At 32.5% G+C, this 72,089-nt stretch overlaps 1 protein-coding gene, 1 long non-coding RNA gene and 2 pseudogenes across 2 annotated transcripts; 2 read left to right on the top strand and 2 right to left on the bottom strand.

The window, feature by feature from the left end:
* The first annotated feature begins 25,555 nt into the window (after positions 1 to 25,555).
* LOC136980858 (programmed cell death protein 10 pseudogene) lies at positions 25,556 to 26,379 on the top strand (annotated as a pseudogene).
* Positions 26,380 to 29,245: 2,866 nt separating this feature from the next.
* LOC136980857 (uncharacterized) lies at positions 29,246 to 30,549 on the bottom strand. Its single transcript, XR_010881613.1, has 3 exons — positions 30,475 to 30,549; positions 29,560 to 29,640; positions 29,246 to 29,493 (listed from the first exon to the last, which is right to left on the bottom strand). It is a non-coding gene; the product is annotated as an uncharacterized lncRNA (long non-coding RNA).
* Positions 30,550 to 30,663: 114 nt separating this feature from the next.
* On the bottom strand, positions 30,664 to 39,779 carry LOC136980856 (S-adenosylmethionine decarboxylase proenzyme-like). The gene is made up of 6 exons (XM_067277058.1): positions 39,306 to 39,779; positions 39,134 to 39,208; positions 39,034 to 39,061; positions 37,498 to 37,540; positions 30,852 to 30,918; positions 30,664 to 30,782 (listed from the first exon to the last, which is right to left on the bottom strand). The coding sequence occupies exons 1-6, from the start codon at positions 39,420 to 39,422 to the stop codon at positions 30,720 to 30,722; spliced, it is 393 nt and encodes a 130-aa protein (XP_067133159.1). The 5' UTR covers positions 39,423 to 39,779; the 3' UTR covers positions 30,664 to 30,719.
* Positions 39,780 to 58,566: 18,787 nt separating this feature from the next.
* On the top strand, positions 58,567 to 59,482 carry LOC136980862 (uncharacterized; annotated as a pseudogene).
* Positions 59,483 to 72,089: the final 12,607 nt, after the last annotated feature.

Raw genomic sequence — 72,089 nt, 5'->3', positions numbered from 1 at the left:
CAGGTGACTGGCAACAGATTCTGGGAGTTTTTGCAACTCGAGGAAATATATCAGGTAAGTAAAGTATAGTACTTTTCTATTGTACATTTTGCAAATACTTCTAAAAAAAATGTCATGTTAATATTAAATAAACTCATAATAATTAACACATTCATTCCTTATTTTATAGGTGAGCTGCTATCAAAACTACTTCTGGAAGCTATAGCACTGGTTGAAAGATCTGGGCTAATGGTGGACTTTATTACATGTGATGGTGCATCATGGAACAGGAACATGTGGGCTCAATTTGGAATTGGATATAAGCTAGTTGGCAAAAAAATTTCATGTAAGGTAACTCATCCAGTAGATTCAAAGAGAAATCTTCATTTCATATCAGATTTCCCTCATCTCATTAAGTGCTTGAGAAACAATCTTTTGAAATGTCCATTTAAAACTCCTGAGGGGGAGGTGTGTATTGAACATATGAAAGAGGCATGGAAACTGGATGATACTCCCGAAACCCTGAAATTTATGCCACATGTTTTCAGCTATGTAATTAATCCAAATAATTATGAAAAAATGAGTGTTAATTATGCATTCAGACTGTTCAGTGATGAAATGCTAAAAGGTCTATATGCCTATCAAGACAAAATCGAGCAAGGTTTTGGGAGTATATCAGCTACACAAAATTTTGTTAAGCAAATTAGTGATTTAATTAATATTATGACCTCACGTGTTCCATCTAATGGGTTGAGATTAGATTCGGATAAATGTCAGTTCTTGGTGACATTTTTAAATTATATAGATGAATGGGAGAAATCTGCTGGTAGTAGTGATGGCAAAGGATTTTTAAGCAAAAGCACAGCTACAGGGCTCAGAGTGAGCATTAACAGTACTCTTTTGTTACTCAAATACCTAACTCAACAATTCAAATATATTGAGCATCAAACACAAGACCGTGTTAATTTATTAAACACTTGGCACTTTTCCACTTCTATTAGTTGAAATCAACTAATAGAAGTGGAAAAGTGCCAAGTGTTTAATAAATAACACGGTCTTGTGTTTGATGCTCAACATATAAGAAAACACGGTTTCAAGAACTACCTAAAATTCAAATATAGTTATATCCTAACATCCCGTTTAAGCCAGGACAAAATAGAAAATTTGTTTGGTATTGTCCGGCAGTCTGCTGGTTGCAATGACCATCCTAATGCAAGTCAGTTCCTCACAATTATTAATTGCCTGAGCTTCTATAATTTGGCTAGGTCACCAAAAACAGGTAATGTGCAAGAAACTATATTAAGTTCTCTTATCTCTGCACCAAACTTATCGCAGCTTGATAAAACAAATATTCAGAAAAAGATTGATGAGCTACTTGATGCTGGAGAAATACATGCTGCAGATAAATATATTTCTGGTAGCGATTGGGTAATAAAAGATCATTACCCATATATCAGAAATAACAGTGACTCGCGTTTAATTTATTATATAGCTGGTTATGTTGCTCGAAAATGTATTTCAACAGTTTGTTCAAGTTGTGAAAATTGTCTTAACATATTGCTTGAGTCTGATGTTCCTAACTCTGAAAATGCACTAGCAGAATTTACAAGGAAATTTGATAAAGGTGGTCTATCATATTCCACCAAAGAACTGCAGGTCTTAATGATGAAACTAGAAAATAATTATACTTTTTCATTTAGTGTAAGAGAACTGCACAAGAATTTTATACAAGATGTTTTGAATGATTTAATTTCAATGAAACATATCAATTTAGTTGGCTGCAGTGAACACAGAGAAATTGTCACTAAATATATTGTAAAATTTTACTTACTTACTAGATTACATTTTCTCATAAAGGGTCTAAATAAATCTAAAGAATACAATAGAAAACAAAAATTCTACCTAAAACAGAGACGAATCACATGACCTAATTTTAATTTCACTGACTTGTGTATTTTTAATTTATAGATTTTACTCCACTGTAATTTTTAATTCCTTTCTTTTTTTTGAAAAGGGTGAGAAATCTACATTCCTATTAATCTGTAAATTTTTTAAGAGAAATTTTTCAAGTTTTTATTCAATGTATGAGTAGTAACATGAATTTTGTACCATTTTGAGAAACAGCTGCACATTAATAAGTTTAGTTTATGTGTGTGGATACTTGGCAGTAGGCTAATAATTGTTTATTTGTTACATACTTAATTTTGTAATTTTATATTGGAACAATTAAGTAACATTCTGCCTTTATATTTTATATACTGTGTAGAATTTAATTGTAATTTTAATATTGCTTTATACTGTCACATAATACTGTATGAACAGTATACAGTATTATGTAACTGATAGAATAGAACTTATTAGGCAAATGCTAAGCCCTCACAGTGGAACACATTCACAAAGCCATATAAAAGTTACATTTTATTATTAAAAGTAGGATAAATTCTGTATTTTTTAGTAAATATAAATAAACCTTGTTGGTAATAACAAGAGTAGAATACTCTTGTACTCTAAATAATACGTGTTTGTACAGTACTCAACAGTTGTAATGTAAAAATAGACAATTCAGTATAGGCTATTTGATTTAAAAAGAATCTTAATTAGCATTAATAAAATCTAATTCCTTTATGTATAAATGTTAATAAAATGATACTATATAATAATTGATTGCTTGTGATATGATTTATTATCGATCTAAATTCTTTTATTACTAAAAATCCAACTTAAAACCAATATAAACATAGGATGATACAGCCAACGTTGCACAACGATTGACAGCAGCGCCTCTAGCGGCAACCTCCAATAGAGGGACAGAAAATAAGCTCGATTTCGACACTATATTTTCTAGCCACTTTACCGCCACGTCGGAAAGCGACCGAAGCGCCGGAAACGGATTAAGTATTTGCTCATTGGTTTATTTTCGTAATTAATTCTTTTATATTTTATAAACACGGTCAAAGAATAAGGATTATTTATAGAAATTCAATTAAAAATTATTTAATGCTAACTTTAAATACGAATTCCATCGTAATTTTAACTGAAATATACTCTGGTAACATTGATGGACGGAAACCGTATTCCGAAGCATGGGATGTTCCTTGGACAGGTCAAAACTTTCGCCCTTTGACCTCCGACTTCTCCATGCAATTTATGTACTACTTACAACGCTTTTCAATGGCTTATTTTGTCAGAATTAAATTGTCTGCAAACACATCTAATACTAATACACTTAACAGTTATCTATACAGGCTGGACACAAAGAATTCTTTTCCTTAGGCTCTTTGTCTCTTTCCACGAGGTGGTCTTTTCCGAGTGCAGTCGATCTGCCTATGCTTTGTGCCAGTTAAACGTTCGTGTCCCGAATGGCGAGTTGGGATGCGGGCGGGTTTCGCTTCTTCGTACGTTTGTCTTGTGTTTTGGTCGACTCGTTGGCAATTTCTTTGCAATTTTAAATGCCGTCGTTGCGTTTATTTGACGTACACGTTAGGTAAATTGCTCTAGAACGAAACACTTGTTACGACTCGGGCTCGAGTGCCTTTTCCTCATGGCTACGTGCGGCGTGTCTTTAATTTACTGTCGTACAAATACAAATTACACGTAAGAGAGTTTCTTCGTTCCGGGTCGGTCTTCTCTACTGCAAATACAGTAGGAACGTTCTAGCAATTTCCGGTAGGATCTAACGCGAGCTATCCGAATTCCGATTCGTCGTGAGTATAATCTTGAACTTTTTCTGCGTTAATCGGTCCCAGAAGACATCTCGTCACGTCGTTCGATGGTCGGATTCGAATTTTTTAGATTTAAAAAGGCAGCTGCGGTGAGCATTCTGCTTATTCTCGGAAGAATTTAGACATTAATTTAAGCTTTTGTTTTAATCGACTAATTGCAATTTTTTTTTTTTTTTCAGAATGAAGATGTTGGAGTGGTTTCGCCGGAGGTTCCGACGGAAGAATGCGGTGGCGCCGGCGCCGGAGGGAGGGGGTTCCTCGGACGGCTCCGATGAGACGTTCGAGGAGCCGGAGGTGGACTTGGTCTCTGCCGAATGTTCGGTGTCGTTGGAGACCGTCGAGCGAGAGGCAGCGGGTGGTGACGACCTTCCCCCAGTGCGTGTGGCGTGGGACTCTCCCGGAGGCGGGAGAGTTCTGAGTCCATTCCACTTGGTCAAGGTCGTCAGGGATCAGCCGGCCACAGGCCTTGTTGTGGAAGACGTAGAGAGTGACAGCACCTCCGAGTTCTCTTCGTCCGCGCTCGCGACGGCGGGTCAGGCCATCGTCTTTCCGAAGTTGGAACGGGGAAGAATCGGAGGAGAGCGCCGCCGAAGTCGAGGAACCGCGGTTTTGTTGTTGCGGGTGGCTGCGGTTCCCTTGGCCTAGGCGGTGATCTTCTTCGGTTTTACCCAACTCGTCTTTTGCACCCGGATGCGACATTCTGACCGGATTCGACACTTTTCACCCGGACATGACACCTTTACTCGGACGTGACCTTCTCTTACCCGGATGTGACCACGGACTTGTCTCCCGAACGTGACACTCGGTCGACGACAACGGATTTGACTCCCGATTGTGACACCCGGACGTGACACGTTTCTTCACCGGACGCGACATTCGGCCGACCTTTCTTCCCAAACAGCTGTTACGAGGATTGAGCTTCCGGTTAGGTTAGGTTAGGCTAAGATAGGCTTGGTCAGGTCCTTCGCTCTCCTCATGACACTGTTCGGGAAGAAAGTCTATCTGATAAAGGTAATAATTTTGATTTTAGATAATAAATGAATCAACTTCTCGTTTTCTCACTGTTTTTGTGTTTTGTAGGAACATTTGGGAGGGAGAAGAATCTCCCTCCTCAACTTTACCAGGAAGAGGACCAATTTGCCATTTATCGTACAAGTGAATATTTGCCGAAATCTCCGATGGTAAGAACTCTTTCATTTCATTTTCAACACATCTTATTCTCGTATCGAAATTTACTGATTTTCTGTTTTCAGACATGCCGAAGATGTTCTTCGAACACAAAGACACACACACACGCACGGACATAGCATCACTGTACACGAAGATATACACCGTTTAACCTTTACTCGAATCCTCGCACTCACGCACTTACACGTCAAGCGCCTCGTTTTGCGTAATTCCACACAATGAAACAACCGGAACACTCGCTTCCCACAAATTCAACCCCTGGGTCTTCGTCCCGGGAAGTAGAAACGCCAATTTTAAAGATTAAAACACTTTAAATTGGCGGCCGAAGGGGCTCTGGTAATCACAACTTGCATGGATTAAATGGAATTTCACACATTCGCATCAATAATCGCTTTGTGATGAATTTTTCTGTTAAAATCTCTGTAAATTTATTATAGTAAGAAATTAATCTCGCTCGTATTTCAATATTGCTAACTCTTACCTAACATCATTAATTAAAGATCTTCGTGCTTATCGTATATTTCATCACACTTGCAATATGGCAGCTGAGATATTATCGAGAACTGTCTTAATCTTATTCATTTCTGGTTTATTAAGATCCACAATGTGGGCTGCCGGACTGTATGGAACGGTACTTGACACATCAGGTACAGACCGCCCGCCCCGGGTTCTTCAACAGCCCGAAATCGATCTCAGAGCTGTAGACTGAAGTCTTAACAGCTCAAACATCCGGCTGTCACCTTGTTAAACCAGGTGTTGAAAGTATAACAAGTAGCAACACTTCCATATAAACAGTTTCTTATTGTATGCAGGACCCTTGCACGTAACTATCGATGAACTGTCTGTGAACACATGAAACTATCGATAGTACGCTCTCGTGGGTTTTGAATTTACTCGCGATTAGCATTGATAGGGGCAGTCAATTATGTGTAGCACGCAGGTGGCTAACAGTCCAAAACATGTCCTGGTGGCGTCGACAAGTAAAGATCAACATCCGCCTCACACATACTGTAGTATTTTCCATTATCAGAAATTGCTTCAACAACAGCTACCGTGAGAAACTAAATTCATTCCACATTAAATAAATGTTCTAAAAACTGAAAGATAAGAAATAATTTCCTCAGGCTACAAAGTATTAATTAATCATACCATTTATCTTGGTTCCAAGGGTGATCACCTTAAGCAGGTTTTACTGTCATATAAAATTTCAAAATATATCTGCAAAGACTTCAACTAAGTATGAGTTTATTAAACATTAATCGCTCAAACATTTGGTCGTAAAAAAGTCACTGACTGACTGACTAAATTACTATAAATGTATAAATTACTTTTCTTTTGTTGTCACTGGATATTGTTTCTACATTTATCTGGCAATACAAATATTTGTTTTAATTGTTAGTTTAGTTTGTAGTGTAGTGTCATTACTATATAGTTATTCATAATAATAATGTAGACTTATCCAATATTGTGAAAATGAAGTTGAAATTTTACAATTTCAGATTTAATTAATGTGATGCAAAAGTTCTATTATTTTCTAATAAAATGAAAAGATAATGTCTGATATCATATTGTAATAATGTGGTATAGTGCATGAATTTATAGAAAAGGCTTTAATTACTTACAATCAAAAATTATAGATTTTTTTCAGCAATAAATAATGGCTTTTCTGGAGAGATACACGTTATTATCAATTCTGCTATCATTTCATGCATCAGCTAGTTTGTTCAAGACAGCACTGACAACTTTTAGTTATATATTAAACTTTTTGTTGCATAGTTAGCTGGCCAGATAATTGAGATAATAAAGGCCAATTTTGGAAGAACAAGGTACAAGTCTGGGTTGGCTCAGAATTTTTCAGAATTGATTTGGATATGTTCAGCTTTTTTAACCATCTCATTGTTGGCCTGTTTGTATTGATGATCAAAAAGTTTTTAGTTTCATCTGAGAGGAGATAGTCAAAACATGAAAAAGTTCCAGCAAATTGTTGATTCATTATGGTTTCTTATAGAATTTTAAAAGTATGAAATTTACTCAAACTAGCAGTACTAGAGAAACTAATTTTAAGGATTACTTGCTTTCAAGTAGGGTCAAATTTATAAGTAAGCTATGTGAGCTATAGCTTAGGGCCTTGAGTTTTAAGGAGACTCAAAAATTTCTGAAAAAAAAAGAAAAATGGAGTGAAATTTTGTAATAAAATTTTTTTTTTTAAACCAACAAAATATACTTTACTTTTTATTTTGTGTAGTATGTAATTTTATTAATTAATAACAAATATTGTTTATATTACATTTTTAGTGATTTATTCCTTTTAATATAAAATTTATTGGATTTTTATAGATAGTTTTATTTAGCTTGTAGTAGCTTTTTTTTTGTTATCAAAAAATCACAGAAATGAAATTTTTAGTGTTTCCCTTTTTAAATTGTACCTTATTTTATAGTATGTTGCTCTTTAACAATAAAACATTTATTATTAAAATTAATATGTTTAAGTTAATTCTTTTCTTTTCATGATTGACTTCTAAAATTGTAAATGATTGGTAAAAGACCTCACATAGAGTGATATAGGCCTCACATATCAAAATATAGAGTTTTGCTTAGGGCCCTGAAATGCATAAATCTGGCCCTGCTCTCAAGGTTAAAATTTTTATTTTGTAATAACTTTTTTAATATTCTGCCATTTTGACTATATTTCAGTCTAACAAAATGTAACTATACTGACATTTTACTGTAGTTATTGGAGTATGTAGAAAGTATTATTTGTAGGGGAGTATATCAATCTTAAAATGAAAATAAAATAAGAATTCTTGTTTTAATAAAATCAAATTAGAATTATTTCTAACATATATGAACAAATTTGTTATTTGGCAAAGTTTTAATGTACGAGGGCTGTTCGGAAAGTTCGCGGCCTCGTATAGAACAACAAACAAAATAATGTTAAAACTTTTTTTATTTTTCAATATAGTTTCCTTTATTAGCAATGCACTTATTCCAGCGATGTTCTAGCTTTTTTATGCCAACATAATAGGTCGATTTGTCAAGGTGTGCAAAATACTCATTCACTTCTGAGATGACTTCGTCATTTGAGTGGAATCTCTTTCCAGCCAAAAATTTTTTTAGGTTTGGAAAGAGGTGGAAGTCACTGGGGGCCAAATTAGGTGAGTACGGTGGATGTAGAACTAATTGGAAGCGAAGTTCGTTTACCTTTTGTTCAGTGATTCTGGCGGAATGTGCAGGTGCATTATCGTGGTGAAACAGAATCTTTTTCTTCTTCAAGTGTGGCCTCTTTTCTTCGATTTATTTCTTCAGTTTTTCCAAAAGTTCACAGAAATAGACAGCATTGATGGTCTTTCCTCTTTCTAGGTAGTCAATAATGATGATTCCCTTAGCATCCCAAAAAATCGAGGCCATCACTTTCCCCCGCTGATGGAACTGTCTTTGCCTTCTTTGGTGATGGCGAACTGTGGTGTTTTCATTGCTTCGACTGTTCTTTTGTTTCAGGAGTGTAGTAGTGGATTAACGTTTCGTCAGTAGTCACAAATCGACGCAAGAAATCCTGTGGGTTTTTCTGGTAGAAGTCCAAACACTCCTTTGACATCAAAGTGCGAACACGTTTTTGCTCGGCAGTCAGCAGATGCGGCACCCATCTTGCCGAGACCTTCGTCGTACCCAAATTTTCGGTTAGGATGTGGTGCACTCGGTCGACAGAGATGCCTGTTGTCTCAGCTATCTCACGCATTTTCAAACGGCGATCTGCTAACACCAAATCGTGGACTTTGTCGATATTTTCTTCAGTGACGGCAGTTGACAGCCTCCGCTGCGAGGGTCATCTTCCACACTCTCTCTGCCAGATTTAAAAAGGGCTGTCCATTTTTTCACAGTGGTGTACGAAGGAGCAGACTCTCCCAAAACTTCATCCATGTCAGCTTTGATTTGAGATGGGGTCAACCTTTTTTTCGTCAGATATTATATGACTGCACGAGTCTCCATTTTTTCCATTTTTGACAAAGCATGTGCACACTGACTATCTGATAAGCTGCTGTGAAAAAACTTTACGACAAATCAAGCGGAAATTCGTATCGTATCTTTAGCAAAGATGACTGAATTATTCCCGCCAAAAATTAAATTGATCGCAGCGCCGCATATAGGCAAGGCCGCGAACTTTCCGAACAGCCCTCGTATTTATCAAAATATTAAAAACTTTATTTTCAGTGTCTCATGGTGGCTTGGTATTAGATCAGAAGAAAATAGCAAGTTTGCAAGAGTCGATGGGTGAAAGAAGCTCAGTGTGTAGTGGCTGTAGATAGGCTAGTATCATTAATACCATATAGTCTTTTTACTAATTAATATCATTTATATTAATGTATCAACTTTTTTCAATAAGAAGTATTGAAAAGGAGTGAAAAAAAGTAAAAAAGCTTGGACTATGTACAAAATGTTAGGTAAATGTTACTATTAAATATCAAATATTGTTCATTTGAAACAATAGAATTTATAATTATAAGCAAATAAAGTAGATGTTTGGTTTAAGATTACACAATTTAGCTGTCCAATATTACAAAAATTTGAATCAAAATATTAAATATCAGGTCAGTCCATAAGTCCATGCCCATTTTTATGACCTTGAGAAAAATCTTGTTTTGCTGTTAACAATGTCAGTCTAATGTGATAATTTTTACACTGAAGTGTTAAAATTGGATCTCATTCATATAATACTGTTCAGAATTGTGAACATTTCAGTTGTTTATTTTCGTTAAAATGGAAGTAACTGATGAATATAAAAGACATGTTTTATACTTTTTATTTTTAAGTGGTGAGAATGCTACAAATGCAGCCAAAAAAATAAATACTGTACATAATCAAATTGTAATTAGTGCAAGGACTGCACAGAAGTGGTTTGAAAGATTTAGAAACAATGATTTTAGTGTGGAGGATAAGGCTCGTACTGGAAGACCCGTTGACTTTGATGATAATGATGCTCTCTCTGCACTAGTTGAAGCAGAACCATCTTTAACAGTTGATGAAATTGCGGAACATTTAAATTCATCCCATGGAACTGTTCATAGACACCTACAACAAATCGGAAAGTTTCAAAGCTAGGAAAATGGATACCACATGAACTGTCAATAACTAACTGACAACAACGTGTAAACATTTGCATGTCTCTTTTATCCCGTATTGCTTTAGAACCTTTTCTTGATAGGCTGGTTACTGGAGACGAAAAATGGATCCTCTATAATAATGTGACGAGAAAAAGACAATGGATGGATCGCGACAAGCAGCCAAAACCGACTGCAAAAGGTGGATTGCATCCAAAAAAAATTCTTTTGTCTGTTCGGTGGGATATGTCAGGTGTAATTCACTTTGAGCTGTTAGAACCTAATCAAACAATTACAGCTCAAATGTATTGTGAGCAATTAGAGCGTTTAAATGAAAAATTGAAAAAAAATCGACCATCATTAGTGAACAGAAAGCAGGTTGTCTTGCAGCATGACAATGCCAGACCACACGCTGCAAAAATAACTGTACAGAAACTTGAAAGTTACAACTGGGAAATTTTACCTCATCCACCATATTCGCCAGATATTGCTCCCAGTGATTATCATCTTTTTTGCAGTTTGCAGAATTTTTTAAAAGGGAAAACTTTTGAGGATGGGAACAATGCAAAAAAGGCTATTTCTGAATATTTTGATTCAAAACCGAAATCATTTTACGAAGACGGGATTAAAAAGCTACCATCAAGATGGCAAGAAATTGTACAAAATAATGGTGAATACATTACAGATTGAAATAAAATTTAATTAAAACTTTTTGCTGCTTTTTTTGTAGATAAAAATACACATGAACTTATGGACTGACCTGATATATAAATAAAAATGTAATGTTCGTTTGTTCCTACCGATTCCTTTGAAATTTTGACACAACGTTGCATTCGAATACGCACGTGATTTTATATAATATACGTGTCGAAATTCCCCACCCACCGGGGGAGATAGACGGGATTAAGGCTTACCGTAAAGAACTCGGCTTCTATTATGCTATTTTAGATGCGGTTTTTTGCGTTTTAATAGGGTACGTCAACAGAATATACACTAAAAAGGTATTTTCCGATATTACCCCGCGGGGAGAGGGACAGGAATAAGACTTACTATAAAGAACTCTGCTTCTATTTATACTATTTTAGATGCGGTTTTTTTGCGGTTTTGATTGCGTTTTAATAGGGTTCATCAAGAGAATGTACACTAACAAGTAAGAAGGGATTTTTTAAGATTCCCCTCACGGGGAAAGTTTTATACATTTATAATAAATACATTTTGAGCCACAACAACGCGTGGCCGGGTCTGCTAGTACAGTAGAGCGTCGATAAGTGGAACGTCGGTAAGTGGAATGGCCGGAAAGTGGAACGATTTTCAGTCGGACTGTGTCGTGCTGAATCGAATGTTTTTGATACTAAATTTACTTCTAAAGTATAATTTTCATATTTTTTATATTCTTTAATATATTTATTTTGTTTGTACAAAATGCAGAAATAATTTTTAACGATACGATAGCCTCGATGATTATTATAAAAATTTTCGTTAGGCTTAAAATCGACGAAAATTCAACACGAAGCGACACGCAACGGAGAAAAATTCAACAGGAAGCGATACGCAACGGAGAAAAATTTGAACATCGGACAGGTTAATGTATTTTTTCGTACAAAGTCGGAAACTGGAACAAATCATTAACTGGAAGGACCCCAGTCCCCAATTGGTTCCACTTATCGACGCTCTACTGTATTTAATACATAAGCTTGTCATCAGTTATTTTATTAGAATTGAGCAGTTATAATTCAAAATCTCTACTCATATTATTAACGCCAATTCTAAGACAGGAAAAAATATACCTAATAACTTTAATGGGAAACTTGTGCCTGATGTTTTTTTACATAATTCATTCAGTTTTTTTCATTGCCTTTACCTTATTCGAAACAGTAGTACACTCCATAAGTACGAGTCGTACATATATACGAGGATTTAAGTTTATGAACATTTTATGATTTAAATTTTTTTATATTCGGCGTCTCGAATACGATTGTACACTTTCCGATTTGCGACTAAATCTGCGGAACACTTGGAAGATGCTTACGGAACACCAGTGTTCCGCGGAACACCGGTTGGGAACCACTGGCCTAGACCATTACTGATGCGCAATTAACTGATTGCCCCTGGAAGTCGGCTTCTTACAGAAACACAGCTTCCCTATCATCAAATGTCACGGCACGCCACTGCTGAACGATGATTCAATTGCAATTGTTTAGATTAGAAATTCTCGCGTACGGAATTTCCAAAGAATTTATAACATGTTTTGTCTCTTACAAGAAATGAGATTTCCCCTGACTGAGTGATGATGTCGACGTTCACCTGCGTTAGGCACGGGATACATGTGTAGACCAGCCATTTTTAAATGCGCGTATTTTTTAATCTATTAAATGCTGAAAAATAATGTCCTCAGTACCTTCCTTCAAAGTACTGAAGATCGCACTGAAAAAACTTCAAATTTGTACGAAAAAAAATTTTCACATGATGCCACAGGGATAACATACACCGCGCGCCTAACGGAGGAAATTTTATTAGCGCGGCTAATGAAACTTCCTCCGGTTAGGGTTTCAAAAGAACGCTCATTGCTTGATATCGGGTCAGTCATAATACAAATGACCAATTAGAGAATAGAAGGCGTATAAACAAGATTTTTAAGGCCAATTAACGGCAGGAAGGTGTCCCATAGACTTAGCATTGAAAGGTTGAGAAGTGGAGTTTCATGGGAATATTTATTGCTAAATGGTTTTGAAAACATGTTTATTCGTCTAAATACTGTCAAACAACTTTTCGTTAGCAAATTAGAAGTGAAAAAACGATTAAAACATGTGATTTTATAGCGACTGTTTACATAATTCGAAGTGGTAGTCTGCGGGTGCGTGGCATTTCGCGGGAATTTTTCAGGCAATTGTTTTTACTGGTGGATCTAACAACAGACAAAGAAATTAACCAATTAGAGTGTAAAAGAAGTTTACTATTGATGTTATCTGCCAATAACCTGCCTTTTTACCTCTAGTTGCTGTAGAATTTTAGGGGGTGTATTTCTGGAAATACTGAAATATTTTTGGCCCGGGGTTTGTGACAAAGCATTTATTGGTTGCGATAGTTAAAAAACACATACAGGAGAGCCAATCGGAGCTTAGATAGCAACAGACTTGTTTACAGTTTGTAAAATCCGCTTCTAGAGTTGACAATTTTTTCCTGAAAAATTCCTGAAACGTTATACTTATTTGTTTTCGTTATAAATAAACAAATATGATATATTTTGAGTAGTTTTTTGATCAGTACATCAAAAACACAATCCCACAAACATCTAACATCATAAAACCACGAAAAAAACTATGATTTTTACAAAATTGATTTTTGAAACTGGCCTACAACCACCTCCCCCACGCGCCACACATCGCGAGAGCGCCCCCGCGCGCCTGTCTCGGGGTTAGAATTACGAGTCGTTTTTCCATTTTGATACCAGAGTATTGGAATTTATTTTTTCATTTATTTTTCATTCATGTTCTAGAACACCGTAGACGACCAGACCTTCCTTTGTAGGCTACTTAGCCGCCCAGTTAAAACGTTTCTTAAAAACATAAAAATAACCCAATTAAAATTCAAAAAACTTTAAAAATTGGAAATGGTAGATCTTACGACGGCTTTAAATTCTCATCCTTATTTGTTCCGGAGTCTCGGGAGTCTGTTTTTGTTTTTTTTGGAACGACTGTGTCTTTTTTATTACGCAGATGTGTGACCAATATTTTTAATAAATATCGTATTAAATAATACAAATGTTTTAATCCCAATCATCACTTTATTTATTTCCCCCAAACATATTTATGTAGCTAAAATTAGTTTTAACTAATGTTAAAAGTTAAAACTAGTTTTATCTAAAATCAAAACATGTACAGCAGTAAATTCTAGTTTCAACTAGTTAAAACGCGTTTTAACTAAAAACGGGTTTTTAATGTAACATATATATGTGATAAAAGGTGTCCAAAAAATCCACACAAAATATCTCAGGCTCTAGCTAATAGCCAGTAATTTTAAATTATGCTGCATATGATATAATTTGAAAGCACTTGAAATACTGTAGAACATTGGCAATGAAAAAAGATGTTTTAACCCTAAGAATGTATAGCTTTTACACATTAAGTAAGACACTGGAAAAAATTTACAGTAAACCATTTTGAAAATGAAAAAATTTCAAAAATAGATTATATATTATGTTCTCCAATGTTTTGAGAGTGGATTACCATCACAGAGAATAAAGGGGTCAAGTAACAAAATACAAAATTCTAACAAATGTCAAGTTGGAAGGATTGAACCTTTGAAGACAGTGACAAGGTTTCAATTCAATCTGTAACCATAAAACTGAAAATTTCTCATACTTGGTCAGCTCTATGAGGCTTTGAAAATAAGAAAAACACATTAAATATCAAAAGCAGCAGGTAATTCCAGATGGAATGGTTATTGCAAAAGTTCTCTGAAAAGTTAATTTTGGATGACATACCATACTTTGCCCTCTTACATGAATGAGCATTGCTAGAAATGAATTACGAATATGTAAAACTACCTACAGAAATAATGGTGTAGCTCCTAGCTTCCCAAACAACTCCACAAATGGCAGCACAAGTTTATGCAGTCAGCAGTGCTATCTATGTGTTGATAGCCAAAGTGGTGTAACTGGGAGTTACACCAATATTCCAGTTATTGTTTTTGTTCTAGTGTCATGAATGCTACATGCTACTGATTGTATATCCCTTCTACAGTCACATGATTTTTCGATTTAATTTCAGTCACAATGCCTCCAACAGATGCCATTTTTTATCTTAAAATTGTAAAATTTCTGGCTTCGCTTCAAAAATTATTATTATATCTTTGTTTTCTTTATTTTCTTTACTTTTAAACAGTGTAAAATATTTTTATATTGACACAAATGCGGCACGCAATAAAAACGTTATTTATTGCGTTTTTCTCAGTTTGAAGAAATTGGAGAACTTTATCTACGGAAGGTTGATAAAGTAAGAGATGCTATGAAAAAAGGCTCCGAAAAATCGGCTACTGATAGCTCCTATTACTGTTTTTCATTTGATTTGGAAAAGTCATTACCATTCCCAAAACTTACATGCCAAATTGCTTATTATAAATGTAATTTATATGTTTATAACTTAGGTTGCCATGAGTTATCAACAGGACTAGGCTACATGTATTGTTGGGATGAAACTGTAGGATCTAGAGGCTCACAGGAAATCAGTGCACGTGTGGTCAAACAACAACACCAATAGCAAAACACATTGTATTATACAGCGATACATACACAGGACAAAACCGGAACTGGAAGATGGCATTAAATTTATTGAGGCTAGTTTTGAGTGCAGACAACAACATTGAAACCATTGATCAAAAGTTTATTACCAGTGGTCATTTCTATCTTCCAAACGACTCAGACTTTGGTTCAATTGAACTGTACATTAAGAGTCAACAGATTTTTTGCCCTTCTGACTGGTATCAAGTTATCATGAAAGCAAGGAAAAAGAATCCTTTCCATCTTACTGTGATGTCTGGCAAAGAGTTTTTAGCTACACAAAATATGGAAAAAACCATTATCAAGAGAGAGCTTGATGAAGAAAACCATCCAGTTTCATGGCTAAGGATGTAATGGATTACATATCAGAAATCCGATCCATATACAATCGTTTACAAGGAGAACATGTCTGATGAGCTGACATTTTTCAAGCTGAACATCAGACGACCAGGAATACGAGGACGGCCGTTATCACTGACAAGTGTACAGTACCTTTGTCTCAACTCTACAATGGACCAAGGCCTGTGACAGAAAAGAAAAAAAAAAGATATGCAAGACCTTTTGTCCTACATTCCCTCTATCCATCATGCATACTATTTAAACCAGGCCTGGCCAACCCAAATTGTTTCACAGGCCACTTTGATCACACGTAACATTACGGTGGGCCACAATTTAGGCAAACATGCTTTCAAAAAAGTAAAACAAATACAAAATGAATAAGATTTTATTCTTATACCAAGAGTTCGTACTCGCACTTGCACATTATAACAATGACAACATGCAAATTTTCATTTATTTAATTGTTTTGGTATACACATAACTGGTAACAAAAGTTTTAATAGATATATAATACCGCTTAGCGGGCCACACAATTTAACGTGACGGACCGCGGATTGGCCAGGCCTATCTCAGACTTCTAACTCTGTTGAAGACAATGTACCACTGCCTGCTAATGATACTAGGGATGTTGAATAACAGAAACGGTTGTTGCTGATATTTAAGTAGATGACATTGATTTATATAATTTTTTTCACATAATATACTTTTTTAAATAAAATAAAAAATATTCTTTTTTTTGATTATGCAAGTTCGTTCTTGAACCATACCCTCAGTCTGTGTAAAGCCAAAGTGGTGTAAATTAGTTTAAGTGCTTATAACTTACTTACAAAGTGGGGATAAGGGCAATAAACACATACATGGGTTAATCTATAACCTTCGTAGGGTGAGGCAATATACATGAATATCTTTAGCTTTGAATCAAGCTGTATACAAAGGAAAGTTAGAAATTAACTAATGAGTATGGAATCAAATTTTGTCGAAAATGAGTTTTATTCCCCAAATTTAACATAATTGATGTGTTAAAAACCCGATTGAAACTATTATTACACTTAAAAGCCTTAAAATATCACGGAGATATTTTGTATAGATAAGATCATTACATAGAATATATTATGAATTTTAAAAAATATGTTATTAAAGTATCCGAAGAGTTTTTGTTCCTAGATATTGATCTGTATTTATGACGTGAAAGTAAATTTGTAAAATTGTTTATTCGATTTCGAAAGTAATTTGTTTCTTTCACAGACACCCATGAATCGAGACTATTTTTATTCATTTTAAAATGCATTCTTTTCTTCGATATTCTTTCTTGTATTCATAAGCCCCTTGCGGCTAAATCCACTTATCTCACTTGTCAGCAGGTGGGATACGACCTGCCATTAAGATATGAAATTTCTGGAATGGCACGTATTTTCCTGGAATGTGTTTTCCGGAAAACTTTTTCGATTCCGTGCACGAAGTTACAATCGGCGAAAATATAGAAAATAGTAGTCTTTCTCACAATAAAACAATTCTTTGGCAATCCGTTAGTTCAGCCGGAGCGTTACAGAAGTCTCTTTTATAAAGATTACACGGTTGATTCGGCCTGCGAATTTGATCGGTCGATTTTCTTAAACTTTCCCATTTTACACAACTCCCGTGTTGTATAAAATAACAAAGTTTAAACTTTTCTCCTTTCATGAAAAAAATAAACAAATTAAATGAAATTCTCCTTGAGATCTTCCTTGAGTTCGTTTTCGAGATAGATGAGGGTTCAAACTTACAATGAATCGAGTTGTCTAGAACGAGCGCGCAATATTTTATTGTTTTATTTATTTTTTTATGCCTGAGACTACGTCACTGCAGCCGTAGCGACAAATGATGGTCGTTGATGATCCTGGAAGGAATGATATTAATTTGTTAACTGTTCGACTTAATTCTTTGTTCGTGGTCGGATAGAAAACGAACTTTACCTTGTTATAGATTCACATAAAATAATTCTAATATTATTTAACATATTTGTTTTTACAACAACAAAAGAGTCGTAAACAATACGTCAGGACTTATCATACACTAGCAAGCAAATATCTAAAGCACTTATTAAGCTTTGGTTATCGCAAAAACGCTATAATTTAAATACTACAATTATTACGATTAACTGAAATGCATTTCTAAACTTTAGTTCTTTTTTTAGTTTGAATATTGTAACACACAAAACCAATGAACTTTTCAAAACGAGTTGCTTAACTTTCCCGTTAACTATATTTAAAACTGCGTGTGACGCCACCTGTTACGATACTTTTACCATTTTACAATAAGCCATTAATCTCTTTTTTATAGATAATCAACCGAGCAACTAAGTACTGTACATGTGGATCGGTGTAGTTCGTGGGGTTACAGTATAAAAGCGAATTTGACATGGTAATAATAAGAATACGATAACTGAAAAACTTGCGCGTGGAGCGACTAAAATGGTGATACTGAGGCATATTGGACGTTCGTGCAAGCATTAAAGATCAATACAATACTCGAAATGGGGAAAGGTCAGGATGCGGTAGGGAAACTGAATGTGATCCTTTGGAAGAGGTAATTAGGGTTCGGTGAAGTATGAGAAGTAAAATATCCATAAAGCTCTTTGACAACAACACCCTTTTTATATAACCCACTGTGTGGCGTAAAATATTGTCAAGATGTTCACAGCGCAATTGTATAGTTGCTGACAGCCAAGTGCACGGTTTTTAAAAATTTTTGAGGGTCAATAGTTTTATCATTTTATCGTTTTGTAATATATTTCTTTGGTTGTTAAGTTACGGCAACGCAACACTTGGCGATTTGCCTAGAGGGATGCCTTCCGGGAGGTCTTTTTAAGGGTAACTGGCCCCTATTCAGGCGTTACAGAGGTGGAAAAAATCCGGAAAACTCCACGTGACCAGCCCGTCTTGGCGAACCCACGACCGAACTCCAGTGTTCAGGGAACGGAACCGCTTGGCCACTGGTAGGCCAGACTCGTAATAAATTCTTCAGGACAATTTTTTGCCTTACATTTTACAGGTGCTCACTTAAAGATGGTGAACTATATTAAAGAATGGTAAAAAAATAATTGATTGGTTAATTTTTGTTTAATGCATTGCTAGAGTTTGATATTAATGTTACGAGAACGTATGATTAAAAGAAGTTTCAAATTATATGTGTGTTATTGTCGATTCCTATGGAAATTCCATAACTATGAACATTTTTTATTGTTGCATTAACAATAAGTGTTAACAATATTCAAAAAGGATTAAAGTATTTTCGAAGCGATTTCTTTATTGAAAAATGAATTTTTTAAGTAAGTCAATCAAGTAGTTTTATATATATACATAATTAAAGAATTATTTATCGGTATGCGAATGATGTATATTAAAAAGTTGTATTAATCGTAATTTTTTAACGAAAGGTTTAAAATAATCAATGAAAATATTATATAGCACATTATGATATGAATTGCAACTACATTTCCTCTTGATTTCTTTCAATTAGAAAGGGAGAACAACTTCTTGCGGGTATTTACAATTAATTCTCAAAAATTAGCGTAGAAATTTAGTTTCGATTGTCTTCGAGATAAACTTTTTAATTGCAACGAATAAGAAACTATACGTATAGGCCACAGTATATATAAAAAGAAGAATAAATCAATATTAATGATATTTAAATCTGCTTTAATTTTCTGTATACAACATTTTCAGCATAGAATAGATTTGTGCAAATATAATTTTATTTCTCAATGTAACCTTACACATATGAATATTGCATTCCATCACACGCTTCTACAAGTTTTATTCTATAGATTTTGTAAAACGAATTGAAATTTTCTTATTTTATATTATGTTAATACATTAGAATAAATTAGTATTTGTAATTCTGTTTACAATAATAATTATGAAATGATTATTTCTAGGTGAACAACGATCGTTCGATGGAAGTTACTTTCCTTATAGAAATAACATTGAAGTAAGTTTATCAGAAAATTTTATGATGTATGTTTTAGTTAAAATAGAGCAAATAATATTCAGATAGCAATAGAAGTCAAATACACAGAGAAATATGTAACGATATTTTGAGATTTCTGTTTATTTAAATATGATTTGAAAGCTGGTAATTTTCTTTAAAAGCATTCAGACATTTTGTAAACATAACATCGTATAAATTTAACTGCCTTTCAGTTTTCCTACAAATATTTTAAACAATAGACGTATCGAGCAGACTGTATTTCTCCAATCCCCTTAACATTCAATTCTCAGTTTCTGGCTTTTTGATCTCGAAGATTGCAATAATATATTCGATATTAAATGGAATTTGTTTCTCATTTAGGCTAAGATATTTAGGTTTTTATTTATTTTTTTTCCAGGAAAATTTAATACTCGATCAAGTAAATTGTTGAAATTACATAAAAAATGAAACTGAATTTAATAAAAAATTAATTCATATTATTTGACGCCTTTTTAAAATCAAAATTAACGTGTTTAATCACTGTTCGGGGTCTTGGTCTCCTGGTATAACTTGAACAAATACAGTTAAGGTATTTTAAACGCCTATATACTCGTAAATTAGAACGATCGATCCCTGGATCGATTTTAAGGCTTGAATTGGGAAATTAATATTACACCAAATATTTTAATATTTTGATCTAAAACAATAGCTTTACCTTCTGAAGATCTTCGTTGTAGTGTTTACAATTTATTATTAAAGATTGAAAATTTTTCTTAGAAAAACAGGGTTATCTCTTTTCATAAAACATTGAATGAATTGAGATATTCCTTTATATTTCGGTATCAATCACCTTACAACTAAGAACTTATTTAAATGAGATAATGCAAGTTAAATCGTACCAGTTATTGAACCATGACCCGTTTGTAAACGATGTTAAAGTATCAAAGAACTGTTTATAATAAAACATTTGGGAGGGAAAATCAGACAATACCTAAATTACGATTTGAGTTACTCTGTTAAAAGCTTGAATACGCAGCTATGTTTGAATAAATTTCGAATGGTAATAAGGGCCATCGCTCGTATAATTCTAATAATGGAAGATATCCTTACTGCAAAAGTACTGTTGAGTGTGTATCGAGCCATATTTTTGTTTCAGGTGTCGTGTTATCCCAGATAAAAAGTAGTATTCTAGGTGAAAGAAACGAATATATGTTTTAATTTAATTGTTTAGTTGTCCATAATTTAATTGTTTAATATTTGTTATATGTTGAACTTGTCATTTGTTATTTACCTTCCCCTATTTTAGGGATGAAAACTAAAATCAATAAACGATCATTTACAAATTCTAACGTTTGATATATTAGGAATTTGATCATTTGAGTATAAACTTAAATGTCTTCAAACTATGTATTGCACATTATTTTAATACATATAGAAAGAATTTCTAGTATTGATATTTTAACAAATTATATAAAACACAAAATATTTTAATATTGATTATTAAAATTGTTTCTCAGTAATGTAACTTACCTGCTAGTTTTTAATGTGTTCTACGTTTTACGAAATATACTACAAATAAGTTAAACGGATGTATTTAGTTTTACAATGATTATACAAATAAAAACAAACTGTTATTACAAATTATTGTAATTTTATTGTAAATTGTGTGTAATATCTTATTAATGTATTGTATGGTTAATATTTCAGTATGCAGGCCAATTGATCCAATACGGACCAGAAACAGAATTTCCCGAGTATTGGCCGGTTATAGAAATGAGGGAAAATGTGCTGCTAGCAGAGTCGCCCGGATATGATCAAAGATTAAATGTTACAGAATATGGATCTACTACACACTGGTATGAATATGGTCCAAGAACGGATGTAATAGAACATGGACCGCCAGATCAATTTCATGCATATGATCCTCCAAGAATGCATGTAACAGAATATGGGCCGCTAGCAGAATGGTATAGATATGGTCCAAGCACAAATGTCTCAGAATATGGGCCTTCAGGACAATGGTATGGATATGGTCCAAGAACGGATGTAATAGAACATGGACCGCCAGACCAATTTTATGCATATGGTCCTCCAAGAATGCATGTAACAGAATATGGGCCGCTAGCAGAATGGTATAGATATGGTCCAAGCATAAGTGAACCAGAATATGGGCCTTCAGGACAATGGTATGGATACGACCCAAGTATGAATGACTTAGAATATGGGCCTCCACCACAGTTATATGCACCAGTTATAGAAGTCTGTCAAAATGAACTGTCCGTAGAAATCACTGGATACGATCTAGCACCAGATAACCATGAATATGAACTACCGGTGGAGCAATGTAGATATAGGCAATTTCCAGAAATGCCAGGCTATGGACCAATTCCGGAATTACATACACATGAGCCCGAACTACAAATAGTTGAATGTGGAGTGTCTACAGAAATTCCCGGACAAGGGCCAGTACAAGAAATAATTGAATCTGAGACATTGACAGAAATCTCTGCATACGAGCTATCGTCAGAATCGCCAAAATCTGAAGCACGAGAGGAAGAATTGGAATATATTCCAGAATCAGGAATGATCGAACACGAACCTTCAGATAAAAAAATGTTACAAGCAGACGTCCCTCCGTCATCAGAAACTCCTGCATTTTTACCAATGCCAGGTAATTAGTATATTAATGGTAAATCTTGTTAATTTTATCACGGTGTTAATTTGGTAAAAATATACAAATAAATGAACATATCTACATGAACGAGTGTATGATTGTAATAATTTAAAATTTATACACATTAATTGATAAGAATTAATAACACCATTCTTATGCTTCTGTATTAAGATTAAATTTCTATATAAACATAAAATAATTTTTGTTAGATGCTTGTTCAATATTTTCGAAATAGAATTCATTTTTAAATGTGTTTGTACACACACACACACAAAAAAAATTACTTTAATTTTCTGTGTAATGAGTAGTTATAACTTACCAAATTTTGTAAAATTAATAGCATACAAATTGACTTTCAAACACATCTCGTGGATTATATGCTGAAAATTAGAGTAGTTTTTTATATTTGTGTTTAAATTATTATATTTTTTCATTACTCTGATTCTTTCAGTATCGGAAAGATCTTAAGTTTGTATCTATTTTTACATTGTTTAGTCAAATATACTCAGTATTATTATGTAGTGCATTTCATCATTTTCTACGACTCCATGTTTTTACATTATATTTACTTGTTAATATTTGAAATTCAATAAATCCTGTATGACTCTGCACAGTTCTAGTCTTTATTGGATTATTATTTTTCAAAATATTTCTGAAATTGAATGTTATTTGAAATTAAAGAAAAATATTAATATCCTGCTGTATTATATGTTTTTAATCATTTCGTTTCTATTTAATAACAGCATTGTAAATTTAAATTAAGAAAAAATAAGATTTAAAACATAAAATTTATTTTTAGATGTGAAATCTAAACAGTACATCAATGGAAAAGTAATGAAGATGACGAAAAGCGTTAATTTCAAAGAAATTGAAAGTGATAACAACGAAAATTTACTCGATGATGAACACGATAAGGTTAGTAAATATTTTTGATTTATTCCTTAATTTATATTCATATAAACTGATTTTAAATGTTGTTGTTGTGTTTGTTGGTAATTGAAAAATTAAAGTAATTTCATTTACATTTGGAAATGTTTAATAATTAAAGTAATTGTTTTCATTTAGTTGTTATTGATAAATATTGGAATAAACAGCAGCTTTTCAAGTCATTAATATAATTAAAACATTTCACTCTTGATTATTCTATATTTGAATTATTTCATTATTGTTTAATTATTTCTATTTTGTAAATTTGAATAATTCTGAATTCGAATAATTTGAAATTCTACATAGACTCTAAACAGCATAATTTGATGATATATTTACATGATATTTAAAATTGCTTTTATTATTTTTGAATTACGAAAACATTTACTGTTTCTAGAAAACAACAAACTGCATGGATGTTTTCATCCAGTTCTTTAGGGAACTTCCATCGTTAATTTTATCGTGTTTCAAGTCGTCATCTAAATAAAATTATTGATAATTATAAAGGTATGTCAAGGATTTTTATGTTTTATACTACATTCACGTGAGAAAAGTTAATTAAGGCTACATTTATCTTGTCGAATAGAATAAATTATAACGAAAAATTAAAAATAATTCTTAAATCGCTTTTAAAAAGCAATAAACTTTTAAACATTTCAAATTAAAATAATAAGTTTCTGCAAATAAATACTTATAAAATTTTATCATTACTTTTTCAGATAAAACTGAAGAAGTTAATTAAGATCAGTTAATTTATCATATTTCGAAACCGTTCAGTTAATTTTTGTCGATTCATAAACTCCATAAGGTTTAGGTACACGGACACTTGGCAATGTCAATCAAAAAATTTATTTCAGTCAGTACATACACCTGTATTTGTGTAGATTTCGTGCTACATAGGCCCCTCTTCAGCAGACTAAAAAATATCAGAAACGACTTCAGATCTTTAAGGATTTTCCCTGGAAATCTATGCAGTTTACGTTATCACATAACTGCGGTCTCCGCCGGTTCTTGCAAAAGGTATGGTAAGGCTAAAACCGACACAAATCGGTTAAAGTTAATTCTATATTATTCGGCATATGTCCGTACTGTTAAACAGTAGATACATACCTCTATGGACACTATATGTAAACATTCTTCTTTGACCTCTATCTTTCAAGAGGTAAAAAATATTTTGAACAAACCACTAGGGTTTCGCGAACTTTATATTCGAATGTTTTAGAGACGTTCCTCTTGACATTTAAAACATTCGAAGAGGAACATCTCTAAAACATTCGAATGCCCTCCCCCCTTTCTCCCTATTACCTTCTTTCCCTCTAATGCCCCTTTTTTCTCATTTCCTCTAATGCCCTGCCCCATTCTCTGTAATGCCCTCCCCTCCCCTCCCCCATTTCCTCAAATGCCCTTTTTCCCTCCCTTTAATGCCCCTCCCCCATTTCCTCTAATGCCCTCCCTCATTTCTTCTAATGCCCTCCCCCATTCCCTCTAATGCCCTCCCTCCCTTCCTCTAATGCCTTCCCTCCTTCCCTCCCTCTAATGCCTCCCTCCTTCCCTCCCTCTAATGCCCTCCGTCCCTCCCTGTAATGCCCTCTCCCGTCCTTCCCTCCCCAATTCCTTCTAATGCCCTCCCTCTCTCCAATGCCCGCCTCCCTCCCTTCCCCATTCCTTCTAATGCCCTCTCTCCCTCATTCCCTCTAATGCCCTCCCCCATTCCCTCCATTGCCCTGCCTCCCTCCCTCTCTCTTTCTAAAACATTGGAATGCCCAGTAGGGTTCACGAAACCCTTCTGGTATATTCAAAATATTTTTTACCTCTTGTAAGATAGAGGTCAAAGAAGAATGTTTACATATAGTGTCCGTAGAGGTATGTATCAACTGTTTAACAGTACAGGCTTACGCCGAATAATATAGAATTAACTTTAACTGATTTGTGTCGGTTTTAGCCTTACCAGACCTTTTGCAAGAACCGGCAGAGACCGCGGTTATCTGATAACGTAAACTGCATAGATTTCCAAGGAAAATCCTTAAAGATCTGAAGTCTTTTCTGATATTTTTTAGTCTGCTGAAGAGGGGCCTATGTAGCCCAAAACCTACACAAACACAGGTGTGCAGTACGTACAACTGAAATCAATTTTTTGATAAACATTGCCAAGTGTCTGTGTACTTAACCTTATGGAGTTTATGAATCAACAGTTAATTAACTCAAAATTTTAAATGATAAATTATGAAAATCAACATCATAATTATTCTGCAAGTTTATTTATTAAATTAAGAAAGCTTCCCTCTTCATTCTTTGAATCTTTTCAAAATTTAATTGGATTTATTCTGAAAAAAATACATCAATTTGCTTAAATTCAAAAAACATACATACAAACATTTATAATTTTTTCTGGTTAAAAATGCCAAAGAGACTTTTCACAGTAGTAAAATCTTAATTTAACTTGATTTTTCGAAAGATAATCGTAAACCGAGTTAAGTCTGAATAATATTTAAGCATGAAAATGGGCGAAGAATCATCTATTACGGCACTCGTGCTACCGATATTAGTTCGTCCGATACTGAAGAAGTTAGAAAGAAAAGATGTCACTGCTGCACAACAGCTAAAATTGGCTATTTCTAAAGTTGAAGCAGCACATACAGGATTTGTATATGATCTTGTCATGGGATTAGTAAGAAGAGCAGAGTTATCAGTAAATATGGCAGAAAGTTAATTAAAGTTACAAGGATCAATTCCAGACACAAACGAATACAAATGTAGTCGTCCCGAGATAGTTTTCAAAAATTGAACAGGAAGTCTTCGTCCTTAAAGAAAATTTTGAGTCGTATTCCAGATGAAATTAATGATCGTAAAACATTTTTGGAAACAATCAAAGAAATGGCAAGTGCAATTAAAAAACTTTTGGATGCTGTAAATGAAGTTTCTGGATATATTCCCTCTCCTACTGGAAAACAGGCATTAGAGCAACGAAAAAGAGAATTTGTGAAGTATTCTAAGCGTTTAAGTAACACATTAAAAGATTTTTTTAGAGAGGGACAAGCTCAAAGTGTATTTGTAAGTGCCATTTATTTGATTCATCAAACTAATCTTATAATGCTAACAGTGAAGAGTAAATGTGATTAAGGATTAAAGATTTCCTTCCAAAGTTCATTAACAGCATGCATCAGAATCCACTGAACAAAAATTCATACAAAGATGAAAGTTACTGTGATATAGCATTAAGAAAAAAAAGAGAGAAAAAGAACCCTTTGATTCATGCAGTATGTAAATGATGTATATAGAATTACAGATAAAATAAAAAGGGATTATGGTAAACTAAGAGGGACAATTCAATTTTGATCATTTCTTTTTAACATTCCAAATATTTTGTTTTATAAAATCTTATTAAGGAATATATAAAATTCTGTGTGTAGATAGATGAAATATAAGGAATTTTATTCTTTGTAGATTAATTATTAACATTTGGTTATGTACAGAGAATACTGAATGTTTTGAAAGGTGAATGAATGAAAACATATGTGATAAATATAAATCCTAATACTTATGTATGAATATTGAAAAAACCTTGAATATAATTCAATGGTCTATATAAACAAAAATAAATATTTAAAATTTTTTTCTGGTTAAAGATACTTGTGTATGTATATGTGACCGGAGGGTCGGAGTCTCTTTGACCCCTCGTCAGGATGTGACACCACCGAGTCTGTCAAGACTCGGAAATCGCGACGCAGAGTTCTTACGTCACGCGAGCGGTCGCGGGTGAGTGGGTATGTTCGCTGTGGAGGTGGAGGTAGGAAAACCGAGGAAGTGATTCACTCGGGACACTGGCTAAGTAACAAGAATAACTTTAATAAAAATGTATAAAAATTTACAGCACGACGCATAGCTAACAAGGACGTATTCCGAGATTCCCGGAGAGAGAGAGTTTACAAACGATTCGCGAGTTGATAAATACCTTGGTTAAGGAGATGTGAGAGTCCCTTGAGCCGCCGGGTATCCACGATCCTAGACGGTATATTTCACAGAGGTTCACAATCCATAGAATAAACAGTCCACAATATAAAACAATCTGCACGGTACTATGTCCACGGTATAAATTCCCGGTCTTCTAGGTGGGGTCGCTTCGGAAGTAGATCGGAAGATTGCGGGAAGGTTTCAGGGTTGGACTCGCGGTGGCTAACCAAACGACGACTGACTGGATTTGTCATCGTTCCCTCGTATTATTTTTCCACTTGGGTTTTTTCCCTGAGGTCAGAATCTCGTTGTTAAGGGTCGGGTGTCCAATACGTGAATTACTTCTGAAAGTTCCGGGTGACATACGCCTAACTAGATGGATCATCCTCAACGAGGAAGCAAGTTCGTGGGAAATAATTTTTATGGTTTTCAACAGATCTTTTGATAAAATGGTGGAGAGAAAAATCGAAAAATTTTGGATTGAACACCTTCGTCCCTCACATATAATTGATAATAAAAAGAAATAAATATCTTTTAAAAAAAAGTGTACAGAATTTAATTTGTACTTCTTAATTTCCGATTAGCTGTATACAAACTTACGGCTTCGACCAGAAGTCACGTTGTATCAATTCAAATATTTTTCTCTGAACGGAGTTAGATAATTGACCGGCATGACTGGATTGTTAACAGGAAAAGTATGATGTACAGGGGGCGAGATACTACTAAAATCAAGAGCATATATTTTAAATTAAATAAATTTTAAATATAATTAAAAATTGCAGCCCGGCATTACAATTATATAAAATTACATTTAGGCTAAAATTTATTCTAAGTAAAATGTCGGAATTTCAAATGAAAATACAAAATCTCGTAAACGTCTAAAGAATTGTAAGATTTATTTGTATAAATATAAAATATTCGAAGATTATTTGTGACAATGCGCGAAGAGCCCCCTATGCTTCCGCACCACTTGACCGAAGGGTTGACATCGCTTTGGCGATGACTACGTCAGGATAGATGACAACTCACAGCAACTAAGACTGTTTTTGGTTTAAGTATGCAAAATAGAATAGTCTAGTGCTTCTCAATTTTTGTGTAAAGGACGTTTTTTCATTTAAACCCTTCACTGATTAGTATTTTTTGTGATCCATCCATAATACCACGCTCAACTATATACGATTGTATTACCACCAAAGGTGGTCATTTTGAATATGTTCTTTAAGAAATCGAATGACATAAGACGTGTGGGTTTTTTCACATTTCGTCATTCTTTTCCGTTTTGACCTTCCGACATTTAATTTAAACAATTTAATTAACCTATTGTCTGCCTCTCACAATCTTATTATATACGAATCAATGAAATTCTGCGAAAATTTAAATCAGCGTAAATTTTGAGCTTTTTTTAGACTTCGAGCAAACTGCTTTATATGGAATCAGCGTTAAGCAAGGCAGCGTTAAGCGCGATCTTGCTTAACGCTCTACTTCCAAAAACAAATAACGGCTTCTGTACAAACTTCCAGTTTGTACAGAAGCCGTTATTTCAATTCAAAATTTTCCCTAAACTGAGATAGCAATAGTCGCGCCAATCAAGAAAAGTATGATGTACGGAGGAAAGACAGTACTAAAAAATTGAGAACATTCACAAAAAATTGCAACTCAGTATTGTGACGATATCACAATAAATAAATGCTTGTTTGTATATTAATTTTATAATAATTTTGTAGACAATGATCTAAACCTCAAAACATTTTGAAATAATTTATTTTATTACCAGTTAACATTCAGAATTTATAAAGATTTATACAGTTGAAAAAAAATCACCTTATCTGAACATACCTGATTTGAAAAAGTTACTTCTAAAATTTAGCTACAAAAATGTTTCCAAATCTTCAAAATTATTTTCTAAATCTACATATATAATACATATTATATAATATACTGTATATAAAGTGCAATGCAATTTTACCAGGGAATTTCAGACTTAAGTATGAGCACGCCGGAATTTGCTGCAGTCTGACGCATTGTACCACTCTAAACGAGCTCGAATTTGTGATTGATCTGTCATTCATTTGACCAAGACCAATGAAAACAAAGCTTACAGCCTTCACCGCAAAATATGAAAAGATGGATCACGATATTCTTCCCCATAACGCGTGTGGAAGTAAGAGACTGTAAAATTTACTTATGGGCAAAGGGCTACAAAAGAAAAAAAACATTAAACAATGAGGTATGTCCAGTAAGGTGTTTCATTCGTCCTCAACTGGAAGCTTTGGCAAAGAGGGTGTAGGTCAGATCGTAATTCTTGAAGCGGCAAAACTGTAGTTCTGTACGACAGTAGTTACGAAATTCGACACTGTGAAATTCATTGTGTGTGTTGATGGCCAGAGATAACTAAATTAGAAAGAAAGGTTTGTCAATTTAAAAATGAATTATAAAACTAACCCTTAAATTACATACCTTATTTGCCAAAATGGTCATAATGAATTTTCCTGGATGAAAAGTCCGCAGTAATTGAGAAAACAATTCATGATGACATTCCTAAATATTAAAGATAACATTCTCAACGTAAAAACCAAATTTAAACAAATATAATGCAATTCTATAATTCAACTGCATCCTCTAGACCTGTGGTTCCCAATTCATGGTCTGCGGAACACAGGTGCTCCGTGAAGCCACTTCAAGTGTTCCACAAAAATTAAAATATACAATTAAAAATTGTTGCAAAAGAAAAATTGATACAATGTACAATAACTTTTGTATGGGAATGTAATCAGTAAACACCAATGACATCATACTAGACAGTGTGCACTCTTGATTTCAAAAAAGTTTGCCACCCCTGCTTTAAAGCTAGTGTACTGTGGAAAGTTGTCAAAGTTTAGTATTCCCTGACTTCAAAAAGATTGAGAACCATGGCTCTATACCAGTGTTTTTCAATTACTGGTCTAGGGACTGATATTTTTCAAACTAGCACTGCATCCACAGAAAAATTTTTGATCATACTGACATTGGCACAGTTAATTACAGATGACATTTAAATAGTAATCTACAATTACATACAGAAACTGTAGATAAGCATAATTCATAGTTGCATATAATTATTGGTCCATGCAAAATTATTCATAATTTTACTGGTCCATGGATAAGAAAAACATTAAAAAACACTGCTGTGACAATCTACAGTAACAAGTCTTGCCAAAACATTTCTCAAATCCTTAACTTTTTTGTAACATCCTAGTTACAAAATGCATTTCGAAACTACACCGTTAGAAAAGTTTAATATTAAGAAATAAAATGTGTGTTTTGGCGAGACTTGTCTTATTGTAGATTTTGTCGATAAGACTGAAGTTGAATTACCTATAATTTATTACAAACCTGAGGAATATTAGTTTCAAAACTCACCTATGAACAAAGTGTTTCTGGTGTGATGTGAATTGTTATGTAATAACCCTACATATAAATAAGATCATTATTAATCATCAATTTTAAATTGATTTCAAAGATTAAACAAAACTTACTCCTTTCAGTAAACCATAGAATATCCACATGGATTAAAGGGAAAATCATCAATAGTCACCCCTGGTAGCAGTTTATCAATTCCTGACTTCTGAGTTGCATCTTTACGCACTCACTTCTCTTGTGAATATTTTCATTATCTTTTGATCTAAATCTTGCATGATAATGTGTTTTTCATTAAGGTATATTTTAAAGGAATTATTATGTCAGTTGAAAAAAATTAATGAAAAGGATATCTCCAAAGTTTGGTCCGGAACTTGAATTCCTCCAAATTGTACAGATGGATTCAATGTATATAGATACCTGTAATAAAATTTAAACTTCATAAATTGAAAATGATTAGATTTTAGTTTTAAGTTTATACTTCAAACAATGAAAGAAGTGCACATGAACATTAGCATTTAAAATTTGCTGCTTCAGTTAAAACCAAAAATATACTTTGGAAGAGTACCAGAATTAAACTTTTAAAATGAGTGTGGTTAATTCAAGAAGAGAGCATATAAGAGGCTGTCCATAAATTACATAAGGTATTTTGGGGTGGGTGGGGTCAAGGATTTCTTACAATTTCTTACTCGGGGGTAGGGGGTAATAGATCTCGTCTTACGTAATATTCTTATTTTTATGTTTTGATCTCGTTGAGTGGTGGAGTTTTGAATTTGACGGTTTCTATTAAGAACGCTTGTTGTACTAAAACTATCAGGTGTGACATGATAAAATAATAACTCTAGCAAACTCACTCTCTAAACATTTTTTTATCATGGGTGAAAGGCCGTGTGGTGGTTTCTGTCTCTTTTTTCTTTTTTATTAGAATAAGTGCACCACTCCTATGGGTATATAACACTAAGAATACATAAACAAAAATACATGATACAAAGTAAACATAAAATCAGTATTCGGCTTTTAGTGAAAACTAAAATGTAAAACTAGAAATTATAAATTATAGTCTTATCTTCCATATTTTTTGAACATAATTGTAAAAAGCATCAAACAGTGGCTTCTGAACAAGCTTATCGAATGGATATGGCCACCTGAAACCAAGCGTAAAGATTTCTAATTTCAGAATAAGTCTATCTTGATAGTAAATTGGACAATGATAGATCATACGGTCGACGGTGTCTAGGTTTTCTGTAGAGCAAAAGCAAGAGGCAGTTTCTGCCCGGTTATACATTGCCAGGTAGCTTCTAAAATTATGCTCAGTAAATAGTGGAGCAGTAGCAAACATTAAATCTCTAAGTGGTGATGAGAACCTGCATTCAACACTAGAAAAATAAAGTCTTGTTATTCTACCAGTTTTACTGCTGAACCATTGTTGATTCCACTTTTGCACAGCATTGTCATGAATATAATTTGTAAGGCTGCTATGTGAGAGAGGGATGTGAGTGTAGTCCAAGTCAGTGTTCTTTGCAGCTGACTCAGGGCTGTTTCACACTATGACCGACTGGTCCAACCTGAACGATCCTATAATCAGACCAACTAGTAGTAGAAGCATTCACATTGAGTACGATTATATGTCGGCGGCCAATTCGTAAGGACCAATCAGAACGGGTGTTAGAAATCGTTTTAAGTTTTTCTAATTTTTAAAAATATTTTTGTAATCTACCTGATTAAACTTTGCAGTTATGATCTTACTTCGTTGATAAATTCTTATGAAAAGTCTAAATAATACCATCTTTTCTCATTATGTCGATAATGTTTTTTAATATATAAATTAAAATCATGTGTTCCCATTTAAAATTTAAGAGGTTATGAAAGAAATAAGGTACAAGGAAAAATTTAAATAAATCAGAAATATATATAAAGTAAAGTTATGTTTGATTGATTTAATAGTTTTCATATATCCAAAGTCTGATTGGTTGTAGTTTCGAAGCTTTCATTGGCTGTAGCTCACTGACTGCTCTGACCCAGCTACAAATATTTAACTTTTTAAATCTGTCCGACTGGAACGACCAGTCAGTTGGCCAACTGCTGTTGCCATGGCAACACGACTTGAAGTCGTACCAGTCGGTCATAGTGTGAACCAGCCCATAGCCTGAAAGTTGGCTTTTTCATTTCCAAGTATGTCAGTATGGCCAGGAAAAAAATATAAAAGTTATCTTATTTTCAAGATTTATAATATGGTGCTGGATATATGTGATATATGTGTAATATGGTACTGGATATATTGCTATTGCAACTGGGATTTAATAGAGCTTTTATGACAGACTGAGAACCACTGTAAACGTTGACAGACAAGGTTTTGTTTGGTAGTGAAGTGGCCCACTGAACAGCTTGGTAGACAGCATTTTCCTCAGCTTGACGGAGGTATGTGGAATGTATCTGTACCTTCTAATATATTTTGGGCAAAATATGTCAGTTTGGAGAAAGATACAGATACTTGAGCCAACATCAAGGGGGCAGATGTGTAGATATTAATCTCTGCATCTGTGTAGATATTTTTGTTTGCATGGTTATCCATGGAGGAAACAGATGACACCAAATGTACCTTGTTTACAGGGTGATGATCAGAGAAAGTAGGGTAATTGCAATTTGGTAGCATAAAAATATTGTTAACAATTAATTATGTATCGACACACACACCAACCTTTATAATGCAGCCTTTTAATTCAAATTTCAAAAAGACTGAAAACGTCTGAAATTGGAATTAAAAGGCTGCATTATAAAGGTTGGTGTGTGTCGATACATAATTAATTGTTAACAATATTTTTATTATCATCATCATCATATGTCATAATATTCATTTTTATATTAATTTTAATTTTGAAATATGAACTTGCCTTCAGATATCAACTGAGTCATAGCAAGCTGTGAACTTTACTTTCACAGGAATAAAATAAAAAACTTCCCCTTTTTACATTTCCTCATACTTTAAAATCAGCAATAATTTATAAAAATATGCAGTATTTGTCTGATTTTAGAATTATTATTATGTAAACAAAAAGTATATCATATCATATTTCCTTTATTAAATCCTGGAATAAAAGGTACTGTTAAAAATAGACCCTGGATTAAAAACATTCCTATTCTTAAACAGCTTCTAGCCTACTTATTATTAAACTGTTATTTTACTGTTTTCTATTTCTCAGGATTTATTGGACTTATCATGTGTTGAGACTTACCTGTATCTCCTTTATTATTCTACTAAATTATACATTAAACTACAAACATCTACATTTTTTTGCAATCCTAAAATATACTGTTTAATTACAGTCCTCTTTAGTAATGTTATATTGGCCAAACAAAATATTAATTTGTCTAACTCACGCAAACCACTGACAAACATAACTGTACACACATACACATTTCATACATCTCCTGTATAACACAGTTAGCTTCCAAAAAGTGCAGTATCTCTGCTATATGAAACAAAGGACTAATACAAAACTTAGGGTTAGGTTCCAAAAGTTAGCAAAAGTATATTCTTTTTCATAAAAAAAATGCTTGTTGAAGCAATCAATAACTAACAATCACAATCAAAAGTGTTGCTTGTTAATATTAATTTTTCTTCACTGCTAAACATCATTGAATGAGGATTTTTTTTGGCGAAACATCATCCGAGCTAATTTATTGTTGACCTTAAATTAAGATGTTACTGATAATTGAGATTTTGTTGTTTTTTTCATAAAATCTGATATTTACATTTGGCTTGTGTTTGCCTATCTTTAATCTTTTTAGTAACTTTGAATTTAATCTATAAAATAAAGCACAAAGTCTTTCAGGTCCTTTTAGAGCACTGTCACAATAACTGGCAACAATAACTGGTTTGTATGAAAGCTTGAATAGGAAGTTAGGATAAGAAAGAAGAAAAATTGTATAATCAGTTTTCATTAAAGAAAACTGAGTGAAAGGCACAAAACATTAAAAATGTCAATATTCCAAAATCCATAGGCAAATATAAGGCCACATGCATGCTTGTTTGAATATCAAAATGCCTTAAAAAGTGTGACTTTTGTCTGGGGATGTTCTTGAACCGTATCATAGGAATGCAGTGTTGTACAAGGGATACCTGTAGTTAAAAACTTAACACATTTAAATTACCTGATATTTGTAGGTGTGCTGTTGACAGCTATTTTTACATGTGTAAACCTAATTACAGTATTTTCATTCTTAAGCTATACTATTATGCCAATATTTAATTACATTAACTTATCATAAATAATCTTAAGAACAGAAGAATTGTGCTATAAGTGATACTTTCCTCATATGTTAAATTATCATCAGCAGTTAATTTTTTTCTTACATGTTTCTTTTCAAAACTCATCATCCTTATTTATTCTTCACGTGTGTGCTTGGTGTAACAATAAAAATTTCTTTAATTTTTTCACACTTGTTACCTGGAAGTTTGTAATTCTTTGGCAAATTCTTATATTACTTGTTCCTTTTTAGCATAATGTATGTAGATTTTAACAACAACAACAACAACCTATTAGATTAAGCTTTCCTGTCCTAATATTGTTTAATAAACATACTTTTTAGTCTACAGACTTATTATTTCACTTAGCAAACATTCAATAACCAGGAAAAATGAATTAACTTAGAGAAACAGATTTATTTTCCAGTATGCATTTTAAGTCTTCTCAACTCCTTCAGCTGGTATTTACATAGAATTGAACTGAAGCTGGTAATCAGCACCCAATATGTGAGGACCCAGACGAGGTCCGAAATCGAAACAAATGCAGAATCCTGTTGTGAAAACAACGATAAATTATATGAGAGAGAGGAAAAAAAAACTCTTGATCAAAACAACGTAACGAAAAATGTAAACAACGAGTCTCGGGACGACGTCAACGCGTGTTAAACGACCTGTTAATGTTTAATCCAAAGGTAGAACTCTGACACACGCACTCGTAGAGGTATAAGTTTGACACAAGTATTCAAAGAAAAAATTTGAACTTAGGAAAACAAATTTCAGGAAAAGGGAAAAATTGGAGAGATAGAAAAATAGCGCGTGATTGTTAGAATTCCAAAATGACATTAATTGCAAACAACGGATTAAATTATGAGTGTAGGTGTTGTGGTTCTATCAACAATCTTGGAGCATAGTCGACAAAGGGTGTCAAATAGACACCTCGAATCGGACCTTTCCCGCGACCCGACATGGTCTCGTTTTGCGCTTGAAAACAAAGGGGAGACCAATCGGGAAGCGAGGAAAGGGACGAGGGACCAATCCGCAAGGTGGATAGTACACGAGAAAAACGTATAAAAACTGGGACTTCAAGGTCAAAAGAGAGTTTTTTCCGGAAGGACGGACATGCCTCTTGTGGGATAAGACAGTGTGTAGTGTCGTCATTCGGAATTTTAAGTGTGTCACCGCCCGCCACCATCGCCAGCGCTACGGCCCCTCTCTTCCGCCCGGGACTGGACAACTCGACAAACCGAACTCGTGCACGTTACGGAAGATCGCTGAGATTTGGATACCATCAAACCGATGTAAGCATGAATTCGTCAAAATAAACGGTTTTCCGCATGTAAACACTTGTCATCATTTGCCTCTTTCGCAACCGCCCACATACACGGGTTCCCTTACGCTCATCCTGACGCGGGATTAATTGTATCCCCCTTTAAAGTCGGCAAACCTTACAAATACCATCAATCAATTTTTGTTAAATCACTAACTTTTCGCCAATCACTTCAAACCAAACTTAATAAAATAAGACTTGAACCAAAACCCACAAATTTGAAAACATTTCAATCTAACTTGAAATGCCTTCAAATGTGTGAATTATAGTTGAAGTTCAATTTTCAAGGAAGCTCACTATTTTGGAAAATATCCCAAGACACCCCAGAAAACAGTCTCTAAAGTAAAAGTGTGTGACTCTCCTCCCCTACTTTCCAATTATCCCTAGGTTACAAAAGTTTTAGCTTACGTACTCCCATATAGAATCAAAACAAAACAATTTCCTTATCCCATTACCCAGGTGTGTCAAACTCATTTAAATAACAGTCCATTAATGCAACTGGTAAGATTCAAGCAGGCCACATCACATTTACAAATTTTCTTAAAATTATAATTTGAAGTGAGAATGCAGGAATATAGATAGGGCAATTAAATCACACTATGTAGTTCAGCAAATTCAACTCAACAATATATAATTGCTATAGTATTGCTTTTATTTAAACATTTATTTCATGTACATATTTATAAAACCAAAATTAATTGTTTTCTTTGGAAACTTGCCAGCATTATCTTCCTCCTACTAGTTTTCCAATATCTGGATTCAAAGACTGAGAACAATCAATCTTCATTGTGACAGATAGATGTTTATCAGTTAATGTTGATCTGCAAGCCATTTTATTTAATTTTAGAGCATCATAAAAAATCACATCAGAGGTCACAGAAGCCCTCCAGTTTGACACACCTGCCATCCTAGCTGCCTTAAAATAGAGGCAGTTGGTATCGACCAAGTACAATCTTTCATTGTTCCAATTATATCTAACTGAAACTAGATAATTAAAAACAAATACAGAACTTGAAATAAAATTTTCGCTTAGGTCATAATTCTCCCCATTGGATATTATAAAAGTGATAATGGCAATCTGATAAGATCATCTTTAAAAAGGAAAATAAATCAAAGCAAGATATATATATATCATAAGCTATTTATTTAACTTAACCACTCGGAAATTTTACGAACACAAATGATTAAAGTGAAATCATACCAAGTGTTTAGAGTCCCTCAATTTTAATATTCCGAAAGTTTTAATTATTAAAAGACGCAGATTAGTTTACATAACAAAATAAACTAGAAAGTTTGAAAAATTTTAATAAAAAATTAACCTATAATTTTAGTTTAAAATACAGGTTTTAAACATGTCAATACAATTTCAAAATTACCTAATTTAAATAAATTCGTAAAATTAAATATTTCAAAATGATATCCTCACCAACAATCTCTATTCACTTTTCCAAGACAGTATGCTGCTCCATCTGAAAATTTTAATAATTAAAATTAAATCAATCTTTCTTCAAAATAATTTTACAGTATTAGAACTTTCAATTAATAAAGAACTTCATTATTTGCATTCATACATCTAATACATGTTACAATGTTATATCAATGAGAAACCTTAAAAATCAGTTCAAAATTTACTTAATTATTTGTATAAATTAAGTGTTCCCATTCAATATGAATAAAAAATTTAATTTTTATTCAAACAGTGATTTTTTGTAATTTAAATTGTCAATAATTTATTACATTTTGTAAAAATCTAGTACAATATAGAACCAAATATCTGGCAAGCTTGGGAACTGAAGTGGTCTTGATTTCTGGACACAGACTAAAAATGTTAAATACACTAAAATTTTTAGAAAGGCTACCGATAAATTAATGTATTTATAGAAACTCATTATATGTTACCATAATTCATTATTCATGCTTACAGTAAACAAGTTCATCTATTTCATCAATGCTGCTCAGATCATTTCACAATCTCATTTGAAATAGTTTTATGTTAACTCTGACCTTAAAGCATTAAGATTGTTTTAGTGTCTTTCTGTGAATTGGATGAAATTAAAGAAATAATTGTTTCCATCTTCATATGAAAATTGAGTTATATTAATTTAATATTATGTTATTATTAAAATATGAGAAAATTCATCTAAATTGAATCTTTATTTAAATGTAAAATAAATGGTGTATTGGCGTAGGGCAGTGTTTTTCAGTGCCCTACGCCAGTTGCTGCAGTGCCGCAGCACCATGCTTCGGGTGTCGCAAAGTTTAAGACCTTTAGGCATTTCCTTGGAAATTTACTTAAGTGTAGTTCAAGATAACTCATTGTCAGTATTTCGACAAAATTCAAATGGACTTGAATTTTGATTTTGAACACGTAGAAACAGTATTTTTGCATTAAAATGCTACTTAAAACTGTCAATTTTTAAAATTTTTCTTCCTAAGTAGGGAGTCCCCTCCCCGAACCCCACCCCAGCATTGCACATAATATTCGTTTTCGCAAAAAATTCATCTGCCCCATTAGCCCCCTTATTCAGATTCTAGATCTGCCACCGGTCGAGGGTGCCACGATTTTTATCTTTCAATCAGGGGTGCCACTCAATGAAAAAAGGTTGAAAAACACTGGCGTGGGGTCTAGAAGTAATGGTGTCTGCATCAATAAAATAAATTCTCCCATGATAGCAATTGAGGGAAACAAAACATGAAGCTTGCATTAAGCCCTCTCAAATTTTTATCATTAATAATGAAACTGTTAAACCAGTAGTCACATAGAACCATAGAGAAAATTCTCTAATTGTAAATCATTATTAACACACAAAAATTATACACCAGAGAGTTGACAGAGTTTATGCATCAAAGCAGCACAATTTCCAGTTTAACATTAGAAAACACTCCAGAATATCATTTCAAAGTGATTTACAATGATATCTATATATTTCTTCAGTATTTGATTACATAGATAATTTTTTACCTTTAAATAATTCATCCAATACTTCAACCTGTAAAAAAAAAAAAATTATATTTAGAATGCGGTCTATTTGTTAAAATTTATAAAAAGTACATTTCCTCACCTCATCTTCAAAACTGGTATGTGGTTTATCTTGTAATTCTGGTCTCATAAAATTTTTTCTGGAATAAAATATATCCTGAAAATAAAAATACATATCCATATAAAATAAATAAAATACATTCATTATGTAATTTTTTAAAACTAATTTATAAAAAATTTTACAATATGCATACCAACACATGATCAAAACCTGCAAATTCTCTCACTAGAAACAGAAGTGGTTTAATTGCACGGAGGAGAGTTGTTGAACCGCATGTTTTCAGAATAAAACGGTTTTTGGATATGAACATGCTGCTCTCACTGGAAAAAAAAAACAAAACTTCATATTAAATTTATAATTTTGTATGTTGAAACCAGGCTGAACGCCGTAGGGTTGGTGCAAAGACTGCACTCTAATTGTAAGTAACAGCTCCACACTCCACTACGTGCCAGCACCAGCTTTTGTATTTAAATGCTAAAGGATCTCCGAAGACAGAAAATTTGTTTATTTTTGCTACCATAATCAGTCTTTCTGAGCTAAGTGCATAATATATTTAAAAATTAATATTAAAAATAAAAAGTTCATATAATATAAAAATTAAAATATACTAATATTTAATAGATTAAAATAAATTAAAGTTTTAATATATTGCAGAAATTAACATAAAATTACAACTAATAATTAAGTAAATTCTGGTTTAATGTTAACAAGCAGGGGTCGGAAAGTGCGGCTTGCGAGCCACATGTGGCTCTTTGCATAGACGTTTGCGGCTCTTCGGACAAACTCCAATCTCACCTCATCTCAAGCAAGCCTTATAATTTATGAGTTTATGAGATAGAGCCGCCGAACAAACTTCAACTCATATGGCATACTCTCTACCATTCTTTAGCCTGTCTGCACATGACCACTCGCGTTGATCAATATGAATTGCATGCGAGTGGTAGCATTTAAAGCATATCGATAAGTGGCGTGCCGTCATTGGAAGCGGTGGAAGCGCCGCTTCCACCTTCCAATGACCTTCCTTTGTAGTTTCTAAAATATAAATTTTTATATTTTAACGTACAGTACTTTGAATTAATTAAAATTAATATTTTATTATAACTGCATTATGTATCTTATTACAAATTTCTATACTACATGTGAAAAAAACGATAAGATTGCTATTGTATATTCGAATATCAGTGGCAGAATGGAAGCGCTTACGAGACAGCTTCCACGGCGAGAATAACTGTGGTGTAAAGCAGTCAGAAGGCATTTGCGCATGCGCTTTACAGAGCACCAACCTCAGCTGGTTTAGCTGGTGGAAGCTACACACGTGTAACGCTTCCAACGATTCTATCACTTAGCCACTGGGTAGGGAGCTATCTGACTAAGTGAATTGTTTAAGATTTAAAAAGTAAAGATTATTCAATGTTAATTTTATGTACTTTTTTCGCAAAGTTATATTTCATTATAATTTTCTTTTAATTATACAAGTATACCTCGTCTAGCGGCCGGATGGCCGAGCGGTCAAGGTGGCAGCTTAACAGCTCTGGGGGACCCGGGATCGAATCCGAACGGGTCGAATAATCCCCAGGAATTTTTCGGGGGGTGGTCCGTTCGGATATGTCGGGCCCCGTCCCTCACCACCCGGTCGCCCCATTGTGGGCCTGGTCGAACCCATAATGGGCCTACTAAAAAAGGCCCTCTTAGTGCCCACAGGGCGGAAAGAGTTAAAAAAAAAAAAAAGTATACCTCGTCTTACGTCGGTAATTGGTTCCAGGAGAAACGACGTAAATCGAATTTACTTGTGTAGTTACGACGTAAGTCGTAGTTTCGACTTACGTCGTAACTAAACGCCAATAATGAGCACTTAAAGACCGCTAAATAAGACGACAGCACAGAAACACAGATGTTTTCATTGTTCGTTCCCTAGGATTTATGATGATTATATGTACTGTACATTTACTGTAAATGTACATATTTTAATATGATTTATGTGCTTTCAACGCTTTTCTGGTGATATTACGACTTCAATGTTTATGGCGGACGGATTTAAAGTCAAATAAACTGACTTAAACTTGATTTTTATTTTTCCATATACTTTTTTGACAAACGACGTATAATCGGGAACGACGTAACTCGAGGTATACCTGTACTGTAATTATGTTGACAGATTTTCAGACATAAAATCTTTAGAATTTTTATCACTTTTAGATGATTGATAATTTTAATATTACGAATAACAATTCCGAGCGTGTTTTAATTCTATAAATTAAGTAAATTTTACTGAGAAATTTTTTGATTTATCTAAATTACGTAGCGAATCGCAATATTTATACAAGTAGAACCTCCATTATCCGGACTTTCGATTATCCGGATTGTTCAACAAACAAAAATTGTACGAATTTGCTGATTTGCACTTGGCAAATTGCGACACTGTTTATGTACGTACGTGATGGAATGCATGGAACAAAATTTTGAAAAGACCATTAGTAAATTCCAGTAACAGTAGAAAGTGGTATAGGAGACATTGCGGAAGCAATAGCACAAATTTCAATATGTGCAGAATGTGACGAAGAAGATGTAACCGAGTGGTTAAATTGCGATGCAAACGATCCTGGATTCCAAATTTTGAATGATGAGAAAATAATTAAAGAAATATCTGCCTCAGATAAACAAGATCGAGAAGACGAAGAGATTTTCGAAGTAAGAGATATTGGTCCTACACATTCTGAAGCTTTTCAGTGCTTAGATGTCGCCACGAAGTGGTTTGAGAGCTAAGAAGAGTGTAACTCAGGACAACTTATATGTCTTAAAAGTATTCGCGATTTAGTAGCTTCAAAAAGAACAGCTAGCTTTAAACAAAAATCGTTAATTGAATTTCTTAATAAAAAATAATTTAATATTGAAGCTATATGTAAATCTAGACAAATAAAAATTATTCATACTATATGCCAGGGGTGGGCAAGCAAGAGTTCAGTGGGAGCCAAAATGTAGGTTTTGCAAAATGCATGGGAGCCGCAGTTCTGTACTGTCGTGGTGGATAGTATGGTAAGGCGCGCGATTTTATTATATAATATAAATATAATATAAAACAAATATTTAATTTTTTTAACAAACATCTTTTCATAAAATTATAAAAATAAAATTGTAAAAACAATAATAAAAAAACAGAAATTAACACTCAGCAAGAGCCGCATGTAACTCAAAAAGAACCGCATTTGCCCATGTCTGCTATATGCACTGTCAATTATTATTTTTTCGATTATCCGGATTTTTCCTTATCCAGACTACCTTCATCCCCAATTAGTTCGGATAATAGAGGTTCTACAGTATTCGTGTCCGGACTATATCGACAAGTAACTCTTAGACATAAAACATATTATAATTAATGTCGATCCGAACAAAGACGTACTAAAAGAATTATATGATTTAACATCATTAATATTTACGGTACCATCTACCGGTGGGTCTGCTGAGCGCAGTTTTTCGACCACGAAGCAAATTCATACATTGGCCAGGAACACTCGGTCGGAGGAAAAATTGTCGTCGCTAGCGTTGCTTTCGATAGAAAAAGAGCTTTTTAAATACGTCGATGGAGTCGACAACCAGCGACTTTTATGATAAAGTAATTAACGACTTTGCGGAAAAAAATCGCCGAATACAGTTATATTATAAAAAATTAAAAAAAAGTTTTTCTATCATTGTTTGTATCATATCAATTTGTATTACGTATGTATTATTTGTATTTTAGAACTAAAATACATAAATTGTTTATTTTTGTCATTTCCAGTATTTGTTTAAAACTTTTATGGAAATGTCATGTACCGGGCAGGTCTGACCCGTCACAAAAGACGCGAAAAAACGGTTAATTTAGAGAAAAATTTATTAGTTTAAAAAACATAGGAAAAAGTCGTTTGTAGTCGGACACCCATTGTTTATATCAAACTGCCAGGTAGAAACCATAAATCGCGGAAGGAAGTCGTCCTACGATCAGTGGAAGATCGAATTCGTCTTCGATTTTGTCTTTTCTCCCGTCCAGGTAAGTCTCGTTACGTTTAGTAACCAGGGACCAACCACTCGGGAAGCGTGATTGAGGGAGAATGACCAATCAGAATAAACGAAAGAAAGAACGGAGATTATATCAATCTCCGACAATCGAGGACACCTGGCACTCGGTTAACGTTCCGAATAACCAAAACGTCGTGTGTCAACGCGCAAAAAAAAAAAAAAAAAAAACAATTTCTCGTCTATTGTGCCAACCTGTAACCCGTGCCACTTCTGGCTTAGACCGTGTCCCGACGCCAACAGAGGAAGTCTCCCCGTGCCCTACAGACTTGTCAACGCCACTGTCCCGGGGCCGCCTTCGATCGACCATCGAAGAACCACATCGACGCCCAGGATGTCCGAACGGCTGATTGTCCTAAAGAAAACTATTTTGTGCATAGTATATGTTTATTTTATGTTTCTTTTTTGTCGGTTTTGTCAGATACGTCTCTTCCGCCATCACGTACGTACGAATGAACCCTAGGCCATCACTGACGCGCAATTAACTGATTGCCCCTGGAAGTCGCCTTCTTACAGAAACACAGTTTCCCTATCATCAAATGTCACGGCAGGCCACTGATCTATACAACTTCCCGGCATTTTCACCATTGACGATTTTAAAATCAAAATGTTGGTCAAACCTGAAAAACGTTAAAGATTCCATGCATTCTGCAGTATCAAATATTCAGCCGATTTAATTCTTTATGTAAAAATGTTAGCATGCAAATTTGGTTTTGTTTCAATAAATGGTAAAATAATATGCATATCAACGAATTGTTTTGTGATACATCCAGCATACCTATTATTTTAGTCAGGGATGGGCAACCCGCGGCCCTCGGGCCGCATGCGGCCCGCAGTAATATTTTTTGCGGCCCGCGTGGCATAAGGTATGAATAAATATATCAATTTCCCAGCTTAATGAGATATTCGACAAAAACTCAAACGTTATTTTCTACAACTTATATTTGTGAAAAGTTTTTCCGCAATGAATTTAGTAAAAATTAAAACAAGAAACCAGCTAACAGACACATCGAAACTAATTTAAAACTAGCAGTGACTGATATTTAACCAAATATTTCCGATATATTACGTTTAGATCGGTGCCAGAAGCTATATTAAGTATACCTATGCTAATTTATAATTATATATGAATAAAGAATTGTGATTTACCGACAGTTTCCCCCCCCTCTTTTCTCTTGTGTGCGGCCTGCGTCAGTTCAAAAGTTTTGAAATGCGGCCCTTACGTAGAAAAATTGTTTTGTGATACATCCAGCATACCTATTATTTTGTCAATGCAAATATGCTATAGTTAAGTGAGCAAGTTCATTTACAATCCATATTTTAGAATCAGCGAAAAAGGGTTTTGAACTTCGTTACTTAAAATTTATTTTTTTATTGATCTATAAATTGGTGATTTTATATTGGCGTGTTAATAAAATTGTTCTATTCAAAAATTGATTCTGCAATCAAATATTGTAAGCACAGATAAAACTGGAGACGTCTAGTCACCCTAACTACGATATTAATATAGCTCTGTAATTACGTGTATACCTTGAAATATGGTGTTCAGACATTCGGTTTCACACTATCGTACGACAAAATCTTGCACATTTTAGTTACAAAATCTTACCCATGTACATAACAAGGGAAAATATTGTAATGGTGTCGAATTTGATCTTTCGGATTTTTTGCAAATCTCCACGTTTTGAGAACTGAACTAAAAAAAAAGGTAAAAAAAATTCCGTGGATGTGTGTTTGATTCTATTTCCTTTAATATCTCAGGATGAGGTAAAGATTAAAATATGAAATTGAGCACAGTAACTTGTATACAGTATAAGGAACATTGATGATATTTTGGTGGTACAGGTCGAGACTTGGGGAGATTTTTTTTAAACTTTCCTCCCTGTGGGCACTAAGGGCTTCTTTTAGCAATCCCCATTATGGGTTCAGTCAGGCCCACAATGGGGCGGCTGAGCGAAAAATATCCGTACGGACCACCCCCGAAAAATTCTTGGGGATTTTTCCACCCGTCCTGCTCGATCCCGTGTCCCCAGAGCGGCAGTCTGCCACCTTGACCGCTCGGCCATCCGGCCGTAGGACGTGGGTGGATAGTGAGGGGGTCAGACAATTAAGATTTTACTCGTTAGCATTCACATCTTTAAAAAAATAAAGACCCACTGTCCTTAAAATCAAGCTTTTGCCATTTTATTATAATTAATAATTTAAAAGTTTTATAACAAAACCTCATAACAGATGGCACCACACACAATTTTATTTATTATGATTAATATGTTAATATTTTCAATACCTTGCGGGGTTTAAAACAAAAATGTAAGTAAATCGTTAAGTAAATCGTAAAGGCTTGGCAACAAACCCACCAGGGGTCGAGTGGATAAAACCACTAAGCACTGGTAGTTGGTCGTGCTCGCCGTGCTGGCCACGTGTTTTCCGGGTTTTCACGTCAGTAAAGCTAAGTCAAATGAGCGCATTTCCGACGAAACAAAACCTATCGGGAGGCAAACCCTCTCAGAAATGTCCACGTGTCGCGTTGCCGAAACCAAATAAGGCCAAGCCTACCAATCTGTTAGAGCCCTTTTTTTTTAGTTTAGAGCACGTTTTCGTTTACTGAATAATATTGAATACGGCCCGCGTTTGTTATACATCTATTTGACTAGCCCTTTGCTGCATTTGAAGTTGAAATTTCCCCCCCCGACCGATTCGAGTTAACCAAGTTCCACCGTATTTATTTCGAACATGTTTACGTTGTTTTCAGTAATGTTTTTATATAATTCTTAAAATACTGCATTATCAGTTTATTTGTGTTAATTTATATTATTTATCATTTCATTCGGTTTTTGAAATTTTAAGATTTGCTTATATTCGAAAAAAGTTTTTAATTTAATGTTTACTGATAGATGACGTAATATATGATTTTTAATGTCACACATACTGCAGACGTTCGATGTTAATTTGAAAAAATGCATGAAAATACGTAACAATAAGATGTTAAAATGCTAGAAATTGACTTTACACCATTAATTTTAAGAAAACTGATTTATAAATAAATGATAGTTGATTCCCAATTGTTTTAAAACACACACAAACCTTTGAGAAAAGAAAGATTGGAGAGATGCACAAATTTAATCATTTGAAATTTAATTTTCCATCTAGTAGTTTAAACTTAAAAATTTACATTTAATCGGGTTAAAATTTTTTGGAACTTATAGCCAGTTTGATGTTTTCCAGGAATGGTCTATATTAATTTATACTAAAATATTTGAAAAGCAGCTAAATTTTAGATTTATCAGAACTATTTTAAAATTTTATGATTAACAATATGATCTTATCGAGAATCTTACAAAAAAAAAAGGAGCAATTATTTATTGGTATCAATGCGGTGCTTCAGCGACTAAACACTCCCTAGATACTTTCCTAAATGTTATCTTCATAGAATATGTTTCTTGTTTTATATTTATGAATATTGGAGTTTTACTAGTTTTTGATCAAATATTTGATATGTTATCAAAATAATTTTTCATGTTCTAGAGGTTTGATGATAATTTCAGTATTAGTTTTCATTAAATTTAATTTATGTTTTAACTTATTTTTACAAACGAGACAAGTCGCTCTTAAAATTTATTAGACGAATCACCATTTACACTGATGTTCCAGAACAATTTTATAGACAGCCGGACCTTCCTTTTTAGGCTACTCAACTGCCTACTCTTTAAAAAGTTCCTTTAAAAAACACAGAAAAACCAATAAAGTTAAAAAATCTTTAAAATTGGTATGGTAATCTTACGACATCTTCTTTAGGTCATCCTTATCCCGTCGAGATCTCGGCTCCTTTTATCCACTGAGAATTAGCGCTGTTTAATGTAGATTACGCCGATATATCCCTCTGGTGACGAATTTAAATTTAAATTTAAATTCGTTAAATTTAAATTTAAATTCGTCACCAGAGGGATATATCGGCGTAATCTACATTAAACAGCGCTAATTCTCAGTGGATAAAAGGAGCCGAGATCTCGACGGGATAAGGATGACCTAAAGAAGATGTCGTAAGATTACCATACCAATTTTAAAGATTTTTTAACTTTATTGGTTTTTCTGTGTTTTTTAAAGGAACTTTTTAAAGAGTAGGCAGTTGAGTAGCCTAAAAAGGAAGGTCCGGCTGTCTATAAAATTGTTCTGGAACATCAGTGTAAATGGTGATCGTCTAATAAATTTTAGAGCGACTTGTCTCTTGTTTGTAAAAAATTAATTTATGTTCTTAACTTGTTTTTAACTTAAAGAATCACTGTCCAGTATAAATTACATGTAGTGAATATAACTGTCACTATATATATTCTATATATACTCTAAATTCCAGAACATGAAATAAGATTCAGTGGCAAAGAACATTTTAAAGTTAATACAGTCAAACCTGTTTTTATGCGCTCTTTTTATGTGCGATTTTTATTTGTGCGATTTTTTTAATGCGAATTTTTAATTTGTGCGGTATAGTTGGCGACTAGTCTCGTGCGATTCGTCATGTCTTACGTTGACTTATTATAGCTAAATAAACTTATTATAGCATAAATGCACTTATTATAGTAATATTATTGCATGAATATGCGAAAAATGAAATAATTTACTTTTTAAGTCAACAAAACACCACCTGGACAAAAATATGTAAAACAGACGATAGACCAGACGATGCAGTCAAGTGCTGACATCTGTTGTCAATAAATTCTATTTCGTACGGTTTTCAGTTATTTTCTATGTGAGACTTTTTTTATGCGGTCCCTGTTGACCGCATAAAAAAAATATATTTTAATTGTTTCGCGAAAACTATTATTTACAGCCATTCGTGAAGTTTCGTGAGATTTTTTTTAATGCGTTTTTTTTAATGCGGTCCCTATCCCCCGCATAAAAACAGGTTTGACTGTATTTCTTTTGTTGTATGCGATTCTTTAATTAGCAACATTAAAAAAAGATCTGAGTGATATAAAACTATTAGCAATAAACTTAAAACAATTTTTTATGACAGTGATGTTAGTGACTCTTCAATAGAGGAATTAAAATGTTATGAACAACATTTAAACCTAGCAGAACTGAAAAATGAAGTAGTACAATTTAAGACTTTTATAAGTAAAGAAAATATTATTTCGCCTGTATCCGTGGGGTCATTTATTCGGGAAAATTAAATTATGTTAATATTATTTTGACATTCCCTAATTATGAGAATTTATTTAACCCTTCCAATAAGCAGTGCAAGCGGTGAAAGATCATTTTCAGTAATGGCCAGAATAAAAAATTTTTTAGGATCCACGTTAGGCCAACGAAAATTAAATAGTTTATCATTACTTTTATTTAATAACTCTTTTCTATATACTCTATTAATTATGACAAACTAATTGACGAGTTTGCAGAATTAAAAGTGAGAAAAAAGGCAATATAACTAATCAATCTGGGTATGTTTGTTTAAGTATTATTGTTTGTTTTAATAAATTATGTTTATTTAATTTTTGTACATGTATATTATTTTTTTCCTTTTTTTTCTTGGAATCCGATAATTAAATAGAACTACATACTATATGCTTTAAAACCAAACTACCAAACGCAAAGTATGTGTCGTGACTGAAAAATAGGCCCGGAATTACAATGTTGCCTAGGGCCCGCATTAGCCTTAGTTCATAAACCACCCTTAAATTCACCTAAATGGGGTTAAAATCCCAATGGTCAACGAAGCAAAATTTTTGGGTGTCGTGTTTGACCATAAATTGACGTTCTTACCACACTTGCGCAATTTGAAGAGTAGATGTTTAAAAGCTGTAAACGTTTTAAAGGTATTATGCTGCTCATTCTGGGGAGCAGACAAATGTTCAATGCTCAGAATATATAGAGCCCTTGTTCGCTCTAAGCTTGATTATGGATGCATTGTGTATGGCTCTGCGCGAGAATCTACTCTTTGGATGCTGGATCCAATCCACCATGAAGCATTGCGTTTGTGCACTAGTGCGTTTCGAACTTCTCCTGTTTAAAGTTTGTACATAGATGCTTATGAGCCTCCACTATCTCTCAGGAGAGAGCAGTTGTCTTTGTTCTATTACGTTAAACAGAAATCTCTGGCTAAACCTTCAGTTTATTGTAGAGTATCAGATACTCAGCTGAAAAGATTATTTGCAGCTCGCCCAAATAGTGTTCCTTACATTTGATATAAGAATGGAGAATATAAGCAGCACGATTGACCTGGACACAAGCAACATCTCACAGGTTGAGGTTAATAGAATTTCACGTTGGTTAACCCCAGTGATTAATGTGGATTTAAGCTTAAAACAATTCCCCAAAGAAACCACACCTGACTACGTCTATAGACAGCACTTTGCAGAAATTCAACATCAGGAGAGGAATTTAATTCCTATTTATACTGATGGATCGAAATCGATGATACGTTGGCTCAGCCTTCGTCTGCCTGAATGAAATTGTGGCAGAACAAATAGCTCGATTTCTTCCATTTTTACTGCGGAGTTGCAGGCTATTTATTTAGCCCTGAAGTATATAAATAGGAAAGGTCATCGTTGCTGCGTGATTTACACTGACTCAGTTAGTGCATTTCAGGCTGTGATCTCATGTGAACCTAGTTCTCACTCCATAGTGATTAAAATTCGTAAACTGATTTGTCATCTTATTGTGATTAATTTTCTGTAAAATTTTGTTGGGTCCCAGGCCACGTGGGTATAAGGGGAAATTAAGAAGCTGATGCAGCTGCAAAGCAGTGGCGTGCCGTAAACATGTGATGATAGGGAAGCTGTGTTTCTGTAAAAAGCCGACTTCCACGGGCAATCGGTTAATTGCGCGTCAGTAATGGTCTAGGGTCCATTCGTATGTGCGTGGTGGCGGAAGAGACAAAGACGACAAGTATCCGACAAAAACCGTTTATTTTAACATAAATAAACACACACTATGTACGAAATTGTTTGCTTTAGGACAATCAACTGTTCGGACGTCCTGGGCATCGATGTGGTTCTTCGATGGTCGATCGAAGGTGGCCTCGGGACAGTGGCGTCGACAAGTCTGTAAGGCACGGGGAGACTTCGTCGAGTAAGTCCGGAGTGGCACGGGTTACAGGTTGGCACAATAGACGAGAAATTGTTTTTTTTTTTTTTTTTTTTTTGCGCATTTACACACGACGTTTTGGTTATTCAGAACGTTAACCGAGTGTCAGGTGTCCTCGATTGTCGGAGAGTATATCAATCTCCGTTCTTTCTTTCATCCATTTCAATTGGTCGTTCCCCTGAATCACGCTTCCCGAGTGGTTAATCCCTCGTTACTAAACGTAACGAGACTCTTACCTGGAGTGCGAGAAAAGTCAAAATCGAAGACGAATTCGACCTTCCACCGATCATAGGAGGACTTCCTTCCGCGATTTATGGTTTCTACCTGGCAGTTTGATATAAACAAAGGTAAAAAGTCGTTTGTAGTCGGACACCCAATGTTTTTTTAAACTAATACATTTTTCTCTAAATTATCTGTTTTTTCGCGTCTTTCGTGACGGGTCAGACCCGTCCGGTACCTCACATTTCCGTAAAAGTTTTAAAAAAATACTGGAAATGATAAAAATAAACAATTTATGTATTTTAGTTCTAAAATACAAATAATACATACATGATACAAATTGATACGATACAAACAATGACAGAAAAACTTGTTTTATTAATTTTTTATAAACTAACTCTATTCGGCGATTTTTTCCGCCAAGTCGTTAATTACTTTATCATAAAAGTCGCTGGTCGTCGACTCCATCGACGTATTTAAAAGCTCTTTTTCTATCGAAAGCAACGCTAGCGACCACAATTTTTCCTCCTACCGAGTGTTCCTGGCCAATGTATGAATTCCCTTCGTGGTCGAAAAACTGCGCTCAACAGAGGCACTGGTAGATGGTACCATAAAAATAAATGATATTAAATCATATTATTCTTTTAGTACGTCTTTGTTCGAATCGACATTAATTATATGTTTTATGTCTAAGAGTTACTTGTTAATATAGTCCGGCCACGAATATAAATATTGCGATTCGCTACGTAATTTAGATAAATCAAAAAATTTTATGAAAATTTTACTTAATTTATAGAATTAAAACACGCTTGAAAAAATTGTTTTTCATAATATTAAAATTATTAACATCTAAAAGTGATAAAAATTCTAAAGATTTTATATCTGAAAATCTGTCAATATAATTACAGTATAATTAAAAGAAAATTATAAACAAATATAACTGTTAATTTTTATGTACTTTAATTCGCAATGAATAATCTTTACTTTTTAAATCTTAAACAATTCACTCAGTCAGATAGCTCCCTACCCAGTGGCTAAGGGTCGTTGGAAGCTACACACGTGTAGCTTCCACCAGCTAAACCGACTGAGGTTGGTGCTCTGTAAAGCGCATGCGCCAATGCCCTCTGGCTGCTTTACACCATTCAGTTATTCTCGCCTTGAAAGCTGTCTCGTAAGCGCTTCCATTCCGCCACTGACATTCGAATATACAATAGCAATCTTATCGTTTTTTTCACATGTAGTATAGACATTTGTAATAAGATACATAATGCAGTTATAATAAAATATTAATTTTAATTAATTCAAAGTACGTTAAAATATGAAAATTTATATTTTAGAAAATACAAGGGAAGCGGCGCTTCCATCGCTTCCAATGACGGCACACCACTGTTAAACAGAAATTCTAACTTAAATATTTAAAATTCGAAATTCTACATTAAAAATTCTATTATTTCCGTAAAATTTCAAATATTTACCATACCTTTTTCTATAATTTGGACAAACCACAGTAGATTAATAGTAAAAATTTGCAAAAAAAACCAAAAAAAAAAGTGAACGAGACGATATAAAGCGTTGGTAAAACTTTACAGTTGTATTGGATTTTACAGCTCTATATCAAATGTGCAGTGAAGTCGGGTTAAATTACCAGATAGTCCTTGCAATTAGTGGTTGGCCCTTGAATTGGTTTATTTTTGCGTCTTTAATTAAAGAATGATAGAATTGTTTACGAATGTGCATATACTCTCTCGGGCTGCATTTAGTCTTGAAAAGGGGTCAAGCGCGTATGGACAGTTTTCGAAAGTATGTGCATTTGTACGCAATTCTATCGTCCTTTAAAGACGCAAAAATGAACCAACCCAAGGGCCAACTCTAGTTGTATCCAATATATATATATATATATATATATACACATACACATATACGAAGCGGGCTCTTGGTATTTAGTACGATTACAAACGAACGACTAGATGTCAGTATTTAAAATTTTTATTTTATATAGCGTTATATTGTTTTGTAATATACTGTGCGACGCCGCAAGTTGCTCATCTACAATCAACGCCATCGTAAGTGAATGGCAAACTAAAAATTAGTTAGCCGAATCTAAAAAATATATTATTTTTAATTAAATCGTTTGGAATATAGAGAAATTATTACTGAATAAAATTTTTTACTTACCTAAAATAAAGGAAATGATATAATTGGCCATTAAATCTGTTATTACTACAATCAGCGTTGTGGTGGCTGGGTGGAAAACTAATAGCTCGGGCTTTCAAAGTTTAGCATTAAGATTAACAGGAGTGGTCAATAGTTTCTAGCAACGTAAACAAATGACTAATTTTGTCAGTTTTTATTATTTTTTTCCTAGGATGCTTTGTATTTGGGCCGAGTCGGGCCAATGTAGTGTTGGACTCGGGTCGGCTGGATTAATTTAACTTCGGACTCGGGTAGGGTCGGGTAAAACGATAAAGGCCTACACATATATCTATATTACACATAAAAATTGAAATTTATCTTACTTAACGAAAAAATAAATAAACGAAATTTTTTAAAAATAAAATCGAACAAAACTGTACATTATGTACAGTACATACATATTTAGAAAAACGGCCCATGTGGAATTTTCCACATTTTCCACGTGGCCAGTCCGCCCCTGCTTCCGAGGCTTGTCTGATGACCGAAGATTCCACGGAAAAGAAGAATGTGCAGCCGGTGGCTCAACTCGCTGATGCTTTCAATTCGGATAATTTGGGAGAGAGCACTTTGGTTAGAATATTTTGGCCGAAAGACAGATAAGGCGGCTCTTCAATTCTCTCTACTGGAACTCTTGAATTCATTTCGGAAAGATATTTCCGGACCAGAGTTAACTCGGGCAACGTTTTCACTAAGCACTGTCCGGACCCGAGATAACTCGGGCTAATTTAAATCATCGTACGTAAGAACTCTTTGCTCGAAATAATTCAAACAAAGCTTATTTACGTTCTATTGAATGTTGTTTATGACCTCAGCAAATTTCGTAATTTTACACCCAATAGAAATTTATGTTTTGGACCATTTTCTTGGTCCTATCTATAGACATAGCATATCGGATCGAAAAACTCGTAACATATTTGATTATTTGCGGTAATTGATGAACATCTGTTTAGAAACCTATTGTCCCCTGAGAGTTGTATGAGAATAGTCCGCGAAAATCCATAAACAGCTGTTCTCAAGGACATTTAGCTTTATACACAGTTATGCGGCTGGTGTCGTGTGATCCGTAGCGATTTTTTTGTTACGTTAAAGATTTATTGTTTCTAAATAATACTTTATTTCCCTTATTAAGTTTTATGCTAAAATGTTTTAGAAATGTAATTCATAAATTGGTGGTGTATTAAATTTTTTTAAATTTTTTTGGGAGTTTTTCCTGTAAAGCACAAAAAAACAATGTTAGGTTAGTGAGAATAAGCTTAGCCTATAATATAAATAATAAAATGAAACTAATATAAAAATTATTAGAAAATAAGAAATACTCGGAGGTATTTCGTTTATTTTCTAGTTCAAACGTGTAGAAAACCTTCTTCCCCCTCAGGCGTTGTTGAGAATGACCCGCGAAAGCTCACAGTCAGCTGTTCTCAAGATCAAGTAACTATTTATAGCGTACTGTGGTGTGTTGTATCTGGTTGCAAGTTTGTGATACATGAATAATAAAATCTATCTAATTAATAAATGATAAAAGAAAACAGTGATATAAGATATTATATTTTCATAAATAAATAACAACTAACCCGTTACAAAGCTATACATCCACAAGATTATTAATTATTTATTTATTATAGCCAACTCTAGCCCGATAATTCGGCTCTTGTGGATGTATTATATTTTCATTTATATAAAAAAATACGTAGACAGAAGCCGTGACCATCATTTTCAAATATCAAGCAATACATGGAAGTCTTGTAATAAAATTATTATATATATATATATTACGCGCGAGAAGAATATTCTCCAGATAAAACATACTTATAAACTTACTTGGAAAAGAGTAGAAAACACTTTTCACGACGCACAAAAGCAGAGATATTCTACTAATGCAAAACCTAAGAAGTGTAATATATATTATAATATATATATATTATATTACGCTTCTTCAAATACTAAAATTCATATCAATACTTTGTAATGCTTTTATATGCATATAAAAGCATTACAAAGTATTAATATGAATTTTAGAATGTAGAAAATGTCGAATATTTCTACACAATAAACTCTAAACTTTTATTCTACTCTTGGGGCCTCCACTTCACCCTTCTTCTTCTACCATGTTCTAAATTACTTTCCCTGTCCCTCTTCCCGCCTTTTTCTCCCTCGGTTTTATGATCCTTTGTCTATGTTTTTTATAACCCTTTACTGCCGAGTGCAATAAACCAACAGAACCGCAACTGAGCGAAGAGCAGGAGGTCCGATATTAGTACAGCTTCTTAGGTTTTGCGTTAGTAGAATATCTCTGCTTTTGTGCATCGCGAAAAGTGTTTTCTACTCTTTTCCAAGTAAGTTTATAAGTATGTTTTATCCGGAGAATATTCTTCTCGCGCGTAATATATATATATAACGGATTTTATATACAACCTTTTATTGCCAGAATGTCTAGTTCAGAATATGATGACGATAGTTTTTCTGAAAGTGGATCGGAGTATAATTTGAGCGACGTCAGCGACTCAGAATCGAGCGTAGATTCGGACCAAAGCATCTCTACTGCCAGAAATTGGGTCGATGTGGATATCAACAATCCTCCTCCGCCTCCTCCACGATTTCCTTTCACAGGAAATCCGGGTTGTCGATTCAATATAAATAATGTCGATCCACTCGCTTTTTTTCAGTTATTTTTTGACTTACATTTAGTAAATTTGATTGTTAGCGAGACGAATCGTTATGCACTGCAACAGCCGCGATCATCCAGGCATCAGTGGGAGCCTGTTACAGTGGGCGAGATATATACATTTCTGGCTATCTGCATCTTGCAAGGTATTGTAAAAAAAACCGGATGAGAGGATGTATTGGTCCACCAATGATTTATTTTTCACATCGATTTTTCCTAAACCTCATGACTAAAAATAGATTTGCAGAAATAAAGCAAAATTTGCACTTCGCGGATAATGCATCATTCGATTCGTCCACCCATCCGGCTCCTAAATTGAACAAAATTTTGGCTATAGTAAATAATCTAAATTCTAAATTTTCGCGTTTATACGAACCAGAGAGAGACATAACTGTGGACGAGTCTCTCTTACTATTCAAAGGTCGTATTTCCTGGAGACAATACATACCTCTCAAACGGTCACGTTACGGTGTGAAATTCTTTATGTTATGTGAATCCTCATCAGGATATCTGTACAAATTTATAATTTACACCGGAAAGGATACTATACTGGATCCAAAATATAACCAGATGCAAATAACTTCCCAAATTGTATTCATCATTAGTGGACCCATTGTTGAACAAAGGCCACTGCGTAACCACTGATAATTATTATACGTCCCCTCAGTTAGCTGATTATTTGATATCGCATCAAACAGATATATATGGAACACTCCGTCTAAACAGAAGGGGGATTCCAGATATCATAAAAAGAAAGAAATTGAAAAAAGGAGAAATAGTGGCACAACAGAGGGGAAAAGTGATGATTTTAAAATGGGAAGACAAAAAAAACTGTTACGCTGCTATCTACAGTGCACAATGCCACACTTGTATCTAAACAAACGCGTGTTGGTACTCTTCAAATGAAGCCACGTGTTGTCGTTGATTACAACGATACAATGGGAGGAGTTTATCGTTTAGATCAACAACTCCATGATTACCCAGTGGCTAGGAAAAGAGGAAAGAAATATTATAAGAAAATATTTTTTCATTTATTTGATATTTGCAATTCTTTTGTACTCTATAAAAAAAATGGCGGAGAGAAAAATCATTTAGCATTTAGAGTACAACTTATTGAACAGCTCATCAAGGAATTTCACACCGTGACTAAGGTATATAGAGGTCGGCCGAGGACACCAGGTCCATGTCCACTAAGACTGACAGAAAGGCATTTCCCAGCCTTCATTCCGCCGACAGAAAAAAAAGCAGCTCCCACAAGATGTTGCGCAGTCTGTTGTAACAAGCGTGATGCCAAAATGAAAAAAAATTAGAAAAGAAACACGATATTGGTGCAGAAATTGCGATGTTGCACTATGTCCTGCCCCATGTTTTGACATATATCACACGACTGAAAATATATAATATGTAAGAAAAAATTTATGTAAATACTGTATTTTGTAATGCTTATATATATATATATAGGTATAATCACTTTATTACGCGACTTCCGTGTAATGCTATATATTTGCAATTGATGTTTCTGTATACCTACTTTTATATGCATCCAACTTTGTATATATCAATAAATAATTGACATTTTTTAGGTTATAAAATTCATATAAATAGTTTGTAACCTTTCAATTTACAGTACACTAAACATTTTCCATTTAGCAAAGTCTAATGATTTTATAGCGGTCTAAGCCAGCAGGATACTTGCAAACAAGATGTTCATAAATTCTATATAAATGACTTTATATGTATGATAATATTATAGAATTATAAATAACATATTTTATTCAAGAATCATAAACGCTGATATTATGTATGTTTACAAAAATTTATACAATTCCAGTTTTTAAAATAATCAAAAAAAAAAAAAAAACAACCTTTTTCTATAAACATCCAATTATTCTGCTATATACGTTACATAGATAGGTCTAAATTCTCACAAATAAAAAAAATTGCAGCTTTCTAATCCGATGTAGAGAGATAATACAGCGTATAGTTTATAACACCGATGGGCGTGGAAGGGGGGTGGTGGTTTTTGTAAATCTAGGTCAATACACTTTTTAGTATCGATGATGAATATTTCATTCTATGTATATGTTATTTACGCTATTATAATAACAATAGACTATAATAATCGAATATATAATCATTCATATAATAGGGTAATACCTATTTTTTTACGTATTTACGGAAGTACTGTAAAACCCGGAAGTAATGACTTTCCCCGATACATTCTTTGAGTAGAAGCTTTTGATATAACATCTTCTAGTCTAAGTAACTTCAAATAACATAAAACCTAATGAAATTACAGCTAGAAGCGATGAAAATAACTTTTTCCGAAGTTTGTTTACATTCTGACTCTGATCAAGTGACTTTGAAAGCCATTGGTTCTTTGCAGGAAAAACCCTAAAACGAATAGTTCTACAAAGACGCACATTGGTTGATATCCGATCAGTCATAATAAAAATGACAAATTAGAGCGTAAAAGACGTAAAAATAAGAACTTGAAAGCCAATTGACATCAAGAAAATTTTTCTTAGGCTTACTATAGTAATATAGAGTTTCCCAGAAATATTTATTGCTAAACAGTTTTGAAAACATTTTTACTTGTCTAAATACTGTCAAAACTTTTCTTTAGCAAATCGTAGATCAAAAAACAAACAAAACAAGCCATTTTATAGCGACTGTTTACATATTTACACAATGTAGCTCGATAAGTGTGGCATTCAGCAACAATTTTAGTTTCAGTGTTTTCAAAGGTTGATGATTCGTCAAACTAATATCTCAACCGATACATAAATAAACCAATTGCAGTTTTAAAAAGTTCAGTATTGATTTTATCAGCCAATAACCTGTATTCTTATTGCTAATTGCTTTACAATAGTAGGGGACGGTCTTTCCCGAAGTATTTATGGCCTAGGGGTTGTGACAAAACATTTATTGGTTAAGACAAATACAAAAAAGCAAATCAAAGTTTAGATCGTTACCTTCATTATATATTTTGTCGTGTTTAATTTTTTAAAATTATTTTTTATCGCTAACTACACCTTACCTACGAATGGCAGCTTTTCGGTATAATTCATAGTACAATTCAAGAGACTTTTTGATTTAAACATTGAATTAAATTGTTTCGTTTAATTTCGGTAATTTTTGTTGTAATAATGGATCTTGAATGATAATACGGTATATTGAAAACAATTAAAATTAACAGACGGGCCCATTGTTCCACAGAAATTCACTTGCCGAGTATTTTGAAAAAATAATGGACCTCGAACGTTACGAAATAAAAAGAAAAATCGGTTGCGGTTCATTTGGTCAAGTATTTGAAGCCAGTGATAGAATTACGGGCGAAGATGTAGCCATAAAAGTGGAGAATATCAACACGATGGACAATTGCACAATTGCAACACAATTGCAAAATGAAAAGGAAGTCTACGATGCAATCAAAGAAACAAACGGATTTCCAAAATTAATTTGTTATGGAACAGATCGAAATTACAGATTTTTTGATAACCGACTTATTGGGTCCAAGCTTGAAAGAGTTATTCGAATATTGCGGTCGCCAATTCACGCTAAAAACGACATTAATGCTGGCGGTAGACATGCTTAATAGAATCGAATATTTACACAGTAAAGATTATATTCATCGAGACATCAAACCGGCAAATTTTCTTATGGGTTGGGAAAGAAAAACTAAAACTGTTTACATGATTGATTTTGGTTTAGCCAAGAAATACATCGATCCTCATACAAAGAGGCATATACTGTGCGAAGATACCGAAGGATTAACAGGTACTGCGAAATATGCCAGCATTAATACTCACGAAAGAATAGAACAAAGTAGAAGAGATGATCTTGAATCTCTCGGATACGTCATCATCTACTTTCTGACAGGTTCTCTTCCTTGGGAGAGAGTGAAAAAACCTACTAAACAACAGAAGTACGAAGAGATGGCTCACTTAAAGAAAGTTTGTTCCATCGAAGAATTATGTAAGAACCACCCGAAACAAATTGCAACCTTCATAAAATACTGTCGTGGATTAAGTTTCGAAGATAAACCTGATTACCAGTACCTGAAAGAGCTTTTACAAAGTGCCTTTGAACAGAATGGTAACCAATTTGACAGAGTTTACGATTGGAGTATAAAAACGTTTAAAAAAAGAAACAACTTGCTCTAATACAACATGACTAATATTTGCATATTCGAAAAATGCGGTCCCAAAACAATCGTGCCCGAACAAAATTCAAACGAAGAAATAATAAAAAATTCTAAAAAAGTCAAATGACATCCAGATCATAAATATTCTGTTGATTTTTTAAAAATAAAATTAAAAAATTATTTTTATATATATTGCAATACATTTTATTTATATATCATAATATTAAAAGTTTCGACGGCCGGATGGCCGAGAGGTTACGATGTCAGTCTACTGCTCTAGGGTACCCGGGACTGATCCTGATGAGTAATTTTTCAGGGAGTGCTCCGTCTGGATGTATCGGGCCCGTTTTCACCACCCGCTCTCCCCGTTGTAAGCCTGGCCGAACTCATAATAGGTTTGCCAAGTTGTTTATCATATTAAGGGATATATTTTTTGAGAGGGGAAAAACGTGTTTTTAATTTTTACATATTTTTCAGATACAAATAATTTTAACATTTCACGGCATAACAGTTTCTTCGTGTAAAAATGTAGCGTAAAAACAGACTCCCTTTATTGCCCATAGAGTATTAAGAGGGTCTTTTTCAAGCTCATTATATTCGGCCAGGCTTACAAAGATAACTAGTTACAATTACTATCCTACTTACACCTTAAACATATCAATTGTTTAACGCGTGGGCATTAAAGAATTAAAAGAACATATACACGTACTCTGCAAAAGTAACACAAATCTTCCGCCATGTTTGCCGAGATTAGTACGATAATTGCCCGAATTTGGCCCGAATAATTGCCCGAAATAAGGCCAAGCCTACCAATCTGTTAGAGCCCTTTTTTTTAGTTTAGAGCACGTTTTCGTTTACTGAATAATATTGAATACGGCCCGCGTTTGATATACATCTATTTGACTAGCCCTTTGCTGCATTTGAAGTTGAAATTTCCCCCCCCGACCGATTCGAGTTAACCAAGTTCCACCGTATTTATTTCGAACATGTTTACGTTGTTTTCAGTAATGTTTTTATATAATTCTTAAAATACTGCATTATCAGTTTATTTGTGTTAATTTATATTATTTATCATTTCATTCGGTTTTTGAAATTTTAAGATTTGCTTATATTCGAAAAAAGTTTTTAATTTAATGTTTACTGATAGATGACGTAATATATGATTTTTAATGTCACACATACTGCAGACGTTCGATGTTAATTTGAAAAAATGCATGAAAATACGTAACAATAAGATGTTAAAATGCTAGAAATTGACTTTACACCATTAATTTTAAGAAAACTGATTTATAAATAAATGATAGTTGATTCCCAATTGTTTTAAAACACACACAAACCTTTGAGAAAAGAAAGATTGGAGAGATGCACAAATTTAATCATTTGAAATTTAATTTTCCATCTAGTAGTTTAAACTTAAAAATTTACATTTAATCGGGTTAAAATTTTTTGGAACTTATAGCCAGTTTGATGTTTTCCAGGAATGGTCTATATTAATTTATACTAAAATATTTGAAAAGCAGCTAAATTTTAGATTTATCAGAACTATTTTAAAATTTTATGATTAACAATATGATCTTATCGAGAATCTTACAAAAAAAAAAGGAGCAATTATTTATTGGTATCAATGCGGTGCTTCAGCGACATAAACACTCCCTAGATACTTTCCTAAATGTTATCTTCATAGAATATGTTTCTTGTTTTATATTTATGAATATTGGAGTTTTACTAGTTTTTGATCATTTTAATGTTATCAAAATAATTTTTCATGTTCTAGAGGTTTGATGATAATTTCAGTATTAGTTTTCATTAAATTTAATTTATGTTCTTAACTTGTTTTTAACTCAAAGAATCACTGTCTAGTATAAATTACATGTAGTGAATATAATTGTCACTGACTTTAAGACGAAATATCAAAAAAGAATCAATGGGATGATAAAAGAACAATATAGAAGTGTTTTGTTTCTACGTTAGAAAAATTTTGGTTTGATTGTTAGCTGTCTTTTCTTCATTTAAATGATTTCCTCCATTTTTTATTTCAAATTCATTCTAATGTAAGTGAAAGGATATGAAATGCATAAATATAAAAACAGTGAAATATTAAAATATCAACTTTGTCTTAAGAAAGTATCTTTGTTTTAGAAAAGTACATAAACATTGAAAAGTTGGCCACTTCTAGTATAGAAATTACATAAAAGATTGAGATGAAGTATTATAATTTATCTTTAGCTTATCTTAAAATGCGAATAAGGTTTAAATTATATGAAAATGTAATTTAGATATACTGTAAAGTACTATTTTTAATATCTTAGGAAACCGACTCTAAACGCGGTCGGTAAAAATTCCGTTAACCTAACGGGTACTTTACGCGGATTCGAGATTAGTTTGCCAGGCCTGGGCTTTTAAGCGTGCACCGAAAAATTAGTAATAATAACGATAAATATCAAGTCAAATCAAAAAGTTCAAATATATATTTAATTAGTAACTAGAATGTACTACGTACAAAAATGTCAATAATCCAAACAAAATTTATTAACGAAAATCAACAAGTCAACCCGACAATAAACTCAGCTACTTAGCTTAATATTAATTCCCCTTTGAAAATTCGACAAATCAAATACTTAGAAACTATGAACAAAATCTCTTACTAATTACACGTCTATCCGTCACCTCACTATACGAAGAACCTATTTCCTCAATCCTTTCGATATCGTCAAATCGAACTCCTCTCTTTAACACCTTGGATCGTCCAATTCTCAATCTGGACTTCTTTCAGAAAACACTTCGCTTTCGAATTCACCTCGCTCTCAAAGTCGCCTCGATTTGGAAATCACCTCCCTCTTCTTCGGTTAACTTACGGGTTTTATACTGTGAGGTGACGTCACACTTCAGCTGAATTACTCCCCTTATTTACATACTTAGTTGCTAACATTAATTTTCTTTTCTGGCAGCTTTAAGTTTCCGACAAAGCTTATAAACCGTTTACAAAGTATTTATCATAATTTTCTGGGATGTTAAGACGGTTTATCAAGTATTTCTTTACTAGTGAGTGTGGGGACTCCCCCTCCATTTTTTTTCTGCGGACCGTTTACTTCCGCTGGGCAGCGCAAGTGCGCAAGATTTTTCCTACGGCGCTTATTTCTCCGTGAGTTGTTTTATCTTCATTTTTCATTACTAATAAGGGAGTGGTGGGGAACCTTCGTCCTAAATAAACATAAGCCCCAAACAAAATATAATAAAACGGAAAAATAATAATAAAATAAAAATAATGCTCGGACTCAGTTCCTTACAATACTAATAAGAGAAGATCACATATTGTAAATTGGGGAAAGATAAAACCTGGCCAAAAGACAAACCATTCCAAATAATGCATACAAAATCTATTTTCAATTAAATTTATCAATTTCAAGATGTGATTCTCCAACAATTATATAAAATACACAGTAATCAGATATAAGACAGATTCTTGCGTTATCAAGATAGATTTTTAAAGAAACAACTGGGAAAGGAAATGGAGAAATAAACAGTTTTCCACTGTTTCCTTAGCTTTTCTAGATGTATGAAATAAATGATACATCAAACTGTAGATATAATTTGATTTACTGCAAGTCACATATTTGTCAACAAACAGATATTTTCTGCTGTCTTTGTTTTTATATAGAATGGTTTAATCTTTTCAAATTGCAATACTCTATATAGACATTTTCTGTGATTGGAAAATAAAATAATGTTGGAAAAAACTGATAAAATTTTGTCAAAAATAATTGATTATTATATTATTAAAACCTAACAATAATAAATTGCTACTCAAAAATCCAACTTCAAGAGCAATTTATAATGATAGGTCTTTTAAATATATAACTAATATTTTCGTTGAAGCAAATAAATGTAATATTTATTATCCTTACAATATTCACAATCATCCTAGTATTTAAATTAAAATAGATTTAATTTAAATAATTCAATGTTCCAATAATTTAAGATTCAATTAATTCAATACTTTATTGAATTAAATTCTCACAGAATTCATAAATAATAAATATATTTTTGAATTTCTAATGTTAATAACTTCCCATCATAGGACTGAATTGTTTTAAAACAGCTTTGAATTTGATAATTTAAATTATTTTTCCAATTATAAAATAACATTTCAAAACTTTATTAGCATTAAAAATATACAATCTAAGTTTTAACATTGATTTAGTGAATTTTTTTTAAAAACTATAAAAGAGAAATGTCGAATAACTATTTACATAATTTTTTATCTGAAATAAAGTTTATTTCATCAAAGTAAATGAATGATTAAAACTGTATTATTTGTTAAAATAATTTATACATGTTTAACAAATGAATTTTATTTATTATCTACAGTAGTTTATTAACTGTTATTTATGTATATATATAACAAAAACAGATAACTTTATGTTAACTTCAATGTTTAAGAACATTGTTTTTAACATTAATGAAAATTCTATTCTTATACAAATTCAATTGTATTCCATTTAAAATGCTAATTTATAATTTCTTGCATAAATTATATTTTTGAAGAATATTTTTTGTACTGAAATCATCTTTTTTTTCATTGTCAAATGTCTGCATCAAATATAAATTTTTAATCAAATTTATTTAGTCAGTTATAAAATTTACATATTTTTATTTCTTTGTATTTTTGAATTTCAAAATGAATGAAATTTAAAATAGTATAAACATAAATATTTAAATTGCAACTAGCCAAAAATACATTTTTCAAATAATTTATAGTGTAAATAAATTGAAATCATCTATTTTTATTATGCAACGGTATTTTTTATTTGTTATTAAAAACATTTCTTTAAATTTAGCAATAAATTCAAGAATTAATAGAAAATTTAAATAATTATTGAAAAGAACAGAAATTAATATTTGATAATTTTACAATTATTCTATTTTAGAAAATAATTTAATATATTAAAAGTGGTGGATAATCTGCAGTAGTTGCAGAACAAGTCATCAAATAGAAAAACTTAATTTAGAATTAAAAATTAAAATTTAATGTCTGTCAATGTAGTCTGGACTGCATGAGATATATTCATGCTCCCATCAATTATGAAAATATATTACAAATTTTGTAAATGCAAGCCGCTTTTCGGCACCTCTATTTTTTAAGGCCCAAAACAAATTGAATATAAATATGTGCATTCTTTCACTATACGTAAATTATGAAACACAAAATGATTAGATTACATAGATATTTTATTAATCAAGACTCAATTTGGCGGGATGCAAGCCGATTTTAAGGAGGACATTAAGGCAACAACTGCCGAACTTGTATCTGTGATGACTCTACGAATACACAGCAAATTCCTCAAATCTACACTGATGGACACAAACAGCATTTTTCGTTCAGCAGCTCAAAAAACAACAGTATATCACATTTAAGGTGGTAAATCCAGTATAACCCAACTTTTTCTAGCAAGTTCTACTGGAACAATTCAGTAAACCTGACATTGAATTGTTACAAAATCTCAATGATGCAAAAACTTACTTATCAACTCCCTACACAAAATAATAGAGAAATTTCAAGTGCGATATCTCTAGAACGGATCATTGGATCTGAAAACAAAAAGACTTATTGCACATCGGAAGACCCCCCTCTACCTATCAACCTAACCTAATCCATTCAAATTTATGAAGAAATCAAATGTTTGTATAACAAAAATCTCCTTAGCATAATATATCAGGTGGTTATAAAATAAGTATTTCTATTTGAAGCTCTCTGTAGCTTGAAGGACTAACCCAAATGAAGCCAAAATTGGTACATTTACTATTTAAGAGAGGGGAAGATGAATGAAACAAGAAAAAAAAATAGTTGACAATCCAGTTCAGGCTTACAATATTGTGGAATCTGAACTGGATCATCAACTATTTTTTTTTTTTTAGAAATAACCACCAACTACAAATAGAAATAGTTATTTTATAACCATCTGGTATATATAGATAATATGTACATTATTTTAAATTCATTTTAGTAGAGTTAAACTTTTTCAAAATGAATATGAAAAGAGAATAAATTTCCAGTTATGAATAAAATCTTTCTAATTTAAAATTTAAAAATATTTTATAATGAAAGAACCTTTGGAAATATATAAAAATTTTTTAAAATACAAAATCATTTTATATCAATTTTACATCAAAAATATTTTATTAATTTCAGAATTTTATAATTATGGTATTATCTTTCCATTTATCAATGTAATTAATTTGTAGTGATATTAAAAAGAGATTTAAAAGACACTAAGGCATATAAATAAAATTTATATTATTTAACTTTTTGATAGATATATGAGAGAAAATATTTAAATTATTAAATGAAAATAATAATATGCAAATAGAAAATTTCGAAAAATATATTAGTAAATTTTATGTTTATTATAATTTCATAGTGGCAATAAAAATATTTATTAAACCTTATAACAATTTTTTGAACAATACAACATAAGAATGGCAACTTTATACTCAACAGAAAATAAATCTTAATCATAAAAAGTGCTTTAAAATATACCATTCATATGAAAAACAGCACAGTCATTTGATATAATATTTATTAGGTAATGTAAACACTAAATTAAATTTTTAAAAATTATTATTATTATTATTTAAAAAATTATAACTTTTTTTAATATGTATAAGTTTTAAATGTTAAAATTTGGCAAATAATCCATTCAAATTAAATTATATAAAAATATAATTTAATTTGAGTAACATAAGATGAATTTATAGTTGGATGAAAGATTATATACATGTCATTTAAGAAATGATATATTATCTTATTCAGGCATTCTGATCATTAATATATTTAAGCATTAATATAATAAATGATAACAAATTACAGTGTTTTAAAATAAAAGGGAACAATTTTTTAGTGTTTTAATATAATAATTTATCTTATTATTTATTTTATTTTTTAATTTTAATACATAATAATTTTTTCAGTATTTTTAAATTAAAAAAATTTTTAAATATAAATAATAAAAATAATAGTGCCAGTAGCCATTTATATACCATATTTATCTTATAGATGAGTGCAGATGCTTTATTCTCAATTTAATAAAATTTAATAAATTTAACAACTACGCATTATATATTTACTGTACTTAAATATAAAATTTGTGTTACTCCAAAATATATTTTGAAGTTTTAATTCCTTTTCCATAACTGTTAATTTAAAGAAATTATTCAGTTAATGTAAACATATAAAATGTTTGTGTATTAATTGAATAAATCCTTCAATTAATAATTTAATACATAATAACTTCTGTTGAACTGAATATAAAATTAATATAAAATTTATTAAGTTTGCATCTTATGAAACAAAATTGTACTTTATTATTAAAACAAATTAAATTTTGTGAAAACTGGATAGTTATTTATTATTTTAATTATATATTATTTTAAGTCTAGCGTATTATTAAAAATTTAAAAATTCGGCAAAGACTTAAAGATTTATTATTAATTGATTTTAAATTTACAATCAATTTATTATTATTATTATTATTATTGCAGATTGGTATTCTAAGTTTTAAGTTTTTAATTGAGTAAAAAATCCTATAAAATCTCCAATTCCAACAATGTAAACATTATCCAGTATAAAAATAATCTTATTAAATTTTAAACAGTATATAAATAGAATGATTAAAGGTGGTAACTTTTTCATTTTTTGAAGTATAAAAATAAGCAAAAAAAATATTCTATTATTCAATTTAAAATTGCATTTATATCTGCACATAAAACTAACTATATAAGCTTAATTAGAATACATTTAAATTTCCATTCACGTTTAATAATATAAAACGAGCTATCATTCTCTTCTCTAAATAATTTATAGGTCACAGCTGTTAATCAATAAATAAATTATGATAGTAAATCAATGATCATTATAGGATCTATTAACATGGTAAACTTTTATAAAAAAATTTTTTAAACAGTTATTTTCATTTAATTGTAAGCTGGAACTAATGTATAACACAGAAAAATCACACCTTCCTCATATTTTCCAACAATAACAGTTTAATCCAAATAATAATATCTGATGTGTAAAAAAGTTACCCCAAGTAAAAATTTATGACAATTTAGACAACTGTCAAAATTTTTCTTAGCAGTTTTTCTTTAGAAAAGCTTGGCGCTTAATTAAAGGTGAAATGTAAGGTAAATACAGGTAAAAATCTTATGGGTACCACTTTCAAGTGCCACCCTTATCTTTAGAAAAATCATTATAAAAAATTTTAATTTGCATAAAATTTCAGCTTTTGTAATTCTGAGTAATATTTTGAATAAAATTCATTTGTTTCCATGCAATTTTATCTTTATAAGCAAAAAATTAAGTCATAAAACTGGAATAGCTTTATGGGGAAACCCCCGTGAACTTTGACCTATCGACCTGGAAGTTTGGTGAGCACCTCACTGATATTGAGAAAGGCTTAAGTTTAAAATTTGAGCTTTCTAGACCCAGTGGTTTTTCTCTACAAGTGTTTGCAGTGTCGGATGAAGAAAAAGAAGAAAATAGAGTTTTTTTGGGGGCAATTTTTGCACTTTTCAATAGGGGAAAAAAGTGAAATCTACTCCGTACGCGGCGCTAGTATCGACGAGGTTGTAAACAGACTAAGCGATACGTTGTCGGTTCTAAAGTACGATTTGTTAATTCTTTAAACGAAAATCCAATAATTATTTTAAGACTGGGTAATGGCTGAGATATAAGCTGTTTATTAAACAGTTACTGCTGAAAAATGTGAGGCAGGCAAGGGCGCCCGGAAACTACATTGGGGTACGTGCCCTCTTTTTCGTCTCAGTTACCCTTTTCCTGCAGGTGGGGCCAAAATTCCATTATCAACAACAACAGAAAATTCGTGACTTCTAGCCTATTCTGCAAGTATAAAAGAAATTAATTAATGATATTTGTCTATATTCCCATGCAAGTTCGCCGTATATTGATCTACTTGACCTTGAAAACAAGGAACATTCCCTTGTTTTCAAAGTCAAATTAGTCCTCGAGTGCAACTAGGCCCACCTTGTGGGAGCGTTTATCCCTACGTTGAATCATGGAGTCTGAAGCTTTTTGCATAATGTACGATGCCCTTTTTTATAGCTTGTGCCCCATTTTTATAGTCTGCAGGCACCTCTGGAAGGAAAATGTGATTTTTCTGTGTTAAAAATTTTGTTGTAACTTTTGAATCTTTGAAGAGGAAAATTAAAGATTTACTATAGCTCCCGACAAAAATTTAAAAAAAATCTTCAAAAAAAAAAAACAATTAAATGACTCCCAATACAGAATATTTTAACATCATAACAAAAAATTTTAAATTAATGCAATATGAACTGTTTTTAATTTAATGTCTACAAAGGAAAATATATTATTCATAATTTATGAATATGAATATTTTAAAAAGTTATAATCTTATTACGTTATTAAAATCATAAATCCTTTTCAAATATAAAGATCGGTACCAGTTCAGGAAGAATAATCCTTCCATGTGAATAATTAATATTAATCTGAAATTTAAACGGATTAAGCAAACTAAACTTAATCTTATAATTCCAAGCTAAAATTATTATAATTTTGTAATGTATATAATAAATCTACCCATTGAAAAAAAAAGAAAAAAACAGATGTTAGATTGAGCCAAATCATAATTAAACCAAGGAGAAAATATCACGGAAGCTAAACGTATTTTGAAAGTCAAGTAAATACGATTCATTGGAATTCGTGTCAGATCCTACAAAACTATTTTTTAAATCCTAACCGAACAAAAAAATCGATATTGATAGACCCACTAATACGAACGACATTACAGATTTTCGTTTAACGCAAAAATATTCGAATAAATATAATCGTAAATTAAATTTAGATATGAAAAGTAGATTTGAAAATTTCACAAATTTTATTTCTTTGCTTTCTTTTTTTTAGTTTTAATTTTTGATGGAAAGAGAATTCTAATCGATTATTTAAAAAAATAAAAAGGCAGAAAACGAAGTTAGCGAATTCGCCTTCAGGTATTAAAATCGAAGATGAGCAAACAAAGAAAACCTTTACCGCTTAAATTAATTTTGACAGAATTAAATAGATCTTACTAAGAAAACTTCTAAAGCAAGTCAAGAGTTTCTTTGTCATATTTAATTAATTTCAAACACGTTATATAAATAATTTATTATTTTATAAAAGAATTTTGCTTCTTACAAAATTTTAATATATTATATTTGTCTAATTTAATCCTTTCTCTTATCATCGTGACTATTTCAGTATTGACTTAAAATTATAATTGATTAGATCTAATTTTCTTTTATTCAATTAATATAGAAACCTTTTAAAGTAAATATTCCTTTCTACGATAATCCAAAGTTCAAATATTCTAAATATTTTGTTATAATTATTTAAATAATGTACATGTAAATTAAGGATATGTACAATCAGCTTACACAAATTATTTAGGGAATAAACAACCAAATCCTTTATTATAATCAAGAATACGAGAAAATCCGATTCAAAAATTCCGAGCTGAAATGGTTCGACTAGAAGTTAAATTAGTTCGAAATAAAAAAATTGCATGTTTGATAAATTATCTTGAAATTTTGTTTCTTTTAAAGTTTAACATCAATTATATAATACGGAAATAAAAATACATTTTTCATTCCATGTATACATTGCACTCTTAGCAAGATAAGTGTTAACATAATGCATGTCAAAATAAATATATTTGGGACAGAATCGCCGAACTGCAATAGTTTATTCGACAATCCAAATGACATTTTGCTACCAGAGGCTACTTTTTTCTATAGAAAGTAAAGCCGAGAGCAATTTTTAACCCCGAGATATAGTCTTTCGGAAACTATTCTGAAAGCTGATAACGTGTCAGATGCCATTCGTTTAAATGAGTTCGAATGAATGAGTGTTAGGTACTTTTTTCTATATTAAAAGTAACCGAAAAAAATGATAATCAAAACAGTTACTGATATTTTATAATTGTTGTATTTTTAATTGGCGTAATAAAAAAAAAATCACAAAAATTTGAAAATTTTGGAGTAAATTTCACATTGAGTTAAACTATGAGTTATTTTTTTTTATAGTCACGTAACACTGGCATTGGTATAGGCATAAAGAAATCTAATTTTCAAAGAAAAAGTTTTAAAGAATCCAAGATCATAAATCTCTTTAGGATTTGTAAAGGAATGTATGTCAAAATAAATGAAAATCTTCTATGTCCAAATAAGATTTTCTCCTTCAGCTTTGAATTCTAAGAAATTCGATTCAATTTTTCATTCTAAATTTACATTGAAGATATAGCATTGCAAAACAACTATTAACATATTGTTTCAAAAAGGATACAACTGACAGAGATAAACATATGATATCTAAGAAGATTCTTTAAATAAATTTGCATCATGTTAGGATGTTGTTCCCTCTTAAATTGTTTATTCCATGCTAACAGATAAAAATTTTGCATTTTTTTTAAAGTTTGTAAGGACTTCTATATAATACGGCAAAGTAAAGTTTGTTGGATTTAATTTTCAATGAATTGTGAATTAGATAAGCATAAAACATAAAATTTCCGTTAACAATTGTAGTTACTGTTGAATTTCCATCGATTAAAATGATGGAAGAAGTACAGTCTGTAAGCCTGATGAAGTCACTTACTCCTACCAAATTTAATTAATAACAACATTAATAACAATAACAATTCTAAGTGTTATTTCTTAATCCAGAACTTTAAAATCAAATCCTAAATGAACAATTGGAGCAGCATTCAAACTGTAAGCAGCTTCGAATCTTGAAAGTCTGATTTTAAAAGTAATTTTTTTTTTTTCACTTAACATTGTCACTTTCTAATGCTTTCTCCACGCTTACAAACAACAACAGAAAAGATAAAATGTTTTGAAAAAGGAAAAGCCAATTCTTCGCAGATATTGTATGGTAATAAAATTGTCCATTCATTTTCATATAAAATTTTTCAATAAAAATATTTTTATCGTCACGAAAAAAAAGCATTTACATTTACAAAGAATAATTTTCAATGAACTGGAATATCAACGTATCTTATAACAATCTCTTGTAATGGTTTTTTTTTTTTTTTTAATAAAACAATTTGTTTTCCTTTACAAAATTATATCAATTCTTGTCAAAGTGAAGAAAAATCTTTGCATATCTACAATGACAATAACGCATTTACGAGTGATACAATTACAGAGATTCGTATTATGGACGACAAGAATACGATAAAATTTCAGTTTCGTGTTTATCGAGCAAAATAATTCGCAACAGTAATTCTAGAATCTTAGTTTCTTTCTGCATCGATTAGAATCTGACGACGATTAATTAATTAAGTTGACTGAAAATATCTGTTTTTGCATAAACATTTTAGTTTCTCAAATGGTTACTTATAAATGTGACTGTGTGTATAACTTGCAATTTTATATATATATATATAAGATAAAAGCTTTGTTGCAACTGAATATCAATCCAGCAATTCTCATAAATTTTATATATATTTCAATTTTAAAACTGTCTTCGAAAATGTTCCGTGACGTTTCATTGATAAGAAGTAAGCTTTCTTATGATAGTAAAAGGAGGTAACTACTGTATTACATAATAGATAAATACG

The sequence above is a fragment of the Centruroides vittatus genome, unplaced genomic scaffold (genome assembly GCF_030686945.1).
Source record: "Centruroides vittatus isolate TY-2023 unplaced genomic scaffold, ASM3068694v2 contig_727, whole genome shotgun sequence".
Taxonomy (NCBI): Eukaryota; Metazoa; Arthropoda; class Arachnida; order Scorpiones; family Buthidae; genus Centruroides; species Centruroides vittatus.
This window is presented reverse-complemented; position numbering and strand designations above follow the sequence as displayed.

Bases quoted from the DNA above. Each gene is read 5' to 3' on its own strand.
- LOC136980856 (XM_067277058.1), bottom strand. From the start codon at position 39,422: ATGTTCATATCCAAAAACCGTTTTATTCTGAAAACATGCGGTTCAACA. The intron at 39,062-39,133 runs GTGAGGAAATGT...TTTTTTTTACAG, and splicing joins ATACCAGTTTTGAAGATGAG to GTTGAAGTATTGGATGAATT. The intron at 30,783-30,851 runs ATATCCTTTTCA...AATGAAAAACAC, and splicing joins TTCCGGACCAAACTTTGGAG to ATTATCATGCAAGATTTAGA.